This window comes from Chlorocebus sabaeus, chromosome 1 (genome assembly GCF_047675955.1).
Source record: "Chlorocebus sabaeus isolate Y175 chromosome 1, mChlSab1.0.hap1, whole genome shotgun sequence".
NCBI classification, from domain to species: Eukaryota; Metazoa; Chordata; class Mammalia; order Primates; family Cercopithecidae; genus Chlorocebus; species Chlorocebus sabaeus.
This window is the reverse complement of record NC_132904.1, coordinates 78,493,335-78,565,423: the sequence shown is the minus strand read 5'-3', so window position 1 is coordinate 78,565,423 and position 72,089 is coordinate 78,493,335. Positions and strand designations below refer to the sequence as shown.

The window sequence follows — 72,089 nt, the reverse complement described above, 5'->3', positions numbered from 1 at the left end:
AATGGCATTACCATACCTACAACAGAAATTTTAAAAGTATAATAGCAGCATAACTTTAACAAACATATGGGTGTGTGTGTGTGTGTGTGTGTGTAAAATTGATGAAAAAATTATTAAATGATACTGGTTAAAGCAGGGTAAGGCAGACCTTATTCAGACCATCACTATAAGTATAGGTACCACTACATCTAGGTGGTCTTGCAGTGAGTGTCAGTGGATGGAAAATTGCTAACATGAAAGATTAGATGTAAGGAGGATTCTGGCTAAACCAACCTAATAAAATTCTTGCTAATAAGACAGGGTGATCAGCCCAGGGTGATCAGCCATCACCTAAGGCATGATGGAGGATGAAGAACAATATCAGATCTCAAGGGTGATTAGATATGGAAGGGGGGCAGTTCTTGCTAAACTGACTTTAGCAGAGTTTTTTGCTGAAACTGGATTTTACAAGTGGTTACACAGATGGGATTAGGAGAAGGTTGAAAAGCCTGGCTAAAATTTGGCTAAGCAAATATATATATTCACAAAGAAGGGCTCTTTTTAATTAAGTCTGTGAAGCTAATATAATCTTGATAACCAAACCTTGCCAAGGCTTGAGTAAGAGGAAAGTTACAGGTAAATTTCTCTCACGAATGAATTTAAAAAGCCCTCAACAAAATGTTATCCAACGAAATCCAGCAATGCATAAAAGAGATTATAATTCATGAGCACACTGAGATTACTGTGCAAGCAAGGTGGGTTTAACATTAGGAAATATAATAATGAAATCCATCATATTACCTGATTAAAAGAGAAAACAAAAATGTGATTATCTACATAAACGCAGAGAAAAGCATTTGATAATAGAAAATATCCATTAAGATATCTTAACTAGTAGCAAATAGAAAGGGGTTCCTTAACCTCACGGAGATTATGTACCAAAAACCTACAGCAAAGTGGTTCATAAAGTAAGGGAGGAGACTGAAATGCTCATAAACTCTGTTTCTGATTCAATATATCAGAAATTTTTGCCATTGTGTTGAACCAAGGGAAAAAATACAATATAATTAACAATTTAAAGATTATAAAGCAAGAAACAAAACCACCAATATTTGCAGAAAAAATTGTTTAGAATAAGAAATACTCCAAAGAATCTGTAAATTTTTATAATTAATAGAAATATTTTCCAACATGACTAGATATAAAACAGATATATAAAATCCGTGGTAATTTTGTACAGTAGTTACAGAATGCAAAATGTAATTTGTAAAATGTTACCATTTACATAATAACAAAATGTAGAATTTGTAGAAATATAATTCAACAAAGAAGTATAAGACCTCACTGTAAATTTGAGAAATAAATATTGAAGGATATTATGAAGATTAAATTGGGGAAAAATATAATTAGGACTTGAATAAAAACCTCTCAATATTATAGAGTTTTTTTCTGTCAATTTAAAATTTTTAGTGTTAATAAAATCCCATTAATAACCCAATAGTTTCTTTGTTTAAATGAACTTGATGCTTTAAAGTTTTATCATAGCAATAAGACATAAAGGGCCAAACCACTTCTGAAGGAAATGAAGAACAGAATGGAAGTATGTATTCTGTGAGGTATCGATAATTATCTAAATTTATGGTCACTAAAACATTTACTCAGGAATGTGGAAATAATTGGATTGAAAATAGAAAATAGACAAATAAAATTGTAAAGAACACAGGAATATTTTGCTTACTTTGCCAATCACTGGGGAAATGCTTAAGAATTAATAATGCTCAGACACTTGAAAAACTTTGCAAATGGATCCTTACCTCATGTCACATGCAATATTAAAATCTAGGTGATTAGAAAAGTAAACTTACCTATGAATAGGAAACAAAATATTTTAGAAGAGAATACAGAAAGTTATATTTATGACCTCTGGCCAATGAAGGACTTCTTATTAAAACATTTCAAATGTGAAATCCATAAAGGAATGCATTAAACATACAAATTTAGTTTATTAACTCAGCAAATTTTCCTAAAGCATGCTGTATGGCAGACATTGTTCTACAGGGATACATCAGTGAAGAAAACAAAAATCTTGCCTCTATGGAGTTTACTTTCTCATTAGATATCTGCAATAAACATAACTATCAAAGGATTACTATCTAGATACATAACTATCTTCTAAATGTCCATGTAAAAATAGGCAAACCATCTCACAGAGAGAATGACCAAAGGGCACACACAGTTTTTTCCAAAGAAGAAGTCGCAATACCCAATAAATACATGAATGCATTTCTGACTTAATTTTAACCAAGAAAATAAAAATAAAAAATAAATATGATCATATTTTATACTAACAAAATTGGCCAAAGTTATTGATCCAGTGACCATAAACAGATGAATGGATAAAGAAAATGTTACATATGTGTATACATATATAAAACATGTTTATGTATATATACATATATAACATGTTTATATAACATATTTATGCATATATATGTATACATATGTGTGTGTATATATATTTAAAATAGAACATTATTCAGACTTTAAGAAGTAGAAAATTCTGCCATATGCAAGAACATGGATGAACCCTGAGGATTTAGGCTAAGTGAAAGAAGCTAGTTGCAGAAGGACAAATACTGCATGATTCTACACATAGAATGTATTTGAAATAGTCAAGCTCATAGAAACGGGGAGTAAAATGGTGGTTCCCTAGGGTTCAAGGGCTGAGAAACAGCCAGTTATATTGTAAGGGGTATACATTTTCAGTTATATAACATGCATAAGTTCTTGATATCTGCCATGCAACATTGTGCTTATAGATAACAATATTATATTGTACACTTTAAAATGTGTTAAGAGGGTAAGTCTCATGCTAAGTGAGAAACTAAGGGTAGGCCTCATGCTAAGTGAAAACAAGGCATTCAAATACAAAACATAATAAAACTATTATTTAAGAAATATTTTGAATGAATTTTTGTGTGTACTGGATTATTTTGAGCTACATGCCAGCACAAACAGAATGATTAATAATGCCCAATAAACTGGAAAACTCACGTGACAGCTAACATTTAGCAATATATCAGTTTTCTATCACAGAGAACTAAATAATTTCACTATATCATACAAATTGTAAAATTATGGCTACCTAGCACACTCTAATAATTTCTCATAAATCAGAGTACAACATGACAAACATCTCCAACTGTGTATCTTTCCAACACTGATCTTGAAAAGATTCTGGCATCTGTGGGAAGACATGAATTTACTGTTGTCATAAAGAACCATTTGTAATGCATATTTTGATGTCATGAGACTAATAAAACTGCATCTGACGGGCAATGATTTGTCCCAGGATTGGCACAGCCTCTAAAGGAATGCATATATTACAAGAATAGTGCAAATTCTCAGCACTTCAGTTTGAAATGAGGAAAATTAGTGTTTTAATCATAATCAATATGTTAAGGCAGGTAGGGTTGGGCACTTATGTTAAGGATTCTATTAGAGATTACTGTTATTTAGAATAGCTTCGATTATTTCCACTGGAGAGTTAAGTAAAATGAAGTCAAAGTGAAACAAAACCAAAACAAAATCTTTGGGCATTTACAAAGGCAGAGCAGAAGTCTCTGTCTCACTTCTTCCCCTCACAGGCACAATTTGCACCCCCACACACACACTAAATGATATCGGGTTTTCTATTTTATTTGAAACGATTTTAGCTGGGTGACCTATTATCTCAGTACATTTCACAGTCTGTGAATCTCAGGGTCTCCAGTTGTGTATTCATTCTACCCATTAGGTGAAATACACAGGTTATTTAGCTTTTGTTCAACATGTATTTATTGAATACTAACTATATGAGAAGTTTTTTCCCTCAACATTGAATATAAAATTATGGAGAAGACAGGCCAGGTTTGAGACTTCACTGAGCTTATATTCCAAAGGATAGAGACAGGGAACAGGTTTTGGGGTTGGTAATCACTGATGGTACAGGAAATGTGTTTAATAAACATTTTTTATGGAAGCATCTGTTCTTCCCAACAGATTTACCTGGAATGTCCATTGGAAAAGCTCTTTCATTTCAAGCAATACAATGACAAAATGATGAGTTTTAAATAGTAACTTACTTGTCATATAACAAATGTCAGGAGGTAGCTAACTGGTGGCGGTGGTTTAGGGTTTGCATCCCTGTGATACTTTTGTATTTCCTTATGAATAAAAGATGGTGGCTCCAGCTTCAGCCATGACCTACTGTCAAAGCAGGAAGAAAAAGGGAACTGGGCAAGCAGATTTTCACTAAAACCATGACCAAATGACTTTCTCCTGTCTCTGTCCATATGAGATCTTGGAAGTGGGTATTTACTTTTACAGCCTCTAAAGTAGAGGCAGACAAGAGAGAAAGGAAATGAGATTTGGAGTTGAGTGAGCTTACTTATGTCTAATATGGATAGAGAAATTGATTCAGGAGTCTTAAGCATATGTTATTTAAAATTATGGCAATGCAATCCATTAATCTAGATCAGTGCTGTTGAATATAACTTATTTTTAAATTGTTCTATATCTGTGCTGTTTAATATGGCAGCCATTGGCTACATGTGGCTATTGAGCACCTGAAATAAACCTCATGTGACTAAGGAACTGAAATGTTAATCTGTAAAATTTTTAATTTGAACAGCCACAGGCAGCAAATGGCTATAATATTGAAGACAGAAGATCTAGATTGTGCAGGAAAGAAAAGATGGAAAAGAATTAGCTTTCAGAAATTAGGTATTTAAAAGGTTTGTAATTGAGGAAGGGATAGAAAAAAAGAAAAACATATACACACACACACACACGAAAACGGACACATGCATGTAAACACATGTACATATATTTATGTTTTATGTACATCATAACAAATAATAATATGAGATTTTATCTGAAAATGAGAAAATTATAAAGGTAATTTAATGAGAAGTCATAAAATATTTTCTTAGAAAGATAAGACAGCAATATAGAAATACGTTAGAATTTCCAGGAAATCCTGAAGGACCTTTTGATTTCTGATCAGGATTTTAAAGTAAGATCTACCTTCCTTAATGGTATGATTTTCTCCAAACTACAGTCTGCTTGGTGCAAACCCATAATTTTTTTTTTTTTTGTCTAGATTCAAGAATAAGATTTTTCAGCCAGATGGATGAGATTACAGATGGAGTCAAGGAAGTGTTGATTATTATTTAAATGAAATGAAGATAAGAGGTGACTAATGGAAAATGAAAAAGGAAATTGATTGACAGTCTTGGTGAGATTAGGTTTCAAGGGTCACAAGTTATGAGTTCCCATCCTTCTCCATCTATTAAATCACTCCAAATGTTCAAGCGTAGATTGCTACACCGAAACTTTCTCCTTACACTAAAATATTTACTTTCCCATTTTTGAGTTTCCCTGATACTTGTTTATCACCCGTGGATTAACACATCATCAAATACGTCCACCTCACTTATTTAGAAATATATAATTGTCTTTCATTCAGGTCCTTAGACTTTTTCTCTTCCTTCACCCTTTCCAAAATGTCTTGTCTTTTTCTCAGATTTTTGAAATAACTATAGCTTCTCTTCTTTCTTCAGCATTACACTGTCTCTATACATCTTCCACATTTTTCTCAGAGTAATCAAGAACTACCTATAATTAGCTGCACATTTACTACAGGCTGGCCACTGTGCTAAAAAATGCTTTATAAGTGTTACCTTATAAAGGTAACACTTTTTCTGTTCCTCATGACAAATATTTAATTTTTATATTCTAATCCTCACTTTATAGATGAAGAAACAGATCCAGAGATATTAGCCAACTTACCTTAAAATGGCCCTGAGTTCATAGGTTTCACCAGTAGGAAGGTTTATATTCTCACCTGTATGGTTACAAAGCTTAACTTCCGGTCAGTGCACTACTCTGCCTAATTAAATCTTTACTCCTTCAAGTGCATTGAATTCCTCTTCTGGTTGCCTATAGGTGGACAGCCAAATATCTTATCATGAGAAAAAAGGCCCTTCAACATCTGGCTCGATTTTTCATCTCTACCCAGATTTACAACCCTTCTTCCCCACAAACTTCAATCTTCCACTTAGGTATACTCTATTTTTTTTCTATTTCTTCTTCTTTTTTTTTTTTTTTTTTTTTTTTTTTTTTTTAATATACTTTAAGTTATAGAGTACATGTGCACAATGTGCAGGTTTGTTACATACATATACCGCTTGTGCCATGTTGGTGTGCTGCACCCATTAACTCGTCATTTACATTAGGTATATCTCCTAATGCTATCCCTCCCTCCTCACCTCACCCCATGAAAGGCCCTGGTGTGTGATGTTCTCCATCCTGTTTCCAAGTGATGTCATTGTTCAATTCCCACCTATGAGTAAGAACATGCGGTGTTTGGTTTTCTGTCTTTGTGACAGTTTACTCAGAATGATGGTTTCCAGCTTCATCCATGTCCCTACAAAGGACATGAACTCGTCCTTTTTTATGGCTGCACAGTATTCCATGGTATATATGTGTCACATTTTCTTAATCCAGTCTATCATTGGTGGACATTTGGGTTAGTTCCAAGTCTTTGCTATTGTGAATAGTGCCGCAATAAACATATGTGTGCATGTGTCTTTATAGCGGCATGATTTATAATCCTTAAGGTATATACTCAATAATGGCATGGCTGGGTATTCTATTCTAACCACATTTAATTACTTGTGTTTTTTCAACTAAACTCTTAACTCTTGTTTATCCCTTTAAGAATATGGAATGCCATTCCCATTACTTCTCATTCTTGCCTACTCAGTGGGATCTTACTCATCTTTTAAGATTTATATAGGCACTCCCAATAATATGGCAGATTGTTCACATGCACTTATCTGAACTAATTCTCAAGACTACACATAAAATAACAGCAAAATAGAGAAAAGTTAGATTCTCACACAACACAGAATGGCTGCAGAGAAAACAGTGGGGTTCAATATATTTTTGAAGGTGAAATGTGTGTGACATAGTAGTACCTGCAGAAGCAACCAAAGGGCCTGCAGAAACTGAAGTAATGGACTTACACACAGAACTCCTAAGAGGATTGAAACTCTGAAGTACTGAGTAGTTTTAAAAGCTGGAAGATGTTTTTTGATAAGAAGAGAAGATAGGTTATCAGCCTTCTAAAAAAGTGATTTGAGAACCCCCATGTCCTCTCCCTGAACTGACATCATCAAGTGCAGGATTAATTACCTAGCTTATTAAATTATGTAGTCACCCAACTTGTAGCTAACGGCACAGCAGAGGTAAGTGAGAGTCATAAATAAAAACTGAGAGGACAAAAACTGAGAGCAGGGCCATATAGCGAAAGACAGGGTGTGCAGCTCTCTCTTCTGGACCTAAAACATCAGTAGTCAGGAATGCTTTTCCTGGTAGAATATTAGATTGTTTTTGGAGCAACTGAATCAAAAAAGATCTCCAGATCCAATATTTAGGGATACACTAGTAGAAAAATATGGATCATTACCTTATCACCATATAGACAAGGATGCCAGTCAATAGCCCTGACTACACGTGTTGACTCTAAATCAGCTTTTTAGTACTTTACTCTTAACTATGAAGAGAAATACAAAAATAAGCCTATATATAAATAAAGCCTCCCCAAGAAAGGTGGAAGAAAACACAGAAGATAGGTACTCAGAGAAAACAAAGAAAATATATGCGGGCCGGAATAAAATGTAAATAAATAAAATCTATAAATACTATGCATAAAGAATTAAAAATGTCATATTCATAAACCAGTACAACATTACAAACACCAAAATAATGATGGAACAATGGAAAATCAAGAAAGCATTGTTTGAAATTAAAAATATAAATGGTAAATTTAGAGAAGAAATCATAGAGGAGGTGGAAGATGAAGTGGAGAGACTCTCTCTGGAAGTAAGCTCCCCACCCCACCCACACACATATCATTAAAAAAGAAAATGAAAAAGTGGAAGCCAAAGAGTAAGAAAATGATCCATCATTCAACTAATAGAAGTTTCAGAAAGCTAAACAGAAGCCAAAACTAAGACATATCAAGTTTTCCCAGCTGATCTGTGAAAACACAGGCACTGCTGTTGTTGGGCATAGACACCACATAGCCTATTGCCAAAATCTCCAGCAGCAGATATGGTTTGTTAAAATTACGACTCCTCCCACTGTTGCTGCAACTGCCACAACAGGATTGAGCTGCCTGGTTCTAGTTTAATTGTGTCAACAGCTCCTAATTCAAAGTCCAACGTTGATGGATCTTGTTTATGGAAACCAGGTCATGTGTATGCCCTTGTTGTAAGGGAGGCCAGGAAATTCTTTGGCCATTTCAGCTTCTATTTTGTGAGTCTGTTTTACTTGCATATAAAGGCCTCATGTGTCTTCATATGCCAAATAGAATCACAAATTTTAGCTACATAGGGGAATTAATATCAGAAAACAGAGAAAATCCTGGGGGAAAGTCAAAGAAAAAAAACCCAGAAGAATGGTTGTGTAGAAGGGACACGGAGCCAAAAGTCCATGTTGGGGTATGAGGATGGAGAATTCTGGGACATGTGGCACTAGGCAACAAAGTGAAAAACACAACCTAACAAAAACAACAACCAAAAAATTAACTGATAGTATATTTGAGGAATTCAAGCATTCAGAAGATAATATTAATAGATGCTTTATAGTTCTTAGGAACATTTCAAATAATTTAACAATAAGTTCATAAATACAAACTAAACAAAAAAATTAGAATCTAGAATTTTTTTTTGTTGAAGGAAAACAAAAAAAGGAAGAAAAGAAACAATCATAGTTTTCAACTTGATTCATCAGTATTTTCAGACAGTGAAAAAAAAGTGGTAATTATATACTGAAAAAAATAAAATGGTGGAAAATGTGTGTAGCAAGAAGCTTTCAATAGATAATGTCAAAAACCAAAAGCAGATGAAAATAGTATTAACAGAATTTAGAACAATGAAGCCAGAAACAGAGGAAACAATTGAAAGATTTGAAGTCCTTGGGCCGGGAATGGTGGCTCATGCCCATAATCTCAGCACTTTGGGAGGCCGAGGCGGGTAGATTGTGAGGTCAAGAGATCGAGACCATCCTAGCCAACATGGTGAAACCCCATCTCTACTAAAAATACAAAAATTACCTGGGAGTGGTGGCATGGCCTGTAGTCCTAGCTACTCGGGAGGCTGAGGCAGGAGAATCGTTTGAACCTGGGTGGCGGAGGTTGCAGTGAGCAAAGATCATGCCACTGCACTATGGCCTGGCGACACAGACAGACTCCATCTAAAAAAAAAGAAAAAAGAAAGATTTGAAGTCCTCTAGGAAATAAAACTTCAAAGTAGAGATGACAACTGAGGAACTGAGGGACTTTGCTAAAAATGAAAATAGAATTTTAAAAAGAAACTAAAATATCACCTCTTCTCATGGGCCCTACCATTGCAAGTTTCATTTTGAATGTCTCCCCTCAACACTGTATATACATCTTTTTTATGGTAGTACTTACCGCATTGAACTTTAATTGATTATTCATGTGTCTGCTGCCCTTACTACCTGCACAGTCGGTATGCCTAGCACAGAATATGGTGCCTGATGCAGAATAATGTCAGGTAAACTTTTCTTGAAGTGATCTATGCTCAACCCTCTCCATTCTATTCTCTATTTTGTTCTTTAATTTTTTTTCATCTTTTACATGCTTTCTTTTAATGATTTTTGCTTCTATTAAAAAAAGTCCTTTGTGGTCTTGTGGAAGGATGGTCACAAATGCTAAGAGCTAATTTGATATCTTTCTTTCCCCCAGGACTACCAATTTTCTCTTGGATCCATCTTCACATTTTAGTGTTGGGCATTTACTACATACCCTCATTTAGATGCAATATTGATAACTTTTCTGCCAGTGTATATGAAAATATTTCGTACACTAAAACCTAGACAAGGAAGGTTTAATTCAAGCATTGATTAGTTTTACCCATCATAGGGAAACCATAAATAATCCCTGAACACTCTGAGCCACCCAGAGAACAATAGATTATTAACAGTTTGTTACAGGACTCTGATTACAATCACAGGACAGCAGAATTCCAACTCCATGTCACAATTTCTTTCCAGATTTGTAATTTTAAAATCACTCTTGATCCAGAAAACACAGAATTCTCACGTGGTCCAATAAGTTACAGAATGAATCCATTAAGTTAGATTTCTTGTTCTGTGTTAAAACATGCACATCTGTTAAATGTCACACAAAGAAAGTTAGCCAGTGAGTTTTAATTAATTTGGTCTTAAGCAAACTAATTGTCTATTGTTTTAGCTTCAGGCTGTTTCCTGAAAAAAATCAAATACTTATTTGGAAGAAATACTGCAAGTCATTTTCTCTGAGAACATGCAGTTTGGCTTGACAAGGGCTATTAAAAAGATTTAATGGAATCACCAAAACTTATTTGAAGCTTGCCTAGGAACATTTTTATACTCAATCTGCACAGCAATATTAATTTTTTAACACAGATGGAGATTTTATTGGTATCCTACAAAGGAGGGGGGAAAACCTATAGGACTTTCCAGTTTTCAGCTTGGTGCACAGAAAGTGAAGATTTTGCAAAGACAGAATAAGAGAAGAAATAAAGCACCCAGTCAAATAAAAATAAAAACAAAAACAAAATGAAAAACAGTTGTGTAATAAAAAAAATAAGATGTCACTTATGATGAATTTGCTTCCAACTGATGATGAAGTTAAATTCAGGGTATGCTCAGAAGCCTGTCATGGGAGGATAACGGCTAGTAAAGGATACAGTGGTCATTCTCTTTCATATGATTTATTTTCTTGGATTGAAAATATTACCATTGAAACCTGATTTAGATTGAAGTTGTCAGCACTCAAAACCAATTTACTTTGCAATCAAGATTATTTGATGCAGTTGTAAGAATAAACTTATGCTAAAAATAAGAACTCTGATGTTCTATCCCAACTTCTGTGCTCATTTTTGCTGATATTTATATAACAAATTAATGTGTGTAATTGACAGTAGCAGTAGAGTATCATAAAATTTCAGTATAGCTCAAGAGGTCTGAAGACCGGAGTTTGGGTTACAGCTCTGCCATGTTGTAACTTTGAGCAAATCTTATTTATTGGTGACTCAGATGTTTCAACTGTATAATAATAAGAAGGTAGGGCCAGGAGTTCTCTGGGCTTTTGTTCAGCTTGGAAACCAAGTGAATCATTAGGCACTGAACTGGTGGAGAGGACTGCTCATTGAATATCTCCAAATTCAAGGCCCTGTATTATGTATTTCATTAACTATCATGCAATATGTGAGCATGTGGTCAGACTATCAGGGTTCCCTATCAATTTTTCACTACTTTATGAGATACATGACTCTAGGCAAGTTACCTAATTCATTTGTCTTTTGGTTTCCTCACCTATAAATGGAGATACTTATAATACCTAATTATTCTATAAAGTGGGGATAATTAGTACCCATCTCATAATGTCATTAGAAGGATTAAATGTCCTAATAAATGTGGGGAGCTTAAAAGCATGCTTTTTATATGAAGTACATTCAATAAATATTAGCAATTATTCACACACACACACATACTTGTTTGTGTATGTCTGAACCTTCAGAGTGATAAAAATCATTTTTATAGTTGAAAAATAATAGTTTTCTGCTGGTACTTGCATATTTGATTTTTAAAAGAATGACAGAATTAAAATTTGAATATTTTTGTCAATTATTGCTTAACAAAAACCCAGCGAAATGCTTTAAATACAGTAGATTCTGAGTAGAATGAAGAAATGAATGGTTAACATCAAAGACTTTATATGATACTGGAACACATTTAACCAAGGGTGACAAAGGTAAAAATGGATACATTCCGAAGCACGAAAAGTGTGTCTTTTATGTCTCTTTATAATCTTTAGATAGTAATCTGTTCTTTTTTCTTCTCTTGCAAATCAAATTACTTCACAGAATTTTCAGTTACCTTTGGCTCTCATTGCCCTGATATTTACATTTACAGAAATTGCTACTTGTTTTTTGAGGTCTGCACTTTTATGTAATACAGAATATTCAGTTGTTGCTGGAAAGGGGCTGCTATACACCATTACTAGAAAAGTACTGTAGTGCAACTATTACTCAAATAAAATTAGGGCAATCTGGGGGTTATAATAAATAGAACAATTCAATATAACTGGTAGGCAGTATTGTCTTAATTCCAATCATCACTCTGATCTACCAAATATAGAATTCTTGAAATATTATTGAATGAAAATGTGAGCAGAACAGCATCACATTGGTACAACAGGCATTCTCATCTTTTTTTCTTGTTGCTAAGTTATGGTTACTATGGCAATAGGAACTAATACTACCAATTTGATTTCCACTAATAGGAAACCATATTCCACTTACTTGTGAAATCTCATCATTAAAATAAAGCTTTACCAATTTTCTAACACTTTCTAAAAATAAATTTAATTGTTGAATGTCAAAAAAGACATAACTGAAAATTTAATGTTTAGTATATATGTGTGTGTGTGTGTGTGTGTATATATATATAATTTTTTTTGAGACAAGGTTTCACTTTGTCACCCAGGCTAAAGTGCAGTGGAGCAATCATGGCTCACTGCAGCCTCTACCTCCTGGGCTCAAATGATCCTCCCACCTCAGCTGCCAGAGTAGTTGAGACCACAGACATATGCCATCACGCCTGGCTAATTTTAAATTATTTTAATCTGTGGAGACGGGGTCTTGCTATGTTGCTCAAGCTGTGCTCCAGCAATACTCCTGCCTCAGCCACCCAATGTGGTGAAATAATAGGTGTAAGCCACTGCGTTCACCCTCATAATTGCTGAGAGTGTCTGTGTCAGACATTTTACAGATGATTTTTTATTTAATCTTTAATGACAATTATACTAGTTATATCTTGTTACTCATCTTTATAGATTAATAAACTAAGACACAAAGGAGTTACATTGTTCAAGTTTATTCATTCAGCAAAAAATAGAGCTTAGATATGAATCCATACATTTTTCATTAAATCCATGCCTTTTTAAAATACAATGCTATCTGAATTAATCTTTGAAAAAACAAAAAGTTAAGTAAAATGAAAATAATCATACAATCCAGCTGAATTTGGAAGGCATGACTTTGTAGTAGCTCCAGTATATACAGACGTGTGCCACTTAACACAAGGATACGTTCTGAGAAATGCATTATTAAGTGATTTTGTACCCACGTGAACATCACACAGTGTGCCTACACAAACCTTGACGATGTAGCCTTCTACACACCTATGCTACATGTTATAGCCTATTGCTTCTAGGCTCCAAACTTATACAGCATGTATAAGTTTGTACACCATAGCATGTACTGTAGGCAACTGGAACACAATTGTAAGTATTATGCATCTAAATATATTTAAACATAGAAGAGATACAAAAAAAACAGTATTATAATATTATGGGACCACTGTCCTATATTTGGTCTGTTTTTGAACATAACATTGTTGTATGGTACATGGCTATATTTTAGTTGACTTTATTAGCAACACTTAGCAATCTGGGTATAATCATATTCACAGTAACTTACCAGTGCTTACTATGTGCCAAACACTCATTTTAGCAGTTAGCATTTGTATTTTTATTTACCTTTTAAAACAACAACATGAAAAACATGTGATTATTTTCCCCATATTATGGATGAAGATACTGTGCCACGGGTATTTAAGTTTCTTTTCTTTTTTTTTTTTTTTTTTTTTGAGATGGAGGCTTGCTGTCACCCAGGCAGGAATGCAGTGGCGCGATCTCAGCTCACTGCAAGCTCCGCCTCCCGGGTTCACGCCATACTCCTGCCTCAGCCTCCCGGGCAGGTGGGACTACAGGCGCCCGCCACCTCGCCCGGCTAGTTTTTTGTATTTTTTAGTAGAGACGGGGTTTCACCGTGTTAGCCAGGATGGTCTCGATCTCCTGACCTCGTGATCCGCCCGTCTCGGCCTCCCAAAGTGCTGGGATTACAGGCTTGAGCCACCGCGCCCAGCAGGTATTTAAGTTTCCTAGAGTTTTGTAACAAAACAGTGCTTCCATGAATATTTAAATCCAAGTATCTGACTTCAGAGCCTATGGTCTTAGTCTCTACACAACACTCAGTCCACATCAAGAGCAAGGTATTGGGCTGGAACTACAGACTATAAAAATGAGTCAAAATGAGTTTTGTCTGATCAGTGGTATAAAAGAGAATTGAGATTACTGCTGATATAGTGCTTCAGATAATCATACCCGCTGACTTACTTTCCCCAAACATCTTTTGCTAAAATAAATAGATTAATCTAACTAATGCATTACTGAGAATTTATACTAGATGCATACCAAGTACTGTTACAAATATTAACTAAATATCCAGGGAGGTAGTGGTAGTACCTCAACCCTAGGCAGTTGCATGTTCTTAACCACAGTGCTAGGGCACCAATGACGTGTTTTATCCTGAACTCTGAGAAAGAAAATTTTAGTCTGGAGTTGAGTATGAATGCAAAGCATCTTAGCTAGTATCCTCTACGTGGCTGAGTAAAACATAGGTAACTGGTTAAACTTATCCCAAGGAAAGCTAGATAGAGTTGCCCAAGTAAGAAGCAGCTCAACAACAACTTTTCTAAGTCATGACATTTTGTTTTTTTAAGTTACCTCTCACTACCTGTATTACTACTGTTCTCACGCTACTAATAAAGACATGCCCCAAACTGGGTAATTTATAAAGGAAAGAGGTTTGACTCACAGTTCTCCATGGCTGAGGTGGCCTCACAATCATGGTGGAAGAGCAAGGGACGTCTTACATGGTGGCTGGCAAGACAGAGCTTGTGCAGGAGAACTCTCTTTTATAACACCAAATTGCATGAGATTTATTCACTATCAAAAGAACAGCACAGGAAAAACCTGCCCCCAACATTTAATTACCTCCCACTTAATCCCTTCCACAACACATGGGAGTTGTGGGAGCTACAATTCACAATGAGATTTGGGTGAGAACACAGCAAAACCATATCACTACTCATGCAAATAAACAGCCCCAAAAAAATTTTTTTTGAGACATCATCTCAAACAAACTCATATACATAATCAAAACATGTTCATAAATTTCTACATTAAAACATAAGTAGACAAAAGCAGTTTGTTTATATAGCCATATGAATATATACTATTTATGTTACCCTGAAGTCACAGGCTTTAAGGAAACATAAAAAGAAACACATTGCACAACTGTAAAATAAACAACTAAGGGCGCTGTACCAAGGTTTGATGAAATGTAGAATATTCTAGGTTGCAGAAAATTGAAAATAGACAAGTTCTAGAATCAAAAAATATATATATTTGAGGAATTCTAAGAATCCTAGAGAGAGGAGACCAGCAGGCCCATTTAGCCTGTGCATCAAGCTTAAGAAATCTTGAAAATACAGCTGCTCTTTAACAGCAAATGTCTCCTGGGTGGGGGGTGGAATATAGACCTTTGGCATTAGATATCTTTTTATGTGTTACAAACACATTGCAATTTTGTGGCTTAAAGCAACTCCCACTTAAAGAAACTCACGATTCTGTGGGACATCTGGGAACTTTTTCTGGTCTGACTTGGCTTCGCAGATCTCTTCTAGGCTTTCTTATCTATTTCAACTTAACTGACAGTCAGCTGGTGGCTAAACTATCTGGAATGACCTCACCCCAATCTGGCAGTGAGATACTCAGCCAGGATGAAAGGCTCCTGGAACATACTGCGCTTCATTTTTAACCAGCCTAGCCAGTCTTCTTCACGTTTTGGCAGTGGCAGGGGTCCCATGAGTAGCACATCCTCAGGAATAAGCACTTTTCAAGACTTTGTCTCCTCTAGCCATTTACTAATGTCTCACTAGACAAGGAAGTAACAAGGTCATTCTCAGTGTCAGTAAGGGAGGACATTTACAAAGGCCACGGATGGGAAGGAACAATGTGGTCATTTTTGCAGTATTATCATACCCTTATCACAAATGTTGATCCTAATTGAAATGCATCAGCCACCAATATTAGCTAAATTTTAGAGGAAAGAACAATTCCAAGGATGAGGGGATACCACACTGAATGTAGCCATGTTTTTTGATGAGAGAGTAGTAGTGGGGATGAGTCAATTGATTACTTTGAGCGGGGAAAAAGCTTTAGCAGAAGGGACATGAATCAGTGTAAGACTAAATCAAGTAGGTATCTCAACCCCAACACTATTGGCTGAGTATCCAAGATTGATTAACTTCTCTAAGCATCCATTCCCAATTTTAAAGGTGAGAGTTGGCATATATAGCAATGCACATTCCTTATTTTCATGCTTCAATGTTAGCTATTTTTTTTAAAAGGACGAAGTATGTTCTGATACCATTTTTTGTGATGATAAGTGAAGCTATCTAGAAAAATGGGCTAGATAACATATAAAGTATTAAATAAATGGTGGTTACCTCAATTACTAGAAATTTTCATTTTGAATCATGTATTATAGTCCTCCCTGCTAGTGTCTGTATTGAACTTTATTTGATATCATTTTGAACATTTTAAGCAATCAGAAATCTAAAATTGGGGAAAATGAAGGGAGATGAGAAAAATTAAACAAGTTTGTAGAATATTAAGTTGGTAAAAGCTAGTAAGTTACATTGGTAATGTAGTAAATATATTATAATGTTCATATTTATAAAGACATAATTTAAATGCAAAAGTAGCTTTATGCTAATATTTGTCCTTCACAGTATTTAATTATTTTTTCTAATAAACATATTAATGAATATATATGGCAATAAATACAGATTTATATGATCATTCATGAGATGTAAAGTCAATTAATTCCATCCTTAACAGAACTGTGCCTTTCAGCAAGTTATCACAATTCTCTAAGCCTCAGTTTTCTCATCTGTGAAATAGGAATAATATCTCAAAGGTTTGTTTGATTGTTAAAAGAGATCAACTCTTAGATCAGTGTTAGTTCACAGAACATACTTTACTTTAGCTTTCCCTCCCAAAGTTTCTTCCCTCACATTGGCCTATTAGACTTTGACACTTCTTTGCATGTTCACAGAACTTGAGATGGTGGTACTGAAACATCCCGGAAGAATATGCTTGAAGGAGAAGATGATTTGCTACCTTTGTGTTGTGCAGTGTTGAAGATGGCTATACAACCCTAAATACTAAAGGGTCTTTCGGGCCATGCAAATCCCACCTCAAGGAGAAATAAGGCCAATGCCTGCCCTTTACAGGCCCAGCCTAGATACCTGTAGAAAGCCAACTCATTGTTCTCCTCCTGTGAGAGCCCCAGCTAGTTATTATCAAATTGTGACATATTTCAACTCTATTCTGACAATTTATTCAGCCCAAGCAGAGATCCATTCAATGTCTGGTGAAGTGATGTTAAAAATGCAGAACTCAGCTGGGCTGCTTGGAAAGGATGACTCTCAACTTGATTTCTATTGACAGAAGGCAGTTCAGGCAAAGGAAGGATAAAAAGTTACAATGACTGAGGAAAAACTTGGGGCTTCCAGTTAGACCTCATTACTCTAAACAGTCAGGCTGCAAAAGAGCAGCAGGGAAGACAGTACTGCCTTTTCATAGCAAGCAGCAGTAATGAAGTGAGCCTAGAATTAGTGATTGCCAGCTTTCCTGAAGACTCAAATAGGGCAGTTGCACTGTTAGAGGTCTAAGGAAATTTCTACTCAATCTTATACAGTTCGTGGCAGAAAAATACAGTGGTTTGAGAGGCACACAAACTTCCAGGCAATCTTGAATCATCCCATTTAGAACCTCAGCATTCTATCTTCATGGAAATAAGAGCTTTGAAATTGTATTATCTCTAAGATGATTTTCAATTCTAACATTATTAGAAGTAAACTTCTAACTCCTGTACAAAGAAGAAACAGAAATACCCTTTCTTAAAAAGGGGAAGAAAAAATATCATGTTTAGTATTGAGGACGAGAAATGTTAGCATACATTATCTAAATTTCATCCTTATATTATCCTTAAGACATTAGCTGCAATTTTCCCTATATTTTTTAAATTAGGGAATTGAGGCTCAAATAGATAAATAATCTTACTTCAAATAGGGTACACTAAACTACAATCCATATGTTATATTTACTGAAAAGCTGTAATTGCCATGGTTTTACAGATGAGAAAATTGAGGTTAAGAGAGAGTAAGTGACTTGCTCCAAGTCACACACGTGCAAAGTGAGAATGCAGGGACTTGAACCTATCGCCGTCTAACTTCGAAGACATATTTTCCTCATTACATTTAGCCACACTAGTTCTGACTATGACTACCTGAAGTAACAATAGAGAGAGAATGAAATAAAAATTTGGCTTTTCTCCAACTTTTCAGAAGGTATTTTTTGGAATTAAAAAGAGAAACTTCAGGAAGGAAGGAAGAAATATGTGGAGGGTGAAAGACTGAAGGTGAATGATATATTTTTAAGAGCTTTACTGAGTTATGATTGACATAAAATAAGCTGTGCATAACTAATGTACACCATTTGATAAATTTTACACAAAAGAACACCATCACAATCAATATAATGAACATATTATCATCCCCAGAAATTTCCTTGAAAAAAAGTTATCCATATAGGTAAGGGTCTATTATTGGAATCTCTATTTCGTTATTTGAGACTGTCTTTGCACCAGTATCATGGTGTCTTGACTAATGTAGTTTTTAGATTAGTATTGAAATTAAGTAGTTTTATTTCTTTTGTTTAGACTAGTCTAGATTCTCTATATCTCCATATGACAAGAATTTTGGAATCAGTTTATACATTTCTAAAACAAAACCAAAACTAACAGAATTTTGATTGAGATTACATAGAACTTTTAGATCAATTTGAGTAGAATTTCCATCTTAAAAAATTGAGTGTTAATATTGTGAATTACATTATTTTATTTTCAAATATTAAACCAACCTTGAATTTGTGGGATAAACCTACTTTGTCGTAACATAACATCTTTTTTTATGTTGTTGGAATCAATTTTCTGAAACTTTGTACAGAATCTATAGTTTTATGTGATGGCTCTGGTTTGGGTAATGTATTAATGTAAGTGTCAGGTAATGTTTTGGAGAAATTCTGCTCCTCTCAAATTTTCTGTAGGAAATCATGTACACTTGGTATAAATGTCTTTCTGAAAGCTTTATTAGAATTCACCAGTGAAGATATCCTGGCCTGGGAGTTCCCTTTGTAGGAATGTTTTAACTATAAATTAAACTTCCTTAATAGATGTTAAAATTTTCTTGAGTGAGCTTCCATATGTTGTATCTTCAAGGAACTTTTCTATTTCATCATAAGTTGCTTAAATTATTGGCATATAATTGTGAATAATTTTTTCTTAACTATTCATTGATATATGTATATATGTAATTATTTCTTCTTTATTTCTATATTTTAGTAATTTATTTCACCTTTTTGCTTTGTCATTCTGACTAGAGTTTAAATAATTTTATTTATTTCCTAAAAGAAGCTCATAATTAATATTTTTATGTCTTCTATTTTATTGGTTTCTTCTCTGAACTTTATTTTTTTTTTCTACAACTTACTTTGCATCTTCCTTCCTAGTTTCTCAAGACTGAAATCATTTATTTGAGAACTTTGTTTCTTTTCTGATATAAGTGTACAGCGCTCTGACACTGCCTTAGTTCCTTCTACAAATTGTGATATGAATGTTTTAATTTTTCATTAATTCAAAACACTTTCCCACTTTTCCTCTAATGTCTTCTATGGCCCATGGGTTATATAAACATGTATTATTTAGTTCCCAAATACAAGAGGATTTTCCAGAGATCAGCCTATTATTGAGTTTTAATTTAATTCTACTGTGATCAGATAACATACTTTTTATTACATGAATCATTTTAAATGTATCTAGTCTTGTTTTATGGCCCAGAATATGATATATCTTGGGAAATATTCTACATGCCCATGTGAACCTACAAACAATGTATATTCTGTTGCTTTTGAGTGTTATGTTCTATGAATGTCAATTAGGCAGTTGGTTGATAATGTTATAATCTTTAATATCCTAACTGTTAATTGTCTCTATTTGTACACTGATAATTGTCTCTATTAGTACACCGAATATTGAAAAGAATAGAACTGCAAAGTAATTCAGAAATATCCACAATTACAGACAGAGACTTATATACATGTCTATAATTGCAGATATTTCTGAATTACTTTGCAATTCTATTCATTTTCGCTTCATGGACTTTGAAGCTCTGTTATTCCATGTATTAATGTTTAAGATATTTGTTTATTAGCTATATTTATTTATTATTTTATTGATTATTTTAGGATTTATAGTACACATCTTTAACTTATCAATGACTATTTTCAAGTAAAATTATACCACTTCACATGCAGCATAAAAACTTTACAATCGCATTATTCAACTATTTACCTCCTGACCTTTGTTTTAGTATTGTCATACATTTCACTTCCATATGTGTAATAAATGCAACATTGCCTTGTTATTATTTTATTAAAATGAAGATATATCCCTCAAAAAGTTTAAGTAAGAAATAAGTCTTATCAATTTACCCATGTAGTTACCTTAACCAGTGTACATTTTCTTTTTCACAGCTTTATATTTTCATGTGGCATCATTTTTATTTTCTGCCTAACTGTGTGGGGTTCATTGAGTTTTTGCACTTATGTGTTTATAATTTGGGGCCATTTTGTCTTCCAATATTTATCCTCTTCAGCCTCCTGTTTCTAGCCTCTAATTATATATATTAGGCTACTTGATTTGTCTCGCAGCTAACTAATACTCTGCTGATCTGCTTTAATTATTCCCTTTTCTTTCAGTTTTATTTTGAATAGTTCTATTGCTGTGTCTTCAAGTTTACAAACCTTTTCTTCTGCAATGTACAATTTGCCTATAATCCTGTCTATACAATATTCCATCTTAGACACTGTAGTTTTCATCACTAGAAGTTTAATTTTGCTTACTTTAATCATGCATATCTCTTAACTGTTTGAACATATGGAGTATGATTATAAAAGCTCTTTGACTGCCCTTGTCTCTTAATTCTAATATCTGTGTCAGTTCTGATTGATTTAGTTACTCATGAAGGGTTTTATTTTCCTGCTTCTTTGCATGACTGGTAATTTTTAATTGGATGCCAGACATTTTACCTTTTTGGTGCTTGATACTTTTTATATTCACATAAATACTCTTGAGCTTTGTTCTAGAACAAGGTTGATTAATTTGTAAATAATTTTATCCTATTATTACATCTTGCAGTTATTATTTTTAGATGGGACTGGAATAGTAATAATCCTATGGCTAATTACTCCCTACTACTGAGCCAAGTCTCTTTTATGTACTCTACTCAATGCCCGTAAATCTTGAGGTTTTTCCATTCTGACTGGTGGGAGCTGGCACTATTCCTGGCCCTCTGTCAGTGTCAGATACTGCTTCTGTTAAGCTTTTGGGTAATTTTTGTACAGATTTGTGTATTTTTTTCATACTTATGCACTAATCAGTACTCAACTGAATTCTAGAAGGCTCTTACAGGCTTATTTTCTGACATTTGGGTTTATCTTTCTGTTCATCTTTCTCCTCTTCCATATTCTATCCTATAAACATATATTTTTATTTCCATCTTCTCAACTCAGGGAGTATTCCAGGCTATGTTTGAGTTTTCTCTTTCTACCCTGCAGTCTGACAACTCTCGTAAGACTATAATAGGCCTCATCTCATTTCTTTTCTGCTTACCAGATATTATTATCCTTCTTTTCGAATGCCCAATGTTTTGAAAACATTGTGATCGTTGATTAAGAAGTGGAAATTTCCCCAAGGTAGGTACAGTATTTATATAATGAAAATGAACAATTGTACAAAGAATGTTTTGTATGGGAGTCTGACTAATGTAATATAAAAAGAAAAAAGAAGTCTTAAAAGCATGCTTCCATCTTATGCCTCCTACTAAAATGCTATTTACAAACATATCAATGATTTCTGGCATTAGTTTAATATTTTTAGCCATTTTTTATGGCAGAGTAAGTTACATTCTTTTATCTACAACTATTTGAAATACATGACAAAACACTGTTGTGGTTTGGAGACTGGCGTGTGAATCCAGCATTACCACTTTCTGAATGCATGACCTTGGATATCATTTATCATCTGTCTACAAACTTCATTGTCATCCCCTATAAAATGTTGATAATAGCACCTGCCTTGTAGACTTTACATGACTAGTATAAGAATGCGTTGAGGTTATAAATAATATTTTTAATTGTAAAGCTATATATCAATATACAAGTTATTATTAAAATTATGCCAATTATGTTTGTGGGGAATTTAAACTGGAAAGGTAATTTTTGTTATTTCAGCTCATTTAAAATTTTTTTGTCCTCAGGATTACTTCCTTGACTCTCACTGAAGCACCTAGGAAGTCACCTCTAAAATATTACACTTCTTTGAGATTCACAGTGGAGTAATTGAAAGAGTATTAGGTGCTAAAGTCAAGTAATTCTAGACTATACCCAGGCCTTACTATTGTGTGTTCTTGAGGAAATTATGAACCATAGGGTTTTCTCCTTTCTAAAATTAGAAGATATCACTTTTTACGATTTTGGAGGAAGAAAATAGGATAACATGTTTGAAGAACTAGTACCTTGTAAGTATTCAGTGAACGTTATTCTAAATGTTATCACTGCTCCATTAAAAAGGCTAAGTGAACATGGTTTCAGTGTAAAGGATTGTGTTCCTCTCTAGGCAAACTCAGCACCTATATACTAAACCTCAGTCATCTTTGACTCCTTTCTGTCTCCATTGCTTCACATCCAATCAACTTACCAAATATTTCGACACCTCTTCCAGGCTTTCTGCTCCTCCCAACACTGCCTTCGTTTCAATCGCACTGATGACTCAGTTTCTTCTCTCCTGAGAATTACTGGAGCAGTGTCCTAATTAATTTATCTCCATAAGACTTTTCTGCACCAATCTATGCATTATATTTGGTCCTACATTCTGATAGTATAGCACTGTCCATGACACATTTACCTTAGGGAATCTTAAGTTGTTCACTTTTAAATATTAAATATAATTGAGGTTCCCTCACCTAACACACAGATTCCATCCAAGATAGTCACTATTTTTCTTCCTACGTACCTCTTTCTACATATCCTAATGCACTCTAGAATCAATTCATTCTTGGAGATCCTCCTCAAACATGCATAATAGGCTACACTTTGACCGAGTTATTCACACTATACCTTTCTGGAATTTTCTTACTTTCATATTGGTCAATTTTTTTCATCATTGTTAGCCTGCGCAAATAAGAGCTACCATATGTACGACACCCATTACATAGCAGCCATTGTTCTAAGAATGTTATTTTATCTGATCTCATCTTCACTATGAGGTACATTTACATAATATTATCCATGCACATTTTAGTCAATGAAATCAAGGCACATTTCAATACCATTTCTAAGGTAATTAGCAAACGAGGACTAAACTGAGTTATGGCTTCAGCTTTGAATCCAAAACACGTGCTATGCCTAAATCTCGCTCAAATTCCAGATATTCCCAGACTCTTTATTGGTTCCTTAGTTTTTTGAATATGATTTTGCAATTGGTCTTCCACTTTATCTATATGTCTACCACCTCCTTTATTAAGTTTCTAAATTTTTCAGTGGCAAGGCCCATGTCTCATTTGTGGTTAATTCGGATTTTATTATCAAGCTGAGATGGATTCAAGTCACAGTATTTTTATTTGCAAGCTAATCTGTGCTGCACAAGCTATTTAAACTAAGCCTCGATTTCCTCATCTGTAAAATGGGATCAATACCACATCCACCCCATTAAAATACTGTAAAGATTAAAAGTGATTGTGCGTGTAAATCACTAATTACATTGTCAGGCACATAGCAAGAGACCATGCCTCTTAGCAATTATTACTACTATTATTACTGATAGCATCAATATCTCTTTATGTATTCAGTAGTGGGATACTTTATTCCTTCTTCTAAAACTCTCATTTTTCATAGTGGTGCTGCATGGGAACCGAGTGATTGATCTAAATATTAGGGCACTGAAATTGGCCCTGACATTTTTGACCTTACCAATGTTCCTCCAGATGTTGGATTTCGTTTCTGTAAGCGGTGATTTACAATAAATGACACATTTATGAATAGCCCTCAAGAAACAAATTTCTTCTGATGGGAGGCAAGTGATGCTACCACTGAAATACAAAATGACTCTGCTAAGATTAATGTGCTTCCCAGAAATGCCAAGGCAATTAATAACAATTAGCAATTTAATATAAAATGATGCCAGCTCCTTGGAAACAATAGATAACTGGGCATAGGTGTGTGACTTGCTGTCCTTTAGAAAGGTAATTCCATTAGTCACTAAGTCTATTTATAAAAATATCTGTATTATGAGAAAAATAAATATGACAAACCAGGGCCAGAGAATATAAAATAATTAACAAGAATCCTAGGAGCCAACTTTTCATGACTCAGAAGTTCATGTAACCAACCCACCTCCCAGTTTTGTTCTTAGTGGTCTCTGTGTGCAGTGAGCACTAATAAATGACTAGAGAAGTTGTATAAAGAGCCCTAGCAGAGGTCAAATACTTTGATGCTGAATTATCACAGCCTAGTACTGGTAGTAGGAGGAAAGCCAGACATGATTATAGGTATTTCACCTGTACAAAGCCTGTAGAATGGTGAATGGCACATAGTAGACATAAATATATCATCTTCTTTAATATTTACAATTTTTATCAGTAGTTTTCAAAATGTGGTCTCTAGAGCAGGAGCATCAGCATAATCTAGCAGACTGCTATAAATACAAATTACTGGGATCTACTGTTAATTCTGGGGAATGGGCCAAGCAATCTGTATTTTTACTAGAACTTCAGATTGTTTTGAAACTTTAAAAGTGAATGTCATAACCATTATTATCAGCTGCAGAAAGTCAAGGCCCTGACAGGTTTAGTCATTGCCTGAAACCACACACAATCAATGACAAAAATAGGATTCAGCCTAGGTCTGTCTAACTCCACAATTCACAATATTTCCACTCTTGAGTCTGCCTTCACAGGGAAAAAGAGGCAAAGTCTAGAAATCGGCCAACCAGCTCAAGTCATGTCCAGACCAAGAATTGAAGAACAGACTAGAATTTGAGGTGCTGTTTCCCACAAACGGCTCTCCGACTCCCATGTGCCCTGGGCATTGCCCTACATGTAGTTTCAGAGATGACACTCATGACTGATGTGTTCGGAAATTGGTACATGTAGCTCAGAACCAAAAGTAGGTAACTGAGACCATGAATGAGCTGAGTTGAAGCCCGTTACTGACAGATGGCGTATCAGAGATCTAAGTCTTAATGAAACAAGCAAAAATAACTTTTTACTCCTAGAAACCTTTCCGAGGTTCTGAGATTCCTATTCTTTAAAAGACAGGAGACTTTTCAAGTACACTAGGTGCAAAGGTATTTGTTCTGGAATGTGGACCTGATATGTCTGTGACAGCTCTTTCACTCACTTAGGCCTCTATTCAAATGTGAATGTATCAGTATGGCCTTCCCTGATAAACCTAATAATGGTAAATCTAACAAAAAATCTAATAAACCTAAATAAACATGAGACCTTCCACCTCTCATGCTTGCCATCCACCTTTCCTGCTTTAGTTTTCTCTCAGATGATATTCCCATTTAAAATAGAATAGGGGTGTGTGTGTGTGTGTGTGTGTGTGTGTGTGTGTGTGTGGATGGATAGATAAATAGATAGACAGATAGATAGATAGATAGACAGATAGATATTTGTTAAGTGGCAATCACTTTCACAGCATAGTGTTCTTATCACCCAGGCTTCCCAATCCCCTTATACACACAGTTATGAGTTCTCTCTGTGCACAATGCTCTTGGTTAGACTACACTATAAATGACAGTATATTAGTCATAATCCATAAACTTGAAATAAAGTCTTTGAACTTTAAACTTAATTCAACAATATGGGTTTAGACAAATACACTCTTCTCTGACAAGACAGTTTGGCTGAATATTTACTTAAATATACATTATTCACTTTTGAAGCAGCCCTGGTTTCTAGGCAAAAACTTTTTGAAATTTCTTTGATGCTGTAGATTGATTCTACAGAAGAAATAGTAATTCAGCAACAACAGACTTGATTGTATTATATATTATGGATATAAAGATAAATAAGAAAATAAAATATAAACTTACACTCAAAGTGATAGCCATTTTGTGGGAAAAAAAGATAAATACTTACCAAGGCTAACAAAATCCCCTCTTTCTGGCTCCTGATTCCCTTCTCATTGCTCAGCACACTTTTCCCTCTTAAACTTCTTCTTTCATCCAATTGCCCGTCTTGATTACCTTTCACCAGCTCTCAGTTTACAGATCATTCTTAGAACAGTGGCTCCCAAACTTTGGATCTCAGAACAAGTTTATGCTTTTAACGTTTTTGAGGGGAGAGGCTTCAAGATGGCTGACTAGAGGCATCCAGCAGTCACCATGAAAAGGACCAAAAGAGCAAGTAGATAATCACACAGCAAATAGAGCATTTAACAAAGAACACTGGAATTTATCAAGGAAGTGATAATGAACTTGTAAGGAATGAAAGGAGGGAGAAGTGGGGCAGCCAACTGGCCAAGATTTACTGGGAGCTCAGAGAGGCTCCACAGTGTGGGGAAAGGGTAAGTGAGAGATATCCAGTCATCTACAGTCCCATCACAGACTCCTGTAATCCTAGCCACAGGAGAGCTCCTTGGTCCTCTAGTGCCCTTAGACTTGTATAGCGAGCTGCCTGGAGTCTGTCTAACAGCATATTTCCAAAGAGGGAGTTCATGCTGGATCCTACACACCACCTGGACCCAAAGAGCTGCAGCATGGCACCATTTAGAGAGGACAGCCCCCACTATACTGCATTTTACCCTGGGGCCTAATATACCCTATTTTACCCATTCTGGACCCCCATTGACATACCCCCATATCAACCCAGAGGGCTGCAGCAGTGCAAGGCTGGCTGTACCCAGCAGTGTGGCCAGGTCCCCAACACTCTGGACCAAAGTATCCTACACCTTAGGGAACAGGTAGTAAAGTACACTGGAGAGGATGCCCTCAAAACAAAGAGAGCTAAAATGTGCTCTCCCCAAAGCCTGAGAGCTGCCAGCAGGGGTTCCTGCCACTGAGAGCAATGCTGCCTCCCAGCAGCAGGGATGCCACACACTAGCATGCACCATCAGTGGGCCTGAAGACCAACCCCATCAGGAGACTTGACAAAAGACCCAGCCTGCATACCACTGGCACCTGAATACACCAGGCCCTGGAAATCACCCTGCCCTGTCAACCACAGTCCAACACTATGGGTCTGAGGACAGGCCTGCACTACCTGCCACACCACCCAGCCTGCAGTGCCTGAGTGTACCATCCATGGGCCTGGGAATCCATCTGCCCCATCTGTTGTCATGGGCATGCTGATTCACGATCAGTAGGCCTGACAACAAGTCAAGCCCATTTACTGCCAGTGCCAGAGCACACTGAGTGGGGGCCTGGTAATTGCCTTGCCCCACCTACCACTGCTAGTGTCCACATACATACTTGGGGACCTGAGGATAGACTCACCCATCCTGATACCATCACTACTGCGGGTACTCACTTACACAGGCTACCTGGGGGTCTGGTGACTGGCCTATCCAGGCTGTCACTGTTATCACAAACACTAGTGCATGCCATCGGGAAGCCCAAGTGTTGGCCTGCCACTGCTACTGTATTTGCTAATACCTCACATGATTCCCAGTGGCTCAGTTACCCAGCTACCTGCCTGGCTCAACACTGATACTACCAGCACCCAAGGAAGCCATCTGAAAACTCAAGAATTGGCCTGTCTGGACCCACTATCACAGGTACTCATGTATGCCACCTGTGGACCCAAGGACAGCCATGTTTGGCCAGCCATCATCACCACTGGGGTTTACCTATCCCCAGCAAAGCCTCACCACATACTCCACTAACAACTGCAGCCTAAGCCACTGAGGAACTCACAGACACCATTGATGCTGATTATAGCCAAAGAACTCATACAAAGACACTACACTACTGTACTCACCAAAAATCAAAGCTAAAATACTTTAATCAAGCACTACTATAGATACATTTTCAGGAAAAAGGCTTTTCCTACAAAAACTCATACAAAATAATTGGAAGGAAGCAACTGTTATGATACATGTGCCCGTATAAACCAAGGACATGACAAACATAAAAAGGGAAGAAAATGTGAGGCCTCCAAATGACCAAAATAGTTCTTCAGCAACAGATTCCAACAAAAGTTTATGAAATACCTGAAAAAATCAGACTCTATGAAATGGCTGAAAAAGAATTCAAATAATGATATTGAAGAAGCTTAGTGAGATACAGGAGAATACAGATAAACAACAAAAGAAAATTTAAAAACAATTTAGGATCTGAAATATAAATTAAACAAGTTAGATAACATAAAAAAGAATCAAACAGAAATAATTGAACTAATTCATAAATGAAATAAAAAATGTATTCCAGAGCTTCAATAATAGACCAAATCAAGCAGGGAAAAAAATTTCTGAACTTAAAGACATGCCTTTTGAAATAACCCCGTCAAACAAAAAAATGGAAAAAAGAATAAAAAATAATGAAGAAGGCCTAAGTGACATAGGAACATGATCAAGGAATCCAATATTTTATTTTTGTGATTGTGTGAAAAGGAGTACAGATGGAAGATGTCATAGAAAGCCTATTAAAAACAACAACAACAACAATAAAAATGCTGAAAACTTTGCAACCCTTACAAGAGAATTAGATATCCAGATGCAAAGAGCTCGAGGATCCCCAAACCAATAAAACCAAAAAAGGTCTTCTCCAAGGCACATTATCATCAAACTTTCAAAAATCAGAGACAAAGAGAGAAATCTAAACACAGCAAAAGAAAGACATCAAGTCACATATAAAGGAATCCCCATCAAATCAATGGCAGATTTCTCAGCAGAAACCTTACAGAGGAGGTGAGAATGGGATAATATATTCAAAATGCTGAAAGGGAAGTGTCAACCAAGAATACCATGGCCAGAAAAACTATAATTCAAAAATCATGGAGAAATGGAATCTTTTCAAGATTAGGAAAAATTGAAAGAATTTATCACCTCTAGACTGGCCCCACAAAACAATGCTCAAGAGAGTCATACATCTGAAAATAAAAGGGTGATATCTACCATCATGAAAACACATTAAAGTGCAATAGTGGTAAAGTACACACACAAATGAGAAAGAGTAGAATGATACTTACCGAAGAATGGAAAGAATGTAGAAAGGGAGGTATGCAGAGAGATTGGTTAATGGTTACTTATATAAAGTTAGATAGAAGAAGCACTTCTAGTGTTTGATAGAACAATAGAATGACCACAGTTAACAGCAACATATATTCTGTTTTAAAATAGAAGAGAAGATTTGAAATTTTTTGAATGTAGAGAAATAATAAATGTTTGAGATTATGGACATCCTAAATACCTGACTTGATCATTACACATTCCATGCATGTATCAAAACATCATATGTACCCCATAAGTGTATACAAATATTATGTATCTTTTTCAAAAATGCAACTAAAAATAATAATTGAGAGAACCCTAAAGAGCTTTTGGTTATATGAGTTACAAAGTTTTGTGATAGAGCTTATTTTGTACTGGCTCATCAAAACTGCTTTTTAAAATTTCAGGAATTTTGTTAGAAGTTTGTTCAACAACGAGGTCACAAATTACATTCTATAAAATTACAATTAAGTAAATTTTATTAATATGAAAAATCCACAAAATATTCCAAAAATAATAAGATGATGTCATATATGCTGGGGTACAAAAAAAAACCACAATATTTTCTATGAGTTCAGAAGAGGGCCTGCTAAACCAGCAGAGACGTGAGGTGACCAAAAAATTTTTTCGAAGCAGTGTGACCTGAACTATTTCTGAACCAATATGGCCTACGCTAATATAATTTAAAGACAACTACCTTGCTCAAACATAAATACTAGACCTAAATTCACCCAGAGGGGCTCAGGACTACTAAGTAAGCTGTTGGAAGCCAAATAAAAGCATTTTCTAGCTAGAAGTAGTGCCGAAGTCTTAGTCTACTCATTTCTCCTTGGGTGTCTATAAGTGAAGTACATATCATTTCTTGTTATCTTCTGTATGGTGCTGTCAATAACACCTTTCTAGCAGAGCTGTTGATTTATTAAATGAGATAATATATTAAAATTGTAATGATACATAAAATACCTCAACATTCTGTGACAGAAAACATTAGCTCCGTGTACACATAGACTAAGGCTTTTCCTACCTTAAGGCCCTACACAGAACATATGCTAATTAATGGCTTATCAAATTATCAATCTGATATGGATCTGAGTTTTAGTGACTGTCAAGATCACCAAAAATCATGCAGTTTGCCTTGTGAAAACAGATTATGACCTGTATGAAAACTTGTATTATAAAATATCCTTTATTATTATTAAAATACCTGTTAATTTAAAAATGCAAAGTTGTTAAAATTTTAAATGACCCGTTATTATTATTACTTTGAGATTACAATCTTAACATTTTAAAAATATAACACAGGCCGGGCGCGGTGGCTCAAGCCTGTAATCTCAGCACTTTGGGAGGCCGAGACGGGCGGATCACGAAGTCAGGAGATCGAGACCATCCTGGATAACCCGGTGAAACCCCGTCTCTACTAAAAATATACAAAAAAAAAAAACTAGCCGGGCGAGGTGGCGGGCGCCTGTAGTCCCGGCTACTCGGGAGGCTGAGGCAGGAGAATGGTGTGAATCCGGGAGGCGGAGTTTGCAGTGAGCTGAGATCCGGCCATTGCACTCCAGCTTGGGCGACAGAGCGAGACTCCGTCTCAAAAAAAAAAAAAAAAAAAAAAAAAAAAAAAAAAAATATATATATATATATATATATATAACACAGAGTAGTTTCACTTTTATGCTGTGTTTATTCCACTTAATGTCATGCTAATATGATAAATGAAAATATTTTCAGTGCTGCTTTAAATTGCATTCATTTAGTAGCAGTAAATTTAGACATCTTAATGTACTTATTGACCATCTGTATGTTTTTTAGCTTTGCTCAACTTTTCTTGCTGTCTTATATGCTTTTATTAGGGACATATTTTTGTTTGTGTTAGCAGATATTGAATTTTGTCATATATTAGGAAACATTTCCCTCTCTCTCTCTCTCTCTCTCTCTGTGTTACTGTTATTAGGTTGGTTATTAGGTTGGTTTAAGCTAATATTTGGCTTAAAATTTATTTATACTATTTTTGGCTTACCCTTATATTCTTTTCATAATTTACTTTTCAAATTTTATTTACAACTTTTTTTCCTTTCCTTAAAAGCCTAGAAAAGATTCCCTTTAAGCTACATTAATACATATTAACTTTTCTTTAAACTTATATTAAATGATCTTATTTTAAGTTTATTTGGAATTTAAGTATGAGGTAGGGATTAAATGCTTTTTATTTGAATACTGGTTAACCAACTGTCATGGCACCATTTACTGAATAAATTATCATTTCTCAAGTAAATTCAAATTGTCCTTGGTCTTTATAATTCTTTGGCCATTTCCATATAATTAAGTTGAGAGATGGGTTAGGTAGATGAGTAGGCCCATGTGTTATATTTGAAAGGTTAAATTGGGTCTTTGACATCCAAGTTGAACTAGATCTTTGATTTATATATCAAATAGGAAAGCTGAAAGTATATCACCTGTGTTAGCAGATAATTGTGAAATCTATGACAATTTCATTGGAAGTCTACCCTGATGTATCACCATATCTGAAAGTTTGGAGATAAGATGCTTAGCTCTTTTAACTGGGAAACAAAGGGTGTCAACAGCTAGTTATTTGCAGTTCACTGTACATCCTGAAGTCTGAGAAGACTTTGTGTCACATGCGAGTCCTATGAATGAATAAATCTACAAGATTCTCCTTCTTGTAGTTTAGTTCCAGCTGTATGCAGAACATTTGTGCAACCTGCAGTCTTTATCATCCTTTAAGATCACTGGAAAATAAGGGCATTGAGATATTTTAGAGGTAGTGGTCAAATCATTACCATGACTATGTTGAACACTTAAGCCTGGATGTGGATAATAAAGAGGACTGACATTATAAGTGTGACCTAAACACCAGGAGTTTGATCTAAGTCCTGCTACTTGCCAAACAGAAAGCCAATCACTGTGACAATGAGTACTGCAAGGAAGAAGAAGGCTTTAACTGGGTGCTGCAGGAAAGGAGATGGGAGATCAGTCTCAAATCCATCTCCCTGACTGACTAAAGTTAGGAATTTGTATAGCAAGGAAAAAATGTAACCATGGATGGGAAAACAGGAATTAGGAAGGGGTAAGGAAGAGGAGTTGGTCAACAGGAAGCAGATGGTTGGTTAGGCAATCATGACAGTTGAAGAGTTTGATGTCTCAGTGTCCAACAGCAGTGACCCACTGTGTTTCAGCTCCGTGATATTATCTGAGAGACCTGATGGTTGGTTCCCTGAGAAAGGAACTCAGGTAACACAAACGAAACTTTCTCAAGTTTTAAGACTGACAGGATCAATTTCTCTGCTTATTCAAAGAAACAACATCAGCTTTATGGGACAATTGGGCCAGTTTCACAAGTCCAGAATGGCGTTGTTTGCTTGCAAGTTTCACTCCAATCTTGCTTGAGGCTAAGTGCTGAATACAGCATAACCTATTCCCATCAACACTTACTACATTGTAGATATTGTCTAAGAGGAAAAGAAAGACCACCTGTAAGGAATACAGTTTTAAGGTTAGGTTAGATTCAGGAGAAACCCTAAACCCAGCATTTACTAGATGTATAAACTCAGGCAAGTTATTTTTCTTCTATAAGTCTCTTTGCAAGTAAAATGGAGCTCATTATCACCATTCTATAGAATTTCTATATATGATAATAAATACACTATAGCAGAAGTCCCTAGAATGTTAGATGTTTTACAGTAGGTAGCTTAGAAAACAGTAGCCCATGTAAATTTTTTTTAAAAAGCCAAACTAATTTCTCATTTGATTCTTTCATAATGTGGTTGAATACTGTATTATTTATAATAACATTTTAGATATCTTAATGGAGACAGAAACTGCTGAGTCATCAATTCATTCCAACGCTCTGGCCTACAGCAGGCAATTTATTTTAGTTCTCAAACATTTTGTGGTTAATTACTAGACTAAATTGCCTGAATTTAAATTATTAGTCTGGGTTACTGAAGTAAAGTCTGAAAAAAGCAGTACTTATGCAGACAGGTTGTTTGAGGATTAAGTGAAATAACACATGCAAAGGATTTAGCATGGCATTGTGCACAAAATAAATGCTCTACAAATATTAGATGATGTCATTACTATTTTTGCTATTCTATGCTTCCGCATCTTTCACCTGAAAGTCATAAAATATCTAGATGTCTTTGGTTGCAATTAATTGGTATTATAATCATATAATGAAAGAATATTAGAGATAGAAGAGATCTTCAAATTTATATTCTAGTTTATAGTTGAAAAAGTGAGTTCCAAACAATGTCATTATATTTCAACAATATCACTCAGCTAGTCATGGTCCACACTGTGATGTTATCCAGAACTGCTGAGATTCAGAGGCCATTCAAGAATGCATTCAATTGTAATATCTAAACACACGTTTAAAGATAATTTGCTTTTCATTCCTACATTCTTACAATCTTAGATTTAGATTTAGGTTTTAGGTCTCAAAGGAAGAATATGAGTTGATGGCAATTCCACAAACGAATGAGAGCCATGTTTGGAGTCCATTAGATCACTGATACATATCTCAGTACTTCCTTATCCACAAATAATGACACATGAAAACCTGCAGACCTATTAAGAATGCCACAAGGGACTGTAAGCTTGAGACAGTTAAGGTTACCCCACCATATTAAATAGCTCTAGCAGCTAAGTTCTGACAGAAGGCCAAAGGAATGGAGAAAAGTAAGTGGAATGATGATCCATGATTATCAGCCTAATTTTTGTGACCAGCTACAGAGGCAGGGATAATCACAGTGGGTTATTAACTTAAACCATTGTCTCTACTCAAACTCTATCCTCACTGATAGAGTCAGTTCTCTCTGACTCCTTTCTTACTTTCTCTCTCTCTCTTTTACTTTTTCTTTCTTTTCTTTTCTTTTCCTTCCCTCTCCCTCTCCCTCTCCCCCTCCCTTCCTTCCTTTCTCCCTTTCTTTCCTTCCTTCCTTCCTTCCTTCCTTCCTTCCTTCCTTCCTTCCTTCCTTCTTTCTTTCCTTTTTTCTTTCCTTTCTTTCTCTTACTCTTTCACCCAGACTGGAGTGCAGTGATACAATCATAGCTCACTGCAGCCTGAATTTCCTGGTTTAAAGCAGTACTCCTGCCTTGGCCTCTCAAGGTGCTGGGATTACAGGTGTCAGCCAGCATGCTTGGCCTAGCTTTCTTATATGTAGAGCACAGATGGTGGCTAGTTTCATAATTGAGATTTCAATGATAATATCACTGAATGAACACTCTGCAGTGATACAGTGACTAACATGACTGTTTTCTGTTTGTGGTAACATCGGTTGTATGTATGTTTCTCACTTAAAGAAAGACATTGGTAGTGGTGGGTGGCAAAATTGATACCAGATCTATTCTTTGCCATTCGGAAGACTGCTTTTACTTGTTTTAGGCTCAGGAGAGGCAAGAGCAGAGATTTTAGCTATTGATTTCCCTCACCCTCTCCCTGACAGGTCATAGGAGAGTAGTGCCTTGATAGGGACAGTGGTTGTGTTCCTCTACCAATGACCACAGTTTCTATCAGATGATTAATCTCCCCTGGCCGCAACTTCCACAAAGTCTTCTCCCTTCCACTGTCCTTTTGGTCATCCAGCTGAGTGTCAAAGACTCCCTAAAATAGTTCATGCATGAGTGCTTAGCTATCTCTTGTCGATTTCCTTATCTCCCTGCACAAATTTGCAAACAGCTTTCTTTCTTTTCTTTTCTTTTCTTTTCTTTTCTTTCTTTCTTTCTTTCTTTCTTTCTTTCTTTCTTTCTTTCTTTCTTTCTTTCTTTCTTTCTTTCTCTCTCTCTCTCTCTCTCTCTCTCTCTCTCTCTTTCCTTCTTTCTTTCTTTCTTTCTTTCTTTCTTTCTTTCTTTCTTTCTTTCTTTCTTTCTTTCTTTCTTTCTTGTCTGTCTCTCTCTGTCTGTCCTTCCTTCCTTCCTTCCTTCCTTCCTTCCTTCCTTCCTTCCTTCCTTCCTTCCTTCCTTCCTTCCTTCTTTCTTTCTTTCGGGTGTACCATCTGTTTCCATCCAGAATCCTGTTAAACAGGAGTTGATTCCTAGAGAAGTGCTTGGAAATGCCCATCAGAACTGGCAGTAGAGGAGGTAAGCATAGTGTAGTAGCACAAAAGGCCTGGGATGGGATTTGGGTTCCCAGTATGTATCCCTTCTTAACCATTTATACCGCATTTCAAGTGAAAAGAGTTCTACACGTACACCTATCCTCTGGCCTGACTGACATAAATTAGCCACTTCGCTTTACTTGCTGAAATCTAATATATGCCAACATTTCAATTTCTTCCAGCATTTTTATAAGCTGTAAATTTGTGTGGGAGTCTTCCAGTAATTCAGTGAAGATTCTGAGCATAGTTGCATAAATATTTTAAATTCTTCAGAGTGGAAAGATACAAAGGGAAGTGATGTTTCAGAAAGATTCAGAACCCTCTTACCTAACACATTTTTTTTTCCCAAAGTACTCAGCAATAAGCCTATTTATGATAAAATAACGAAATAACCAATTTTTGAACGTTTAAAGGTGACATTTAGAAGCTTTTAACTTTAACTTACCAACTAAGAGCATCTACACTTCAATTGCTCGTAGAAATGTCATTTCACATGAAAAATAAAAAACTTTTAAAATAATGTTCTTTCCTGATCAGGTTGCTTTCTCTGTCAATTTCTCTCGAAAATATGCTCTTTTTTTTTCCAGAGAGATGTTTAGTGAATATCATTAAATAGGAATGAAACTAATACTTCATAATTTTGACTTTTTTTTTGAAAGCAAATCTTTATTATTTTCTAGGCCAAAGACAACTAATAAAAATTGTATTTTTTCTCCATAATAAAATACAGTGATATTGTAGGCAAATATAACAGCACTAAGATGAATCTACTGTTGTGTCTTTAAGATTAAAAAAAGTCTATGTGGATATGTATTTATACAATCCATTTGAGCCTGAAATGAACTTTAAGAGCTCTGTCCTTGCACCCTATAAAAAAGATAAGAAGGTAGAAAGACACACACGGACTTATTCTTAAAACCTGAGAACTGCAGGACTATCTTGTTGATTAATACAATAAACATCATTTTTTACAGAATAAAGAATAGCATGGCTCTAAGAGATGGCCCTTCATTTCTACCATAGCAGTCATTAGTATATCTTAACTTTACATGTGTTCAGGATATTCATGGTCCTTTTTGTCCCCTTTCAAGACGCTGGGACTTTAAATTACTGCTCAAGAGCTAGGAAGCAAGATGGGGCTATTGGATTTAGCATCATATATTTTTCCAAGCGGTATACACAGCACTTTTTAAATATGTATGCAGCCCGTTTTAGACTGTAATCTCTTTTCAGTTATTTATACCACTGACGGGCTTTAGATCCTTATTTCTGACACTATAATTTAATGCCATGACACAAGCCCCAGATTTACAGTTTCCACTGCTGGTCTGAGAGTTCCATTCCACTTCCCTCTGATACAGTGAATTCAGTGGATTTGTGGAAGGGAATTTCATCAGCAGGGTTTTTTTTCTTTGTTTCTTTACAATACATTTTTGAAACTCAATATTAACTTGTCTCCCAAGAAGTGCTCTGGCACCAGGTTTTGAAGCATATTTTGTAGTTCCTGATTTTCTATAACTGACATTCCATTGTATTTATCTACCAAAATTCACATATCATTCATTGAAAGTTTAATATGAATATGTACACATTATTTAACCCTGTAGGCATTACCTCTCATCTGTAAAATGGGCATAAAATACCCATTTCATGATGTTGTTAAAAAATTGAGTTTTTGCATGTGGAACACTGAGAACAATGTGTAGAACATACCAAGAAGCAGTATAACATAATGTTTAAGAGTGTTAAAGTTGGAGGCTATGCACTATATAATTTTAGAGTTGCTGTTACCATAGATTATGACAAGAATGATGTCTTCTGGAATAACTCAATGCGATAGCCCTGCCTTTGACCTCCAGACTCTTACAATTTATCTCAAAGGAAAAGGAGCCAACAGAGCAGATATATGTAGAAAATTGCGTGCCACAGTATCATTTGAATAAATAAGCAGGAATAATTTAAATGTCAACAAAACAGATCTGTGTAGTGAATTATGTTGCATATAAATAATGAAATACATGCTCTGCAATTTTTAAAAAAGAATGCAAAATGCAAAATGGTCTGTATTGACATTCTATATATTCTATAATATATTGAAAAAAACAAATTCCAGAAGTGTATATGTACCAAGATTCAATGTTTTCAATATATATTAAGTACATAGGGAAATGTTTAATATTGATACTAAACTATTAACCAGTGATTATATCTACAGGGCGGAATTACAGTAAATTTTCATTTGCCAAGCATCAGATTGTTGTAATTTTGTAAACAAAAAAGTTATGTATCAAAATTCTTAATAAATACCTATTTAATAATATATTATTTCTAGTTAACAACCTTTAATTAATATCCATTGCCTATAGGATAAAACTCAGAATCTTCATAAACTGCAACCCTGCCTGACTGCCCAATATCTTCTCCTAATATCCACCTTGCCACATATTCCCAAGTTATAGAGAATAATCATAGTTCTCATTAATATATTGTCAGATAACTTGAGGATTTTGCTCATTCTTGTTTTCCCTACTTATCATGCATACCTCTGTGAGAGACTCTATTGCAATTGCCTTTTCGTATATCCATCTCTCATTATATATTTTGATATACTTGATAAAAGTATCCACTGGATCCACTTGATAAAAGAGAACTAACAGAGTGACTAACACATGACAGTTCTTTAACAAATGCTTATAAAACTAAAACGAACTACACTAATATTTTGGGAGTTTCGCAGGCTAGTGTGAGCTCACACACACAAAGATATTCTAAGCAACATTATAATATAAGCTGAACCTTGACCAGTAGCAAATTTGAGAATATTAGTTGCAGCTGGGCATGGTGGCTTACATCTGTAATCACGGCACTTTGGGAGGCTGAGGCGGGTGGATCACGAGATCAGGAGTTCGAGACTCTCTTGGCCAACATGGTGAAACCCCATCTCTACTAAAAATACAAAAATTAGCTGGGCGTTGTGGCATGCACCTGTAGACCCTGCTACCCAGGAGGCTGAGAGAGAATAGCTTGAACCCAGGAGGCAGAGCTTGCAGTGAGCCGAGATCATGCCACTGTACTCCAGTCTGGCGAAAGAGCGAGACTCCATTAAAATAAACAAAAAAAAAAAAAAAGAAAAAAATTAGTTGCAAGCCGTGTTCCAACAGGCAACATAGGATGATTGTTAAATATATGACATTATAATAGTTCATTGCTTTGTGTAATTAAAATTCCAACAGTATGTTAAATATATACAGAGATTTAAAGAAAGAGCATGACTTGTTGCATTAAAACGGGAGCAAGTAGATAAGGTTATTGAATAGAGTTATAGGCCTCTTATAAAAACACCTGGGAATAAAGAAAGCACCAAGAAACATAAGATTGGACAAAAATAAGTAGAGAACTAATTACACAGAAATAATGTAGCTTTAAAAGAAGAAAATGTAACATAAGAGATTGAGTCTGAGATTGGTGAAGTGAGACAATACAGAGGATGTCTAAAAGACTCTTCTTAAGAATCTTTTAATTAAAGTACCAACAGAAGCTTTTTATGATACTGCTTCATTTCTTTAAATGAATCTATTTAAATGGATGCTATATTATTTGGGGCTATTTAAATTACTTATAAAAGAAATCAATTCTTACTTTATTTGGTAATGTATCTATCTTCTTTATTCAAAAGAAGAGCCAAATAGAAGCTGAGATTTCCTAATTTCAGATCTAAATTTTATTGGGAGCAGCCAGTCTGACAAGCATAGACTAGACATCCAGTTGCCATTTATTCAGCAGGAGCAGCAAGACTCAATCATGTTTTTATAATATTATTTCCTGAAACTTGTGGCTATAACCATGAAGTTTGAGGTACTTACTGTTCTCCAAAACATGGACAGAAGACATTCCAATTGATGTTCACTGCTAATTAGTATTCATTAGAGCATAAAATACCCTAGATTGTTTCTCTTGGATTGCTTATCTGTACTTGTGTGTTCATTCATTCATTCATTCACTTATCCATCCAACTATCTACCTCTCCATCCATTTATTCATTTTCAAACTAAGTTTTAGGGCTGGCACTGTGATAAATGCTATTCACAGTCATTAATCTATAGTTACAGTTATTATTTAACAGTGTATAGAATGGCAGAGGGTGGAAACATTTTGATATAAGTTAGAAAGTGCTATAATTATTTCTTGGTATATGTGTTAGAACTGAGACAGCACAAAGAACAGCTTATTAACTTTGTCCAATCAAGTGTACACAGTAGTAAAATCTGAGTTGAGTCTTAAAGAATATACATGGATTTTTTAAAGGAAGAAAAACAATAGCATGCAAAGCCTTAAAAGGAAGGAAGGGCTTTATGAGTTTTGAAAATAAGGAAAATAAATGGATGATGAGTTTGGAAGTATAGTGGGAAACAGATATAGAGAGGTGGATTGATTTCTGGTTATGCAGACCTTACTGTAGCATGTTAAGGAGTTATATTTTATCAATGATTCAATACCTTATTAAGAGGAAGGACTTCATTAGATGAGTGTTTTAGAAAAATTAATTTGCTAGTCATGAGGGTGAACTACAGTGGGATAGGATGAAAGCAGGACAACCAAATAGGTGGCTTATATAAAAGCTTAGGAAACAGATAGAAAAGCCCAGACTAAGGAAAATGTAGTACTGCACTTAATTTCTCTTAGTCATTAGGCTTTTCGACATAAACCAAAGTAAAACAAAATCATTGCAAAGAATAGAGCTCTGTTCTTATAAAGTGTTTCCCTTCAGTTGTGGCCTAATTAAGTGTTCCTGAAGTTTAAATAAATAGTCATGGGTATTTTTATAAAGGATGTGGAACAACCAATTAAAATTTTCATCGTGGCCTTTCAAAATTAATTATCCCTTAAATGCCACAGTCTAACCTATATCACAGATATTTAAGCATAAGAGGAAAAATGTTTGGATTTGAGTGAATCATAGTATTTAGTCTATCATATCTCATAGGGAAAATAATAGGTAATTTGAGACATACTACAGATCAGTGCTATTCAATAAAACTGTTGGTGATGATGGAGGTGTTCTATGTCGTTACTGTCCAATATGGCAGTTCTAGCCATATGTGGCTATTGAGCACTTAAAATGTGCCTAGTACAATGGAGTACCTGAGTTCTTGATATTTTAAAATTGTATTTAATACATATAAATTTAAAGTGAAATTTAAATAATCATATGTAGCCTAGTGGCTATGCTGTTGGGCAGCACAACTCTATAGACAGTGAAAAATCTGCAGACTCAGTTGGACAGTACTGCAATGTGTGGCTACAAAGAAGGCAGTGCAGGGCAGAAGATATAAAGTGGGGCAGGGGCTCAGGATGGAATTTTATTTCAGCACAGATAATTAATGAGCTATAGATAAGAATTTGCCCATAAACTTAGGTTCTCTCACTTGTACTGTGAAGTGATTGGCTGAATAATCATGATTATCCATTTAAGCTTCATGTTTCTATAGAAATAACTGATTGTCATAGTTCAACTGAATAAGATCTCATTGGAGAAAATGGCTTATTTTCCACAGTTTTCTTCATTCTTATAAAACTGGACTAGGTGTGAATTTGAGATACAAAAGTCAAGGATATATATTTTGAATAAGTTGAAAATGCAAAAGCAAATGTTACATTTGCTGAAAGCTGTTTGTTTTCAATCTAGTAATTTATATACACCTTACTTTATAATTTTCATTTATTGTCTTTCTTTTACTACATGTTACCTTCTATGATAGGCAGCCTCAATATGACTTTCAATTATCATCACTTCCTGCAGTTCATACCCTCGTTTTGTCTTCTTCCACATAGTATTGGTCTGTAAAAGTATGGCAAAAGTGATGTTAAGTCACTTAAGAGATTAGGGTATAAAAGACTGAGGCTTCCGTGCTTCCACCTTGGTCTCTCTCTCAGAGAACAGCCATGTGAATGATTCTTCTTGAAAGTAAATCTTTTAGCCCCAATCCAGTATTCAAATGATCCAGTTACATTGAAACTTATGAGAGACCTTGAGCCATCCAGCTAAAATGCCTCCAAATCCTGACCCTCAAAACCTGTAAAATAATAAATGTGGTTTTAAACTCTTAAGTAATTTGTTACATAGTAATAAACAGCTAATACACTTTGCTGACTAATCTCATTCTTTACTAATCTTTCATAAACACTAGTCATTAAAATATCTGTAGTCCCTAAAATATTTATCAATCCTTTAAGGCTCTATAAGTTCACAGTTTTTTGTGTGTAGATATTTCTTCCTCTGTCAAATATCTAACACAATGTTTTCTCTTTCAAATTCGGCTGGTGTCCTTTCTAGAGAATTCTATGGCCTCACCAATTTGAATTAAGCACCATCACCATTCTTGGTTAATAGAACCAGATGTGTCTTTATAGCAGCATAATTTATAATCCTTTGGGTATATACCCAGTAATGGGATGGCTGGGTCATATGGTACATCTAGTTCTAGATTCTTGAGGAATCGCCATACTGTTTTCCATAATGGTTGAACTAGTTTACAATCCCACCAACAGTGTAAAAGTGTTCCTATTTCTCCACATCCTCTCCAGCACCTGTTGTTTCCTGACTTTTTAATGATCACCATTCTAACTGGTGTGAGATGGTATCTCATTGTGGTTTTGATTTGCATTTCTCTGATGGCCAGTGATGATGAGCATTTTTTCATGTGTCTGTTGGCTGTATGAATGTCTTCTTTTGAGAAATGTCTGTTCATATCCTTTGCCCACTTTTTGATGGGGTTGTTTGTTTTTTTCTTGTAAATTTGTTTGAGTTCTTTGTAGATTCTGGATATTAGCCCTTTGTCAGATGAGTAGATTGCAAAAATTTTTTTGCACATGCACATGCACACGTATGTTTATTGCAGCACTATTCACAATAGCAAAGACTTGGAATCAACCCAAATGTCCATCAGTGACAGATTGGATTAAGAAAATGTGGCACATATACACCATGGAATACTATGCAGCCATAAAAAAGGATGAGTTTGTGTCCTTTGTAGGGACATGGATGCAGCTGGAAACCATCATTCTTAGCAAACTATCACAAGAACAGAAAACCAAACACCGCATGTTCTCACTCATAGGTGGGAACTGAACAATGAGATCACTTGGACTCGGGAAGGGGAACATCACACACCGGGGCCTATCGTAGGGAGGGGGGAGGGGGGAGGGATTGCATTGGGAGTTATACCTGATGTAAATGACGAGTTGATGGGTGCAGCACACCAACATGACACAAGTATACATATGTAACAAACCTGCACGTTATGCACATGTACCCTACAACTTAAAGTATAATAATAATAAATTAAAAAATAAATAAATAAATAAATAAATAAAAATGAAAATAAAACATTTAAAAAAAAAAAAAAAAAAAAATAGAACCAGATGCCCAGTCTAACTTAGCACTAGTCACACTGTTATGTTCACAAGATTGTGAGCTACTAAGATTGGGACCTTAGTCTTATTAATTTTACATAATGTCAGATATATTCCCTAACACAAAGAACTTGCTTATATTTTTAAAATTAAATACTAACAGAATGAAAGATTAAACACCATTAAATAAATATATTAGTTCAGATTATATATTGATGTGTGGTCATTTATTTCCTACAAAAGATAAATTTCATGTTTTTCAGTCTAAATGTATAATGCTCCCTCCAGCCATACAGACATACTATTTTGTCAAAATAATAAAGAGACATGAACAATATAAATTCAAACTGCAAGACAGCTGTGTCACATTTCCTGGACTATGTTGTATTCTCCATTTTGTAGCTCCACCTCCAGGATAACTGGTGAATCCTTAGGGTCATGGAAAGAAGCCTAGTAAGTGGATCTCTTTGTGCATAGGATTGTCTTTGTCTCATCATGCAGCACTCTGTTCTCTGGGACACAATATGTGACTCATAGTTCTGAATTAGAGGAGAAAGATGGTTTTAGCATTATAGTTGCACAGATCAAGCATTACTTCAGATTTAACCTGTTTTTAACCAGGGAGCTTGAAGTACCTAAGGAGGAAGACATTATATATTAAACTCGGAATAAAACGCCTAAATTCCTGGACATTACTAAAGTGTGTTGGTGACAAAAACTCCTGGAAAACTAGCTCGCCAATTCAGAAAATGTTACTGGCCTCATAAAGTAATGGTACAGATCTACAGACAGTTTAAATTGCCAAGGTCAGCGAAGATTACACTTGAGAGTTTGGGGATAACTGGGCATGGTGGCTCACACCTGTAATACCAGCACTTTGGGAGGCCAAGTCGGGCAAATCACCTGAGGTCAGGAGTTCAAGACAAGCCTGTCCAACATGGTGAAGCCCCATCTCTACTAAAAATACAAAAATTAGCTGGGCATGGTGGCGGGCACCTGTAATCCCAGCAAGAGTTAAACTCCATCTCAAAAAATAAAGAGAGAGAGTTTGGAGAGTTTGGGGAGATTATGTAATGATATTTACTCCAGTGATGTAAAAAGTTCATTTTATTAAAGTATTGATTACTTAAATGGCTTTATATCCTACACAACAAAGGTTAGATCACTTATTTGGGTGGGCATATTACACACTAAATGCAATAAGTGGAGCACTGCATTAGAGTGGAGCTGTTGCAATTTTTTGGATATTTTCTCAAATTGGTTCAACCTCTAAATTATAAATATAAAGTATTAGGAAACTGTCAGCAGAGATTAACTCCTTTTCCCTCACCAGGTTAATTTGAAACCTACCTGCTCTGCAGTGTCTTCAACAGACAGTGTGTTTTATTGAAATATACTCAAATTACAAAATGCATACTCATAAAATACTCAATGAAGTGAAAAAAATTTAATATTTTAATAAAAATTTTGATATGTAAAAAAAGAAAACTTTAAAAAGCAGTTTTGCTATGACTTTATCTTCAACCACAGAGTTGGAGAAGTTCAAGATAGCTCCATAATCAGTTCAGAAAATCCTTATGGGGTATTTTATTCACTGTGATAAAAAATGTACCTGGCTATTGTTGACATCTGTTATTATTTTAGCAAGTATTGGGAAACTGTCTCTTTCATTTCTAATGTCTGTGGTAGTATCTTTTTCAATGTTCAGCACCAAAGGTTTTCAAACCCATATGCACTACAACAAAATATAATTTTCTTGTTTCCCTCACTCTTACAGACTTCATAAATATAGATATTTCTACTTAAAATTCAAGTTCATGAAGACTATAGGCTGAAGGGGGAAAAAAATAAACATCAACTCTACTGCAGTGCTTCTCAAAGTGCTCTAGTCCAGAAACACAGCAGAGAAATGTAAAGACATGTCCTGAAGCAAACATTTATAAGATATTGCCTGTTCTTTATTTTGTTTTTGTATAAATAATAATTTCCTTAAATTATGTATCATTGGATAAAATCAGGCCTTCAAGAACACAAACCATGTTTATCATATAATTTTGACATTTCTGCACACTCACCAATAAAGCTCATTTGAAAAAATCTCTTTCCCTTTGAATAGCAAAAAGTGCTTTTATTCTAAGTCTATCTTTTTGTTCTCTATTCTGCAAAGATCAGTTACTTTTGGTAAAACATCTTGGGCTATTTTGCAAGATCATGTATTATATACTTGGACTTGAGCCTTAATATATCAAAACCTACCTGTGTACAGGCTTAAGCTTCCATCTTGAAACCAGAAATACTCAGAAAAAGTGTTTTTGGGAAATTCTAGATGAAGTATTTAATCATGGCCATTTCTAATACATGAAATAAAATTGTACCACATAAATTAATAAAAAAGGGAAAACAAAGTTCTACATGATAAAAATAAGCCCACACTTGACAGAACCTTTACTTATTTATTAGCATTGACCATAATAGATGGGGATGCTCAGTGAATGTTCAAATAACATGCAATGGGACTACATATTTCAGATTCAATTTTTTTCCCACCAATAAAGAAAATAATAAAAGTGAAAATATCTATAGAGCATCCTCTAAATAGTATCACAAGGCCACTAGCTTTCAGTGAAAGTTGTTGCACTGCCAGTTATTTGAAAAGTCTCTGCTTGACTGACTTCCTTCACAGAATATAAGTACATATTTCTTGTTTGTAGAAGCTGGTTGGCATTCCATCATTCCCTGGCATAGCTCATTGTTGTTATAATAATGTAATAATTTAACTCAGCACAGTATATTAGAGAGATATAGTGGCTATTGACTGCTTAAAGTTTTACAAAGGGTACTTTTCTTCTGTTTTGAAGAAGGTTTGTAGTGGTATTAAGAAAAATTATCCAAGCTTCAGTAGAAAAATGAAAATGCATTTTAAAACAAGATTTCAGAGGCTCTTGTCATTTTCTTCTTACCATTACTTGTAAGAGGCACTTGGCATATAGTGGAAGAAGCATTGGTTTTAGTATCAGAAGATATGAAATTGAGATAAATCTGTGTGATCTGGGGCATAATTTTTGGCTAATTGCTGCCTTTTTCTAACCCACATTTCCTACAGATAAGAATAAATATACACTGGTAAACAAGAAAGATATGCTTCTCTCATAAGGGAGATTATATTCCTAGTAGGCAAGAGAGAAAGAGAAACAGTAGTTTACAACATTATATTTCTTAGGAACAGGAGGAAAGAATGAAATAGGGACATTTAGCAGGGTGACATAATCACTCAGTCAGGACAGCCATTCTTGAAGAAGCATAAGCTGAATCTTAAAACATAAACAGGTGCTAAGCAAACAAGGACAATAATAGGGAAAATTAGAATAAAATAAATCCTCACACCCTTAAAAAAAAACACCTATTTATCAATAGCCATGGTATCAAGTAGCCATCAGAAATATGATGTAAACTCTTTCAATCAATCAATGAGGACAACTCAGCTCAGTGAATACATTCTCATAAGCTAACAAATAAATGTCAGTTCCTCACAATTAAAAGTCAGAAACCAGTAATAAACACATTTCAATTAAAACTCTTTTGGCTGCCAACTAATCAGAACTAGCTCCACCCAACTATTAAATATTTATAGATAATATCAACCAATATTGGTCCCCGAAAATCCACCAATCCCTGAATTTTACACATTCCTACAACCCTACATGATATCAGCACTCTGCTCTCCTCAGGAAATCTGTGCCTAAGCAGCATATCAATCCCTTACTAGAAGAAGCAAACATTCAGCTTTTTAATTTCCTCAGATGTTGAATATTAGCCTCATCATCCTTCGTCAGGGGTAAATGTAGTATACTTGAGGAATTGAATAAAAGTCTAGCAGAGCTAGATGGAGGTAAATGTATGGAAAATTGGCTGAAAGGTTAGAAAGTAACAAGATTGTGGAAGACTTCAGAAGTCACTCAAAAGATTTTGGACTTTATGTTAGATCAATGGGAACTCATTGAAAAATTTCAAACTGAATGGCATGCTCATGGTTCCTTCTTATAATAACTCTGGTTGTATTGTGGAAAATGGTATAAAGAGAGTAAATGTAGAAAGACCAAATAAGAAGATGCGGTAGTAGTTGGGATGAGAGCCAATTATAGCTTGTACTGGTATCTAGAAAAGGAACGGAAAGAAGAGGAGGAATTAAAGAAGCATGTAGAACAGAGTAACTTAATACTTACTGGATGTTTTAGACTGATGGAAAAAATAGCAGGTCAGCCTGCTGGCCTGTGCACCTGGATGATTGATGTCACCAATCTCTGAGGTTGGAAATACTTATAGAAAAAGTACTTTTGTGAGAAAAATGATAATATAAGTTTGGTACAAATTAAGTTTTAAAAATATGAGGAAAAACTAAGTGGAGTCATTTGGTAAGAAGTTGGAGCTTAAAGGAGAAGGCTGGATTGGAGATGAAAATTTATGTATAATTGAAATATTTAACTGTTCTTATTTCCAGCTCCAAAATTCCATAATAGTTGATTTTCTTCTGGATAAATGGTATCTGGTGATATGCCTTAATAATTCCTAACATGTCCTTCCATCAAGTATGTAGCCATCCTCTTTCTCTTTCTTCTTTTTTAATTACATCAGTCTCCTGTGGAGGCTGTAGCCGAAATCCTCGTAGACACTGTATCTGATTGAGCCTGTGGCTGAGCCTCAAAAGATTGACAGATGTGCTGGAGTGCTGGTTCTCTAAGTGCTCTGGTAGTTGGAGGTTTCAAGTCATTCAAATTAGGTTCCCAGAGTCTTGTTGATTGATCTCATAGTAGTGAACACATATAGTTTTCTACATGCTCCAATATGGTCAGACATTTGGGAAGCACTGAAAAGGTTACTTAATTGAAAGTTCTTCATTCTTTAATATGCTTTCCTTGTCTGGGTCCTAAGTTGGAAAGGGCCTGAATTCCTGGATTAAGTAAAAAAGGAAAACACTTTGTTTAATGTAGACAAACCAAAGAAAGGGAAGGGAATTCTGACAAGAGAGGGAAAGGCAGAAAGGTCACAGAACTGTATAATATTGATTGGGTGCATCTCTATGAACCTCTTAAACTTGCATAAGATGTAAGAAAGCATATGCTGCAAGATATGAAAGAATTATGTTAACATTGAACAATAGGCTTAATTTTGAGTAGGGCAATTGTGAAGGAACACGATTAACACTTGGCGAAAAGAGTTCTGAAGAAGAGCTATAGGGAATTTAAATATGAGAGATTTGAAGAAATCACAGAGCTTTAGGCTTTCACAGATTGCGGAATCAGAAATTCAATATTAGTTGACTTAGACCTAAGTTGTACTTCTCTTCCTGCTTTGTTTTCTTTTGTTTGTTTGCTTGTTTAACTTGGTATTTAGAGCTGAGCCCAAGGAAAAAGGCTTAACTTTATTATAGCAGTTAGTCTATTCCCCAAATGATTTAGTCTTTTTTGTATAATAACAAGATCTTGATACCAATATTGTTTCCAGTCACAAGGAGCTCTCTAAGTGTAAAAGGCTTGTCTTTGTAAATTACAAGATTTTCTTATGAAAGCAAACCCTTTGGGAGGGATTTAGAAGTCTCCCTGTCCAGCTCATCTCAAGCTCATTTGGTATAGTAGCTCAAAATTCTCTTCAGAGCTCTTGTCTAGGATATCTTTTCTCTTGGGTGTATCGCCTAAGGGTGTGAAAAGCCTGAAGTCTTATTATCTTAGAAAAACCCCCAAATAGAGCCCTCAAAAAACTTTCCAAGTAGAATAAAAGTCTTTCCTCTGAACTGTAAATAATAAGGAAACAGGTAAACCTACTTTTCTTTGAAAACTACAAAATAAGTAAAAGAGGTTTACCTTACTGAAATATGGAGAATTCTGAATTCCAAAAGGAGAATTACAGAACACAAAATGTATTAAATAAGAATTTTTAAAAATAACAATTTATATTTAATATTAAATACTATTTTAATAAGATATTATTCTATGACTTTTTTAGGATTTTAGTGACAGATTATGGTTTTAAAACTAAATCAATGTGTTGAATGTATAAATACTTATTTTTAAATGTGCACTTTTAAGTGAGACTTCTCCTTTCTATAAAGGAATGTACATAATATAAACTCTTTCATACATATGACCTAAGAAAATTTTTCTTCTCTCTTTTCTTTTTTGATATGAGTTATTACCTATTTCAAAATTATGTCAGTCTAAGACCTTGAAGAAACCATCCACACCTCTGTTGAAACTTTGTACTATGAAATCCTTTCTGAAGTACTCCCTCTTCTTCCTTTATTGACTTTTTTCCTCTTTAATTTAATACTATCCCCAGTTACCTACCATTTGATCAACAGTATCTTGTGGCAACTAAGTCACTGTGCTGTTTTTTCTCAACTCAGACTGTCTGGAGCCTTGTTCCATCAAGCAGTAACTGTGCACTTAACACGTTAATAGTCTTAACACAAAAAGATAGAGAGAAATAGAGATCTTTTGAGGTGGGAATCATTAAAGACAGACACACAAATGCATTCGGTGCCAGATTTGATTACCTCAAACAAGTGAAATTAAAGTAAACATTTTATCATCTCCAATTACACAGTTTCTCTCCTGGGGATAATTAAGACAAATGAGTAGAAAGCACCAATGGCAATCTTTACTTAGTTCTAGAGACAAATGAACAATGCACAACCAAAATAACATTAGACCAGATGTAGTTACCGTTCAGTTATTATAACTAATTATTACACAAACTGGAATCATCCTTTTATTCTCTCCACTATCCCTTGCAAAATTACAGACATCACTTAAGTCCCACTTTCTACATGAAGTCCTCTTTGAGTATAATGCAGTTTATGGGGGGACACCCTGGGTTAGAAACAATCAGGTTTGAGATTCAGATAACCTGAAGTCTGCAACTTGTTAACTAGGTGCTGTTGAAACACCCAGTTAACTTCTCTGAGCTTAAATATCTTTGTCTAAACTATAGGAAATATGAAAAACATTAACACCATGGATGTTTGTGAATAACAAATGTCATAATGTAAGGGACAGTACTCAGTTAATGGTAAAGCAGTATGTAAAATTTAATCATCAGTTACTGACTTCCCACTTGTCCAATCTCCAGTGTTTTATTATAGAAGAAACACAGAAGAATGTAGAATTATTATTGTAATGATTATAATTGTAAATTCATAATTCAACTGAAAAACAATTACTTAGAAACTATTATATGAAACATATAGTCAAAATCATCTGAGTGCTCACTAGGTGCTTTTCACTATTCTGGGGTCATTTACTTGGGTTATATGTACATTATTCATATTTATGTTCCAAATGTTGATTACAGCATGTTATTTATTCAGATGCTCAATAATTTGTTAGAACATAGAAATATTAAACAATAATAAAAATGTGTTTTGTTAATTGATTTCAGCAATAATAATAGGCAAGTAAAATATATTTTAAGTTACTAAGAGGAAAACAAAAATTTGGAGAGGTAAAACAATGTGCTCAAGATTACAGAGATAGTTCTCAGTAAGAAAGTATTTATTATATCAAATCAATTGAGTAAATTATTTGCCAAGATATTAGTTAAGTTGTTTTGATATGGTATACTTTTCTACTTATAGTAGTATTTTCCTAATCAATGCATAATTCAATAGTGTATAAAATTTATGGAAATATGCTAGTCCTCAGTTTTGTATCCAAAATTAATACCTTGAGTTTACATGAGATGCGACACATGATCTATAATACCTATGGATAGCTCTGGCTTTGGACCGGAGCACTTTCACATGAAAGAAAATCCATTTCAAGACTATACTTTCAGGGATCATTTCTATAGTTTGTTGCTAGAGAAGTTTCTCTGAACATGTAGAGCACCTAAATAGTGCTGGGAAAATTGGCTAGCCATAAGTAGAAAGCTGAAACTGGATCCTTTCCTTACTCCTTATACGAAAATTAATTCAAGATGGATTAGAGACTTAAATGTTAGACCTAATACCATAAAAATCCTAGAAGAAAACCTAGGTAGTACCATTCAGGACATAGGCATGGGCAAAGACTTCATGTCTAAAACACCAAAAGCAACGGCAGCAAAAGCCAAAATTGACAAATGGGATCTAATTAAACCAAAGAGCTTCTGCACAGCAAAAGAAACTACCAGCAGAGTGAACAGGCAACCTACAGAATGGGAGAAAATTTTTGCAATCTACTCATCTGACAAAGGGCTAATATCCAGAATCTACAAAGAACTCAAACAAATGTACAAGAAAAAAACAAACAACCCCATCAAAAAGTGGGCAAAGGATATGAACAGACATTTCTCAAAAGAAGACATTCATACAGCCAACAGACACATGAAAAAATGCTCATCATCACTGGCCATCAGAGAAATGCAAATCAAAACCACAATGAGATACCATCTCACACCAGTTAGAATGGCGATCATTAAAAAGTCAGGAAACAACAGGTGCTGGAGAGGATGTGGAGAAATAGGAACATTTTTACACTGTTGGTGGGATTGTAAACTAGTTCAACCATTATGGAAAACAGTATGGCGATTCCTCAAAGATCTAGAACTAGATGTACCATATGACCCAGCCATCCCATTACTGGGTATATACCCAAAGGATTATAAATCATGCTGCTATAAAGACACATGCACACATATGTTTATTGCGGCACTATTCACAATAGCAAAGACTTGGAATCAACCCAAATGTGCATCAGTGACAGACTGGATTAAGAAAATGTGGCGCATATACACCATGGAATACTATGCAGCCATAAAAAAGGATGAGTTTGTGTCCTTTGTAGGGACATGGATGCAGCTGGAAACCATCATTCTTAGCAAACTATCACAAGAACAGCAAACCAAACACCACATGTTCTCACTCATAGGTGGGAACTGAACAATGAGATCACTTGGACTCGGGAAGGGGAACATCACACACCGGGGCCTATCATGGGGAGGGGGGAGGGGGGAGGGATTGCACTGGGAGTTATACCTGATGTAAATGACGAGTTGATGGGTGCTGACGAGTTGATGGGTGCAGCACACCAATATGGCACAAGTATACGTATGTAACAAACCTGCACGTTATGCACATGTACCCTAGAACTTAAAGTATAATATAATAATAATAATAAATAAATAAAATAAAAGTATACCTCCTGTGAGATATTTTCAGTCAAAAAAAAAAAAAAAAAAATCCATTTCAGGCCAGGTGCGGTGGCTCAAGCCTGAAATCCCAGCACTTTGGGAGGCCGAGATGGGCGGATCACGAGGTCAGGAGATGGAGACCATCCTGGCTAACATGGTGAAACCCCGTGTCTACTAAAAAATACAAAAAAACTAACCAGGCGAAGTGGCGGGTGCCTGTAGTCCCAGCTACTCGGGAGGCTGAGGCAGGAGAATGGCATGAACCCGGGAGGCGGAGCTTGCAGTGAGCTGAGATCCGGCCACTGCACTCCAGCCTGGGTGACAGAGCAAGACTCCGTCTCAAAAAAAAAAAAAAAAAAAAAAAAGAAAATCCATTTCAATAGAGATCTTTATAGCATGTAAATTAAGGCATTGCTCTTCTGCATCTGCATTGACATGCTGAGTTCTAAATACAAACATGACTTGGTCAGAATTAGTGGTAAAGGTTAGCTAATTTTTTAAAATGCTAGTTGTAAAACATGGTATTCCTTTGATCATCCTTTTCTTCTTTTTAAAAATTAATTCTTATATACCAAGTGCCTTCCCACTAAACCAGAACCTTCTGTCTCTCCATAACTCCTTACTGTGACATCCATATACTATACCAGGTCTTTCTACACCAAATGTTCCTAGCTTTGAACCTTTTCTTATTATCTTAAAATACTGACTGCCTTATGCCCCTGTATCCAGGATTTTGTTGTGATAGTGCTAACAGAGTAGAGTTAGTCATTGGCATATCTTTTAGCCTATTTACCTTGCTTCTTCAAGTGTATAATAAAAGATGGAGTTGAACTTGGTGATTTCTAAGCTTTCTTTTATTTAAATGTTACTGTGCATGTATAATACCACTTTTGAACTTGTCTTAATGTTTCTCACATGGACCTTTTTTTCATTGATGAGCAGTATAATAGAATTTGAAAGGGGTCTAGGCTATTTGCATCATTGACTCACCAGTCATCATGTCTCCACTTGAAAATTTTTAGCAGCAGGAAGTCTTACTCCTTTATGACAAAGAGGTTTCAATTTGTTGGTAGTAATGAATATTAGAAAGTATTTTATTATAGGAAACCTAGGACCAATGCTTGGTCTTACACCTACTGTATCTTCAGCAAGTTCCTTCAAAGGCCAGGAAAACATCTAAGTCAGTGCTTTGGGGTTTTCTTATCCAGGGTAACCTCTTTCCATTTGGAATAATATAACTGAGCACACAAGAATTATTGGAAGCAGTGTGGTATAATGACGTAGCACTGTTAAAGTCTGTATTTGAAATCCTACTTCAGTTGATAGCCGTTTTACCAGGAGCTTGCTATTTAGCATATGTAAATTGCCTACTTTAATGTCTAGAACATAGTCACTATGTTTCTTTTTGTCTCAAAACACAGCTAAAATGTTAAACTTCTTTTACCAAGTTCTCATGGTTTTTTGTTCATAAATCTATTAGAGGGACTATATTGCAATTGTTATTATCTTTAACATGGATCTTTACTCTTTGTCCTTTACCAGAGTTTTGGGTACAAGAGCTCTCCATTTTCATCCCTGTATCCACAGTGGTTAGACCACTGAATGTTCTTAATATATATTGAGTAAAAGAATGTGCTTAAAGTTGTTGGTGGTGAGCTGGTTCAGTTTCTTGACTTTGCTGCACCAAAGAATTTGAGAGTCTAAAGTAAAGGTAGGCAAAGAAACTTTATTGCAAATTGAAACTACTCTCTGCTGGGTCACAGTAGGCTGCTCTACAATGAGACAACAACAACTCACACTGTAGAAACTCCTTTTACAGGAGTCTTACATGATTACTTGTGAAGGGGTGGAAATGTGCATTGTTGTTAAGCATATTGTGGGTGGTCTTCTGAATGCCAATGTGCTATTGTTGTACATGCTAGTATATACCCCATATGTCTTATTAGTATTTTAAATCTCTGCCCAATCATGTGGTTTTCATTATTATAATGAGCATAGGTCAGCCCAAGTACACTAATCATAGTGAGAGGTGACAATGTGCTAGCAGCCCTCGCTCCCGTCACCTCCTCGGCCTTGCCGTCCACTCTGGCGGTGCTTGAGGAGCCCTTCAGCCCGCCACGGCACTGTGGGAGCCCCTCTCTGGGCTGGCCGGGGCCGGAGCCGGCTCCCTCTGCTGGCCAGGAGGTGTGGAGGGAGAGGCGCGGGTGGGAACCCGGGCTGCGCGCGGCGCTCATAGGCCAGCGCGAGTTCCGGCGGGCGCGGGCGCGGGTTCAGTGGGCTCCGCATTCGGAGCGGCAGGAGGGTGCCGCCGGCCCAGGGCAGTGAGGGGCTTAGCACCCGGGCTAGCAGCTGTGGAGGTTGCACCGGGTCCCCCAGCAGTGCCGGCCCTCCAGCGCTGCGCTCCAGTTCTGGCCGGACCTCAGCTGCCTCCCAGGGAGGCAGGGCTCGGGACCTGCAGCCCGCCGTGCCTGAACCCTCCCCCGCGGTGGGCTCCCGCGTGGCCGGAGCCTCCCCGACGAGCGCCGTCCCCTTTTCTGCGGCGCCGGGTCCCATCAACCGCCCAAGGGCTGAGGAGTGCGGGCGTAGGGCGCGGGACTGGCGGGCAGCTTGGCCTGCAGCCTCGGTGCGGGATACACTAGGTGAGGCCAGCTAGGCTCCTGAGTCTAGTGGGGACTCGGAGAACTTTTTTTTTTTTTTTTTTTTTTTTTTTTAAATACTTGATGTTCTAGGGTACGTGTGCACAATGTTTAGCTAGCACTTGCATGAATTTTGGCATTTTCCCTTCTGTTCTTTTACTTCCCTGCTGCAGGATGCAGGATGCTCTAACCACAAGCCCAGGATGTGGTTTGTCCACTGTTGAGTGGTTTATTCTCTCCATCTATTTGCTAAGTTTGTTTCTGTTTAAGAGAGCCTATAACCACAGTATTTAAACCTACCTTAATGTCACAAGTGTACTAGATGCCATACAAACACCACAGAGCAGCATGAGAAGATATTGTCTATTCCTCTGGATTTTGTATCCCTCTTAACACAACATGGAACTCCTTTTCATATCAAATCACCAAAGCTCTTTCACATGAACTGCTCTGTGGGTTAAGAGAAAAAATAAGAGCCATTGTTTCACAATGTCTTGCCATTTGGGGTGTAATATTTAGTGATATGCAGCATATGTCTCCTGCTGAAGCGACAGGAGAATCACAGGCTGGTTTCTCAGCAGCCTCACAGATTAACTGCAAAGATGAAGTGTGGCAGAAACCTTCATTTGCTCAGACTGGCATATGCCCCTCGCCCATTCTGCTGAGTCCCTTCATACCTATCTTTTTCTCTCTCTCCCCCCCACACACATATTTCCTAACTCTGCTCACTGAAGCAATAACATGCCGATATTCTAACAACAAGCAAACTCAGTGCCCAGATATTTGATTCTAATATTAATTGCTTAAAAAAAAAAAGTAAACACGGCAACTTGGTAAAATATCAAATTTCTGGTGTGGAGAATGTAATAGACAAGATAATACTAAAGTATCTTACAGCTCCAGAAAGTAAGAAATGATTTTTAAAATCCCATAATGGTGGGTGTATCAAAAAGGGACGTAAGTGTTCTCAATGGCCAAAGCTGGAGCAATTTGTGCAACAGACTAAGTAAAAATTTAGTGTTATAACACAAAGTATAAAATAAATATAAATTAGTCCAAACAGTTATATTTAACTGTTTATTAAACAGTTCATTTATATTAAATAGATTTAGGTGTACTGAATTTAATTAAATTTGATTTAAATTTATATTAAATAGGAGCAAACAAATATCCAATGCAGAATAATTCCAAATAAATTAGATACTCCACTCTCAAGAAATGGAGCATGACTCTCCACTCCTTTAGTGTGGGCTGTGCATGGTGACTTCTCTCCGAAGAGGACAGGATAGGAAGGGAAAAACGTAACTTTACAGTGGAGAAACGTGTCAACCCTCAAGTTGGTGATCAAGATTGATATTGTCAGGAGCCACTTATGTTGATACTATGTATAATTGAGAGGATGTGTGGAGAATGGCACTCTATATCTGTGGTCTTTCTTTCCAAAACTCATAGCCTTCGTTTTATTATGGGAAAGACATTAGGGAAACTAAATTGAGGGGTTCTGAAAATAGGATCATTCCATAAAATATCTGATCTTCAAAACTGTTAAGGTACTCAAGAACAAAGAAAGTTTAGGAAACCAGTACAGACCAGAGGAACCTGAGGAAAAATAACAAATGTGGTATCCTGGATGGAACCCTGAAACAGAGGAAGGAGAAAAAACTAATAAATTTCAAATACATTATAGAGTTTGGTTAATAACAGTTTATCAGTATTAGATCATTATTTATAACAAGTGCACCAGAGTAATATGAGATAATAATAGGAGAAACTGGAGGTGAGGAATACATGAACTCTACTATCTTCACAATTTTTCTATAAATCTAATACTATTCTAAAATTTATATATGTATCTGCAGGTATATTATAGATATTTACATAAAATACTACACAGCGAAAAATGGGAATTTTGATAGGTGGTTTGTAGAGAATGAATGAGTGAACAATAGTGATATGGTTTGGCTCATGTCCCCACTCAAATCTTATGTTGAATTGTAATCCCTAATGTTGGGGGAGGGACCTAGTGGGAGGTTATTGGATCACGGGACTAGATTTTCCCCTTCCTGTTCTCGTGATAGTGAGTTCTCTCAAGTTCTGGTTGTTTGAAGGTGTGTGGCGCATCCCCATTTGCTCTCTCTCTCTCCCCTTCCTCCATGTGGAGATGTACTTGCTTCCCTTTCACTCTTCTGTCATGATTGTAAGTTTTCTGAGGCCTGCCCAGCCATGCCTCCTGTACAGCCTGCAGAACTGTGAGTCAATTAAACCTCTTTCCTTCAGTCTCAGGTAGTTCTTTATAGCAGTGTGAGAACTGACTAATACAAATAGCGAGTACTGGACAAAGACTCTACTCAGGATCAGATTAGTCAGCAATCTGACTATTCTTCAATGCTGTACCAGCCCTACTTTGCTCATACCTGGACTTACCTTCAGAAAATGATAACATTCTATTAGGTTGGTGCGAAAGTAATTCCAGTTTTTGCCGTTAAAAGTAATGGCAAATGTTTTACTTAAAGACCGTTAAGTCTTCATATTCAACCAAACTTAAATTATGAACAATATAGTGTGAAAAAATTATCTTTTTTTCTTACATATAGTTAAATATAAATGCTCTTGGATCCAGCATAAAATTCTTCTCTCCTTACTTATATGTTTAGGTGCATTAGGTGCATTAAGAAACTGACTTACCTCCCATTGTCCTAACCCAACTTGAAATGAATGATAGACCAAGGGTGTATAAGATACAGAAATTTAATTATATTAAACACACGCACACAAAAAAAGAGAGAGAGAGGGAAAGAAAGAGAGAGAGAGAGAACTAGAACTGGGAGCTTTGAGGGAAAAACAACAGCCACAGAAGATTTAAGTCTCAATAAGCAGTTTTATATGCAATTTCCGCAAACATATTTTCATTTACTATAAAACAGCAAACAGCTTGGGAAGAGAAGCCAGAAATATGCACAGAGAAAGCAAAATAGTGTTAAATAAATACTGGCTTGCAAAAAAGAAATTGCAGCCTATATTGAAATATGCTTATCTTATGGTACTTCAAAATGTAATAAATTTCTCTGACAAACAATAATTTAGTTTGAATTTAAAACAAATTCCCCTTTTGTCCTAAGAAAGTGTAATGTTAGACTTTGAAAGATGAATGGTTGTTTTAGCTCAGATACTGGTTATTAGCCACATGACTATGCCCTGGCTAGGCTACTTAGATTTTGTAGTTGTACTGAGAGAAATTTCGTTAAAGCAATTGTTTGAAAGTTAAGCAAAGATGTCTGAGAAAAGAGATGTTAAAACTTATAAGCGAAAGTTAATGCAATTTCCACTATAAGAAAAAAAGAGATTTCAAGGGAAGAACTTTTTTTTTTTTTTTTTTTGGACAGGAGGTTAAAGTGAAACATAGGATGTGTTTAATATTTGAATAATTACTTTTATTAGTGTTTGACTTAATACTCAAAAAGCTCAAAGCACTTAAGGTTATCAGCCAAAAATCAATGAAATCCAAATAATCTTGTACCTGTTCCTTGTTTTATACCAGAATAGAGTAAGATTACATATACACACGCACACACACACGTATAATTTTTTACACACATACATATACACATATGTGTACATTACACAAAAATATTCACACATACACCTATGTTCCTAGGGCAGAGAGCACAAGTGGCTGTTTATTTTGCTTATAGAAATTAGAAAGAATGCGGCCACTTATTCATTAAACATCCACTAAATACCTTTATACAGAAGACACTATCCTTTAAATTAAGAATACAGAAATGAAGGTTTCTCAAAACCTCTTTCTTCATGAGCTTAGGGCCTAACAAAGAATATATAGAAGAAAATAAAAAAATTATAATAGTCTTTCTGTAGAAATACCAAATATTTTATTTGTTTCCCACTGTTCCAGAAAGAATATAAGAAAATTAATAATAATAATAGTAATATGACCTGAAAATGGAACAACATGCAATTATGTTCACTGTAACAATTCAGTAATTTAAAAATATTAACAACTTAAATTCCCAGCAAAGAAAATCATTTGAATTAGCAAGAAAAAATACATCTAGATATTAAAATACTCTGCACTGCCTTGGAAGCATTTCCATGGAATTATTTTCATAATATAATTAAGAGAAAAACAATACCTAATATAAATCTTTTTCAGGAAAAATAATATGCCTATAATTATTTAGATTGTATATGTATAATCTCTCTCCACATATATACATATAAACATGCATTATATGTATGCACATAAACAGACACAGAAAAGAACAGCTGTTTCCGTGATAATGTTTACGATTCAGGGAGAAACAACTGACATAATTGCCATTACCATATGTAAATATTTTTTATTATTTTTGTGTATCCTTCCAATTATTTCTACATGTAAATATAAACAAATATAAATCTATATTCTTCTTTACAGAGAGGGTCAATTTATAGGTTTCTATTTTTATAATAAGTATGCATTACTTTAAATGATTTTTAGGTGATTTCTATTTCTGGCAGTCTGGTGGATTAGATGCTGATGGAAAAGAAGTGGAAATACATAAAATCTAAAGTATACATTTTTCAATTATTTAAATTTCTTACATATTTACAGGTTAAAAAATAAAATTTTACTCAAAATGTGAACCATGGAAACTCTTAATTCCACCTTTGACCACATTGATACAATTTTCATTCCCCACATACATAGCTTTTGGATTTTGTGTGTGTGTGTGTGCATCCTTCTAGTCATTTATTTATATAAATGCAAAAAATTAAATCTACCTTTTAATTTTCCTCCTTATATAGACAAACTATATCATTCTATATATACTGTTATAAACTTCATTTGCTTCCCTAATAAATTCTGGGGCTTTCCGTATTGCTATATAAAATCCTTCTCCATTCTTTTCTTCCAGCTGCGTGGTTTGTCATTGTGTGTATGGAATCACATCATTTAACAATCCTCCAATATTTGACTATTTTATTACATTTTTGCAAGGGATAACATTGTTCATTTGCCATTTTGTATGTGTTAAGGTACATCTACATGATAAATTCTATAAATTAGAAATGCAGGATCAAATAATTCTTTTGTATATGTTGCTATCTGGCTAGTAATGTTCTATCCCCAATAATAACTGAAAATTTTGTTTCAGTTTACTATTATCTTGCTTTCATTTGAAAGATAATTTTTTGAAGTATGTATTTTTTTAATTTTTAATTTTAATTTTAATTTTTAATTTTAATTTCAATTTTACACATCCTGTACATGTGCAGGAAGTGCAGGTTTGCTACACAGGTAAACGTGTGCCATGGTGGTTTTCTGCACCTATCAATCCGTCATCTAGGTATTAAGCCCAACATGCATTAGCTATTTTTCTTAACACTCTTCCTCCCCCAACCCCACCCCTCCAACAGGTCCCAATATGTGTTGTTCCTATCCCTGTGTCCATGTGATCTCATTGTTCAGCTCCCACTTATATATGAGAACATATGGTATTTGGTTTTCTGTTCCTGCGTTAGTTTGCTGAGGATAATGGCTTCCAGCTTCATCCATGTCCCTGCAAAGGGCATGATCTCATTCATTTTTATGGCTGCATAGTATTCCATGTCAAGAAACAACAGATGCTCGTGAGGTTGTGGAGAAACAGGAATACTTTTACACTGTTGGTGGGAATGCAAATTAGTTCAACCATTGTGGAAGACGGTGTGATGATTCCTCAAGGATCTAAAACCACAAATACCATATGACCCAGTAATTCCATGACTAGGTATATACCCAAAGAAATATAAATCATTCTAATACAAAGATATATGCATGTGTATGTTCATTTCAGCACTATTCACAATAGCAAAGACAAGGAATCAACCTAAATGCCTATCAATGATAAAATGGATAAAGAAAATGTAGTATATAAACACCAAGAAAGACAATTTTTATATCTGAACTGCCTACCCAAGATTGACTGTCTTATAAAAAGACCTTTGTAAAGTTGGAACCCATCATTATGGGATTCTACCATCAGAATAATGTCAAACAGAAATCCCATCACACAGAAGGCAGGAAGGCAAGGCAAGGCGAGGCAAGGCGAGGCGAGGCGAGGCGGGGCGAGGCGGGGCGGGGCGGGGCGGGGCGGGGCGGGGCGGAGGGAGGGAGGGAAGGAAGGAATGCCCTAAATTCAACAGCACACTAAAAAGGTCATGCACCATGACCGAGTTGGGTTCCTCCCAGGGACACAAATAAGGCTCAAAGTAAGCCAAATCAATAAACATGACACATCACATTAATAGGATTTTTAAAAGGTGGTTATTTCAATAGACATGGTAAAAGCATTTGATTAAATTCAATATCTCTTCATGATTAAAAGCTCTTAAATTATGTACAGAAGAAATGTACCTAATATAATAAAGGCAATATATGATAAACCCATAGTTAATACATTAAACAGGAAAAAATGGAAAACTTTTCTTCTAAGATCTGAAATAAGAAAAGAATGCCCACTTTCATCACTTTTATTCAACATGGTAATGAAAGTCCTAGCCAGAGCAATCAGCCAAGAGAAAAAAATAAAAGGCATCCAAATTGGAAAGGAAGAGGTCAAATTGTCCATGTTTGCAGAAGACATCATTGTATGTACAGCAAATTCTAAATATTTGACAAAAAATTCTTGGAACTAATAAACAAATTTAGTAAAGTTGTAGGATAAAAAAATCAACATACAAAAACGCAGCGTTTTTACATGTCTATGGTGAACTGTCTGAAAAAGAAACAAAAATGCAATCCTATTTGGAATAAATTTTACAAAGAAGGTGAAAGACTTCTACAATAAAGACTGTAAAGCACTGAACAAAATTGAAAAAAAAAACCACACAAACAAATGGAAACACATTCCATGTTAATTTATTGAAATAAGTAACTAATATTGGTAATATATTTATATTACTGCAAGCAAGCTACAGATTTAATGCAATTCCTAACAAAATACCAATGATATTGTTCAAATAAATAGAAAACAATATAAAATTTATGTGGAATTACAAACAACCCTAAATAACCAAAGCAGTCTTGAGCAAAAATAACAAAGCTGGAGGTATCACACTACGTGACTTTTAAATATAAGCTTTAGTAACAAAAATAGCATGGTATTGGCATAAAAATAGACACATAATGCATGTGGGGCATAAAACCTAGATGATGGGTTGATAGGTGCACTATGACACATGTGTACCTATGTAACAAACTTGCACATTCTGCACGTGTATCCCAGAACGTAAAGTAAAATGTAAAAAATAGAAAAAAAAATAGACACATAGACCAATGGAACACTATAGAGAGTCCAGATACCAACCCATGTACTTACAAACAACAAATAACTTTTCAAGATCAACAATGGAAAAGCCTCATGAGGGAGATACTATTTAATAATGGAAGAAAAAATCACTAAAGGTTCAGAGAGTCAGTATGAGGACTGAATCTGTAAAGATATGTCACTGATGACAAACTTAAGGATAAAATTGTACTAAGTGAACTAAGCATAGCTAAGAAAATACTAGAAATCTAGTTTTCTCACTATAGAATCAATGAATGCATTTTCTACCATGACATGCTACTTTCACAAAAAAAACCTCAAATTTTTAAATTTCCCTGTGGTAGTTACCTGATTGAGGAACTTTATTTGGAAAATGTAAAAATGTATTACTCATATGTAGCCCATATTGCTCGATTTGTTTTTCTCATTTTGGGTACCGGCATTACCTTGGATTGACCACTCAATAAAATAATATTCAATCAATGTTTAACATCATTTGATTTCTCATTATATATGAGGAGAAAGTTTGAAAGTCTAAATACAAAAATGCATAATGCATAACTATATGCCTTTATGGATTATGACAATGAGGTAAGGGAGGAAGAAAACATTGAGAAAAAATAGTAATAAAGTAATAATTCTGCTAGAAAAATTGGGATTAGTGCCTCAGGGAAGAGACTCAGGATAAGATAGCCACAATGACAGTACCTATCAGCAGAGTGCTTTACAGGTTAAGAAGTTTTCTTATATGTATTACCTTATAATTTTATTTTAAAATTGAAAACAAAAGTTATATAGATATTCAATGTCTAAAATAATCTCATCCAACTGGGAAAATCAAATAGCTTTAGATGTGTCTCTGTACGTGGATAACATTTTGAAAGCTAAAAAAGTGGGCATGTAGGGTAGCTCCCACAGAATGTCTTTGATTGGATAATTTCATTAGGCTGTCCCTCAGGTTAAGGGGTAAAACCCATAAATACTAATAAAGGTGTGGTCCCACAAAGTTTCCCTCTTTCTCCCAAACTTCAGGTTGTGCAGCCTGTTGTCTCCAGATTTCCCATAGGTCTTTGTAGGCACCCTTCTTCTCTCATAGATCTTTGAATAATAAATTGCTCCTGTTATTTCATGTGTTTTGTTGTGCTGCTTGCTCAGTGTCTCACTCTCTTCCCAGTCAGGGCTCTCCTAGAGGCTGACGATACTGGTGGGAATAAACTGGATACAGATCACACAAGAACCACCAGAGTGTCTGCCAGTATAAAGACATTTCATGTGAGAAGGACACTGGTCATGGGTTGGAGCCTTAGGCTTCAGGCTTTTTGCAAGAGCAAAGTAGTATCCCATGTAAGGCACATTGTAAACATCCACAACCACTTTCCTTGGAGCCCCCCACGTGCAGAGCTATAACTTACAGCCACTCTCCAGAGAACCCTTCAGACTAAATTAGAGAGAGAAAGTCACAACAAGGTTGTTTGCCAGACTCAGTTCCTTGGAAACAGAACTAAGAACCCTGTCTTCTTGCTGGCTGTCAGCTGGGAATGCGTCTTTGCTCCTAGAGTTGTCCTAATTTCGTTCTCATACTCTCCATATGGCCCTTCTCCAATAATAGCATTTCTAGACCCTCACACATTTCTAACGTCACAGATTCTACTATCATATCTCGCTGACTTCAGCCAGTGACAGTTCCCCATTTTAAAGAGATCATGTGTGATTAGATTGAACTCACCTTCATAATCCAAGGTAATCGCCTGTGTAAAGTTCTTTACTTTTAATTACAGTTGAGTCTTCAACAACACAGGTATTAGGAGCACCAACCTCCCCCACATAGTCAATAATCCGTATTTAACTTCTGATTCCCCCAAAACCTGGCTGTAGTAGCCTACTGACCAGGAGCTTTACCAATAACATAAGCAGCTGACTTATACATATTTTATGTGTTACGTGTATTATGTATTATATTCTTACAATAAAAGAGACTAGAGAAAAGAAAATATTATTAAGAAAATCATAAGAAAGGGAGTACTGTTCTGTATTTATCAATACCCAAAATTTATGTCATCTCTTTACAAGATGAATCGTCTGTCTAAAATGGTGGGCAACAGCAGCTACAGACCTTAATCTACAGTACATATCAAGCAACTCAGCTTTCTCTTGTATGTCATGACTTTTCTCTGATTCTTCTGATTCTTGGGGGCACTTTCAGTACCACTAGCACATTGTGTAAGTCCCATAGTGTTATTCAAGGTTTGCAATATTGCACTAAACACAATGAAAAATACATGAGAACCGAGAGGGATTACCTTTTACTGCGATACACAATTTACTGGACAGATGAACCTCTCACACAGAGATGATTACTCTCACATGGGGTTTTAAGCAGATATTTGCCACCCTTGAGCTTACCACAATAACAACAGAAGGTGACAACAAAATTATTACAGTAGTACAGTATGTACTGCAGTTAATTTAATGCAGTTATGATTTAACACCGTACCACATGTATTTACAATTCTCTCGACTGGGAGTGATAGCATGTAGAGTCTGAATTTGTTTGTATAAATTCTGTTAAATTTTAACTTTTTATAATAGATTTGTGTATATTTATGGCAGCAAAGGATTAAAAAAGACTATAACTGCATATATTTTGTGCGTTCATGACGTAATTATATTTTTCCTATTTTTTCAATATTTCTAAGTTACACAGTTGATCTGAAAGCTTTCTCAAATTATTATAAATATCCCCCAATTTTTCTATCTATTTTTAAAAATACATGCATAAGTGAACCTACACAGTTTATACTCGTGTCATTCAAGAATCAACCGTACATCTCCAAAGTTTCTTCCTGCCATTTAACATAAGATACTTAAATATTCCAGAGATTAAAGCATGAAAGTCTGTGTGTGGGAATGGGAACGGGGGTTACATTTTGTTTATCTCAGTCAATATTATAAAAGAAAAAGAAAGATTGTGTAAATATTCCAGATTAATGGAGTCTGAAGATACATTTTGATTAAATTCAATAACTCACCCTATCTATATTGTAGCCTGTACTAGAAGGGGGCAATATCATAAAGAAGATTATTGGATCAATTAACAAAATTAGAATGCAAATGGTACATTACATAAAAGTATTTAATCAAAGTTAGATTTACTGCAATTAACTGTCCTGTGGTTACATAAAACAATATTTATTTATTTATTGTTGATTAAAATGACAGATGATTGATAGATAAATAGACGGATAGTAAATGAAAAGGCAAATGGGGTAAAATGTTAAAAATGGGGAGTATGTGCAAAGGGTATACATATTATGTACACTTTTTATTTTTTTAATTATTTGTAAACACTTTAAAACAAGTTTGAAATTATTCCAATTTGTTTTATAATTAAAGTGAAACAAAGCCATTAGCAGATTTTTTTTTTAAGTTGAGATAATTTATTTACAGGAAAAATAAATTCTAAGTCCTCATAGAAGTTTTATAGGCAAAAGAAATGATGCCAGTTTGAATCTCAGATATGCAAAGGAGAAGATATCTAGAAATGGTAATTATATGGGTAAATGTAAGAAATCTATTATTTAAATTTTATATCTATCTTTAGTTTGTGTCATTATCAGATTTGACTATAAAAATATTGGACTGCTTATGCAAATTAATAACAATGTATTTTGGAGATAACCTTTGTAGAAAAAACTTTTAAGGCAAAAAGAACATAAAGTATGGGGATTGGTTGATAAGTGGAATTGTATTGTTTTAAAATATTTCTGCTCTTTGTTAAATAGCATATAACTTGAAAGTAGGCAGTGATAATGAATATTCACATTGTATTCTAAAAAGCAACATACAAGCAAATATATGCACATACAGGCATACACACATGTACACATACACAACAGTAGAGTTAAAATACAGAATATACAATAGAAAAGTAAAAACTGTGAGATTTACCTAGTAGAAAAGAGCAAAGGAGAAAAAGAAAAAAAATACGATCCCATAGGATGAATAAAAAACAATCCCCAATATGAGAGACTTAACCATGTCAATAATTACACTAACTGTAAATCAACTGAACTAATGTAAATGCAAAAATTATCAGACTGAGTCAAAATGCAAGATCTTCATTCTTTCCTATTTTTGTGATCTAACACTCTTGAAGAATATTAGTCAATTATTTTGTTAAATGTTCCTCAATCTATTGTATTCTCATGATTGGACTGAGTTTATACATTTTTGGCAATAATAAAAATTATGCCATGCCCTTTTGAGTTAGTCTTATGAAAGTGTAGGGGAAAACTCTTATGGATTTACCTAAGTGGTTAACTTTTTTTGGTGCTCTTCGTTTATTTGGGTACATTCACATTCTTATATCATTTTCCTTCTCACTGATGAAGTTTATTTAATATTTCTTGTTGTGAGAAACTATTGCTGATAAATGTCTTCAGGATTTGTATGTCCAAAAAAGTCATTATGTCACCTTCATTTTTATTTTTGTGACTATAGTATTCAAATTTGACATTTTATCCTTTTAATATATAAAATATATGTTTTCTGTATTTTCTCTTGCATTGTTTCTGACAAAAATGTGCTCTTTATTTCTTTGTTCCTGTGTATGTAATGAATCTTTCTTTTTTTATTCTACTTTTAACACTTTATCTTTACCTTCTATTTGGAGCAATTTGGTTATAATATGCCTAGGTGTACTTCTCTTCATTTTTCTGCATGTAAATCTATATAAGCTCTTCTGATCTGTAATTTATAGTTTTTGTTATATTTGGAAACCTGAGGGGACAGGCTGCTATTGTTTCAAATAATTTTCCTTCCCTGTCCTCTGTTAACATCAATTACATATATCTTAGGCAACTTCTCACTGATTTTTTTTTTCAGTTTTTAAAAAACCTACCTGTTTCAGTTTGGATAATTTCTGTTATTATGTCCTCAAATTTGCTAATGTTTTATTCTGCAATGTTTAATCTGCCATTAATCCAAACCAGGATATTTTTCTGCCTAGGCATTATCATTTTCATCTCCAGGTTTTATATATTTTATGCTCTAAATGTTTAATATTTTTGTAACATTTTAAGCATATTAAGGGCAATTATAAATTACTGTTTTAATAATCTTATCTAAAATGTCAAACATCTGTATTAGTTAATGGTAGATTTAGATGGATTGATATTTCTCTTAATTTTGGATCATATTCCTCCATGTCGTTGCATGCCTGATGAGTTATTTTATTGGATGCCAAACATTGTGGAATTTACATTATTAACTACTTGATATTTTTCTGTTGCTATAAATACATACATAGCTTTTATCTTTTTCTAGGATGCCATTAAGTTACTTGGAAATAATTTAATCTTGTCAGGTCTTGCTTTTAAAACATGTTATATGGGACAAAGGCAATATTACTCTAGGGATAATTATCCCCTACTCGTGAGGCAAACAGTTTTGAATACTCTATCCAATGCCCTATAAACTATGTGATTTTCTACTCTGACTAATGCCTGATACTATGTTTGGTTCTGTGAGAGTGCTGGGTACTCTTTCTTATAATTATTTATAGTGATTGCTTACTTTCTGTTGCACATTTTTCTCTTACACAAATCCTCTGATTACTGCTCTGCTGAATGCTCAGAGGAGGCCTGTGGAGATCTGAATCCTGTCTCTGAGCGGCTCTTTTCTTTCTGGTGCTTTGCCGTGCAAACTCTAGCCAATTTGTTCTCTCTGGACTCATCACTTTATCTTTTATTCATTGAATCTTTCTAGCTCTGCCAGAATTCTCAAAATCTGTGCTGCTACCTGAAAATAAGCTGGGGCAATCATAAGATTCACCTTGTTTGTTTCTCTTTCTCAGATGTCATAAATTTGTTTAATATAGTTGCTGCCTAGGCAGCTGTTTCTAAGCATGATACCTGAAACCTACCATCTTTGGCTTAATTAAAACCTCCCTCCCTAATATGGTTGTTTGCCATATAGCCTGCTTTTTCCTCATCTCACTGAACCAAAACCCAACATATTGCACAGCTGCCAACTGTAATAAAACCTAATGTTAAACATCATAGTCACGCAAATAAATTCCCAGCTTCATGTGTGTTTTCTTTAAAATAGGCAATTCAAAACCCCTAAGGAAAAGCCGAAAGGAAAATTCCTATAGACCTTAATATAGGCATAATCCCAAAGGTTTCCTTTCTCTACCACTCCCTACCTGCTGGTTGAGTTCCCTTACTCCTCCAAACCTATCCTCGACCTCCTATTGGCACCCCTAACTTCTCTGGACCTGTGAGTAGTACATTTCTTCTATATTATACATTTTGCTTTCACTCCCTAATGTGTCTCAACTGAACCTAATTTTCCCCCTAATCAGGGCTCTCTTAGCGAGTGGGTGTCTGTTTTATTGGCATTTTCAAGAGAGACATCAAGACCAAATTACAATAGAAATCTCAACACCAGGGTCACTGATCTTCATTGTCTGATGTCCAACGACATACAACTTTTTAAAAATATATTTCATCTAATGTTTTTAGTTGTTTTAAGTAGGAGGGTAGGTCCAATCACAGTTAATTCATCTTGCTGGAAGCAGAAGTCTGAATGATTCTATTTGCTTGCAGATGAAAAAACTAATCTATCTGATATAAATTGAAAAAGTCTGCCTGTGGGAGAGAACTGACTGAAAGAGAACGAGCAATTATTTTGTGGTGATGTAAATGTTCTATATCTTCTGTGGGTGGTTGTTAGAGAGGCGTATTACAATTGCCAAAACTCATGGAAATTCATACCTAAGATGTGTGCTTTTTATTTTCCATCATGTATGCCACAAAAAATAATTAAAATAGCTATATTTTATCTTGCTCGTCCATCTCTGACCTTCAAAGAAAGAAATCAATCTGACATTCTAGCCTGGGTACTCTTTCCTCCTTCCTCTGCCACCCTCGCCAGTAAGTCAGCCCCCACAGACACAGAGAAACAAAGACACAGGTGTTGGGCTCCTTTCCATCATAAAAGAAATTCTGCCTCTTTCATTTCTAGCAGAGATGTAAGTTCTTCAGATATACCCTAACACAGTGTTATGATATACGAAATGCACACTATTCATTAACGTTTGATAAAGTGTAACTCAGTTTGTCTGTTCTCCTAAGTGTAGCAGAGAAATGTGTTACTTTTCCTCCCAGTGTTTATTTTAAATATCATTAACAGCCACTTTCACAAAGTTGGTCTGTTGGAATACAGTGTTACCAACTTTCTAGGTGTTAAGGGACAGATTTATTGTCACACCAGTTTTAATGGTTTCTAAGAGTTATTGTTTTTGTTGTTGTTGTTCCAGGGCTACCTGCCCCTCAATTGGGTTTCATAGCTTGGCAGTTATGGCTTCTTAATTTATGATCATGAAGGTTATGGTTTGCAGACTTGTTTTCAATCCATTATTACCTTCCTTAAAATATCTTACAACCTGTCATTATGATAAACAGGGCTGAGTAGTGAAGATAGCCTCAGTTTTTGAGAAGATTCCTTGCTTGTTTATATGCATTTTAAAAGGTAACATAAAGCCAATTATACACATTGGCTGTGGATTTCATTTCTATGGTGTTGGGCAGCTGATAATATGAAAAATGTTTGTATTTGGGAACTACTGGGGAGAAAATTATTTCTTCTCATATGATAGAATAATGCTAATATTATGAACAAAATTTAGAGGGCTAAAGCCAGTGTCTCTAGGGAGGTAGAAAGGCACAGAACCAGGAGGCAAGGCACCGGGGTTCCAGTTCCCTTGCTTCTGTTTGTTAATCTTCAAATCACATATAATTATCACAATATAGTGATAATTATAGTGATAATATAATGATAATGAACATCAAAGACAAAGATAGTATTCTAAAAACTTTCAGAAATGAAGAAAAATTTACTAAAAAAATTTTATTGAGTTTGATATGGACATTAGCTTCTCTATGGCCAGGCACAGTGGCTCGTGCCTATAATCACAGTACTTTGGGAGGAAAAGGCAGGGGGATCACTTGAGGCCAGAAGCTGGAGACATTAGCTCCTCAAAAGCAATGTTAGATATAAAAAGACAGGAAGGTAATATAAGTTTCTTAGTTATTGAATGAAAATGATATTTGTTGTATAATTTATGTAAAATCTGATTTCCAATCAAATTTTAAGACATAATAAAGTTATTCTCTTAACAAGAAGCCATAAGAAGTATTTACCACTCAATTGCCCACGCTGAAAACAATGTTTGAAGAAGTGTTGCGATAATATCAGAAACAAATCCAGGAGACATTGCAAGAGACAGACACAGCAGAGATAATTACCTATCTTATTAAAGTTTGTTGTCAAGGCAAACACACTCACATAGACACAGTCACATCTACACATACACATGAAAATAGTTAAGGGAAAGACTGTCTCTAATAATTCAGGATTACAGTAGGGTACAATATCAACACAAGTCTTTCTTTTCCTGAGATTTAAAAAAATGTGTTTATTAATTTGTCCTATTGGACCTATTACCAAGTTTTTACATTGCCCTTATAATTATTTAAGACTTGCAGTTTCTTTAGATTTTTGAGATAGCCCATAATTACAGTCACGCACTGTATAACCATATTTCAGTTGATGACGGATTGCATATATGACAGTGATCACAAAAGCTTGTAACGGAGCAGAAAAATTCCTATGGCCTAGTAACGTTGTAGCTACCGTAACATCATAACACAACATGTTACTTATGTGTTTGGAGTGATGCTGGTGCATACAAACCTACCACACTGCTAGTCATATACAAGTATAGCACATACAATTACTTAAGAGGAATATAAGCATATTAAAGGTATTGAGATATTATTGGATACATTTACATAAAAACTACTAATATCTCACATAACACAGAGTAAACTTTGGTAAACCTTGTCCTCAGAGAAGTCATACAGTGTCTTCCATTTGCTCTTCTGAATATAGAATCCACGCTGCAGGCATTAATAGTCTATTAATTTATAGTGGCACTAGAAGTGATCGTAAAATAGTGCTATAGGTCATTCTAGTAATATATTTCTGTTCAAAGTCAAGAACACTGACTAATGATGAAATGCCTAAAGCAAACATATATTGTTAAAAATCATTTAAGTTTTAGAATATGACAAGTTTCTCAAATTTCAAACAAGGTATTGCCGAAAGGTAGAAAGTCAAGTTTTATTAACATTTATTTTTCCACTGGGAAATTTACTGATGCTAACAGCACTGGAGCCACTTGATAGGGATATACACTTATGTTTAGCTTTAGATTCAAAGACCAAACCACTAGACTTTCTTTCCAGTATTATTGTTACTAGGAAGGTCAGATAAAGTTTCCTGAATACAAACTGGATCATGCTTCTCACTTAAGAACTTTCAATAAGTTTTTCAGTTTAGAATAAAAATCACATTCTACACTATAATTTGTCCCTCTCTTCCTCTCCAGCCACAAGTCCAATTTGACCCTCTATTTCAGTCACTATGAACAATTAATGTTTGCCTGGGCCAGTATATCCGTCCATATCATAACTGCATATCTTTTTATATGGTTTTTTTTTCTTGTGCTTGCAATGCCCCTTTCCTCCTTTGTTGCCCAGATACATTATTTTACTTCAAGCTTTAGAACCATTAAACACTCTATGACTGCTGAAAGCCTCTATCATAATGCTTGACATATAAAAGGAAAGCATAGTAAAGTTCCAAAACACAAGCGTTTATATATATAGTATATATATAAATATATATATATGTAGATACATATATATGAGAGACTGGGATTTGAATTGCAACTCTTGCTCCTTTTACCAGTGTGACATGGAAAAATGGCTTAATCTCTTTGAGCCTTGTTTTCCTATTCCTAAAAGTGAGATATGAGAATAATGCCCACCTCAAAGAACTGTTGTCATGACTAAATCAAACCAGCAAATGTCACAGGTGCTCAATTACTCTGAGATCTTTGGTAACACATGTTGCATCTATTCATATTTTGCCTCCATGGTTTCATTTAATGCCTGGAATACTTCAGTTACTAAAAAATGTTACTTTTAAATAAAATAATAGAGATAACGATAATAGTAGTAGTGGTAGTTTATATGAAGACAAG

General features: G+C 35.2%; 1 pseudogene; it reads left to right on the top strand.

The window, feature by feature from the left end:
• Nucleotides 1-50,681: 50,681 nt before the first annotated feature.
• Nucleotides 50,682-50,757, top strand: LOC119626666 (small nucleolar RNA U3; annotated as a pseudogene).
• The last annotated feature ends 21,332 nt before the right edge of the window (nucleotides 50,758-72,089 follow it).